General features: G+C 39.0%; 3 protein-coding genes across 3 annotated transcripts; 1 reads left to right on the top strand and 2 right to left on the bottom strand.

Annotated features, from left to right (window-relative positions):
* The first annotated feature begins 14,797 nt into the window (after window positions 1-14,797).
* Window positions 14,798-15,865, top strand: LOC134375898 (prostate and testis expressed protein 13-like). Its single transcript, XM_063094639.1, has 4 exons — window positions 14,798-14,849; window positions 14,976-14,999; window positions 15,270-15,410; window positions 15,708-15,865. The coding sequence occupies exons 1-4, from the start codon at window positions 14,798-14,800 to the stop codon at window positions 15,863-15,865; spliced, it is 375 nt and encodes a 124-aa protein (XP_062950709.1).
* Window positions 15,866-35,851: 19,986 nt separating this feature from the next.
* Window positions 35,852-37,928, bottom strand: PATE3 (prostate and testis expressed 3). The gene is made up of 3 exons (XM_063092790.1): window positions 37,880-37,928; window positions 36,483-36,605; window positions 35,852-35,976 (listed from the first exon to the last, which is right to left on the bottom strand). The coding sequence occupies exons 1-3, from the start codon at window positions 37,926-37,928 to the stop codon at window positions 35,852-35,854; spliced, it is 297 nt and encodes a 98-aa protein (XP_062948860.1).
* An 8,223-nt stretch (window positions 37,929-46,151) lies between these two features.
* LOC134376797 (Golgi apparatus membrane protein TVP23 homolog B-like) lies at window positions 46,152-46,720 on the bottom strand. The gene is given in 2 exon segments (XM_063095321.1): window positions 46,152-46,474; window positions 46,477-46,720. Coding segments are annotated over 2 exon segments (567 nt in total).
* Window positions 46,721-72,089: the final 25,369 nt, after the last annotated feature.

Genomic DNA, 72,089 nt, shown 5'->3' with positions numbered 1-72,089 from the left:
TGCGTATATTGCACATATTGATATTCAACTCTATACCCCACAAAAACTTATAATCAATTATGTTTCAATAAAAGTTCAAATAAATGATACTTATGCCTTTAATATAATAAATTAGTTTAAAATTAATAATAAAATATATTCAATGAAAAAAAGATTTTGAAATCGCATTTTTATCTAAAAATCGATCTGTCTGTCTATTAAGTTTCTGTTCACTCCTCCCCCAATCTATCAATTTTTTTATTCACCAAAATTTTTACAGTGGAAAATTCTGAGTTTTGAATGTTATTTTCTGGTTTTAATAATTGGGGCGATGCTCTTTTCTGATGTAAGTTTATTTTTTTCTCTATAGAAATAAAACTGTAAAGAAAGTCTCAGAGATTCAATATAAAAGACCTTGCAATGATCTAGATGTTGAAATCAGCATACAAGTGATTTGAAACAACTATTATAAATAGTTTTGGGGACTAAAACGAAGAGATAGATATGAGTGAAATGGTAAGGAATCTCAACAAACAAATGGAAAATATGAAAAAGAACCATTTGACCAAAGAGTTTCCTGCAACAGTAATATTATAAGTAATATTACTAATATTATATTAGTAACAGATTATAGATAATGTAGTAATATTATAGCAGTATTATAGAGTTTTGTTCTTTTTTATTTTTGATTTTCAATTTTTAAACATGAAGATGAAAGTATTTCCAAATAGCTTAGAAACAAATACTAAATAAAGGGCATAAATAAGTAGCATAACATTGTATTAATCTATAAATAAGATCTATCAAGGTGAATAGCTTTCTTTTTAGTTATAATATTGCTGGTAATTTTCTAGGTCAGGTGATAAACAAATCATCACTCATGTCTTATGCATAGCAAACATACTGATGGAAGAGCAGTCATTAATACAAACTCTTGAATTACCAAAAATCTCCTTTAATACCATTTATTATTCTGCATGTACACAGAAAGCCAACTCACAAAAACTTCAAGTGTATCAGTTTCATTGCTTTATGAGCCATTGAAATATTTTGTGCACTTTCTTTGTACCAAGCAATTTACGTGCATCTCATCTAACACTTCTAAATCGCTTAGATTGGTAATATTATTATCTGTTACCCAGGTGCAGAAATTGAGTCTTACAGAGACTGAAGTTTTCTAAGGTAAAAAAAGAATTTGCAGTGGCAGCACCAGGATTCATTCAATATTTGTCTGACACTAGAGATTCTACTGTTAACAATTACACTATATTATTGTCCACTACACAAGAAAATTAGACATTCCTTCTTAGACCAATCTTTTTGGAAGCATGAATATAGTTTTTATAATAGGAGACTATGTTGATTTTCCATAAAAATAATATGTGACATGTTCTTGACAAACAGTTGTGGTTAAAGTGACATTAGGTCCTGATCAAAAGGAATCACAATAAGGGAATCAAACTGGATTATGTACTTTCCTTTGACTCAACACAAATATTTTGTGAAGTGGGAATTTAATAGTGAGTTATAACTTATTGGAATGTATCATTGCACAAAGTACTATTCCACAGGAATAGTTGTGCATGAATTGTTTTCAAAACCTACAAGTTGACTTCCAGTCAAGATGGCAGAATAGACGGACCCCAGCATCACTCTCTCCCACAAATCAATCAATTTACAATTATAATAAAATGACAGCCAAGATGGGGCTGTTAGAGCTCAGGGGAAGAGAAGGAGAATCCTACAGAGTACATGTAGGTGAGAGAAGCCATGATGAGAGAGAGAAACAACCCCTCCGACCATTTCAAATCTCGGCCATTTCTAGGCTGGAGCTGCTGAGCACACGGAACAGGAGGTGGCAAAAAACTGCAGTTGTGCATTTTAGATGAAGTTGCTTGGGGGCTGCAGGGGAGAATAGGGCCTTGGTGGCCTGCAGGCCAGTGATGCCACTAATAAGGTTCCCATGGACCTACATAGGACCAAGGAGCCACAACAAATGAAAAAAGGAGCCACTCAGAGGCCAGTGAGTCATCTCAAGGAACTGGAGCACGGCCCGTCCCATGGGAAGTGTTTGGAATATGGGCAGTGGAGGAGACAGGCCCTCTGGGGGAACACTGGGGCACAGCAAAGACAGCTGATCTGTCCCCCAATCAACATAGGACCACTCAGAGGAGACTGGTCAGGAATATAGTATTGCACAGGGTTCAGTTTGATGAAAAGACTCAGGCCCAGACCAGAGTTTCTGCATAATCCAGGTGCACCAGATCTCACTAAACCCAGAAGTCCCTATAAAGTCAACCATTAAACCTGAACTGCACAAAAAGCCTTCACTAGGGAATCAGCAGCAAAGCAGCGATTTAGCTAAACCACCCAGCTCAAGTACTGCTCCTCACAGGAAGTTCCCCCATTTTAGAAGTAAGCAAAGGACAGAGTTTAAGTGGTGGGAACAGCAAATAATCAAACACAGAACTGAAAGAAAAAAACAAAGGACCCACAACCACAGACAAAGTTTCATATTAACTAGTAAAGGTCTCACTTCAGCAAAGAACATGCATAACACCTAGGAAGACTGGAAGTCCCCTGGGCTACCAAGCCAGTAAGTGGGGAGGGCCGGGGGCCTCAGCCATGCCCCCTGACACCTGCAACCAGTTCCGAGGGTGGGGGCCTCAGGCCTTGGCTACACCCCCTGACAAGCACAACCATCCCAGTAATGACCACTGAGCTACCACAGGAAGCACCCCTGGCTCTCCCAAGCAGGGGTGGTGGGGGGCCAAGGGCCTCGGCCATGTTCCATCTCACACCTCCAGCCAGCCCAGTGATGACCACCGAGCCACAGCAAGAAGGGCCCCGGTTCCCGAGCTGGGGAGGTGGGAGGTGAGGGCTTTTTCCACACCCCGCTGACATCTGCACCCAGCCTGGCAATGACAAAGCCACCACTGGAAGCCCCCTGGTCTCCCCTGTGGGAATGTGGGGGGTGCCACAGGCCTCAGTCCTTCCCGCCCCTCTTCCACCTTCCATCACATTTCCTTCCCATCTCCCCTTCCCTCACAACTGCTCTGCAACAACATCGTAGAATGTAAAAAAAAAAATTAATGAAATAGAAAAAAAAAGAGGCTGGCATTACTATAATACCCAAAAAAGATAAAGACATCAAAAAGTACAAATTATAGACCAATAGCTCTCATGAACCTAGGAGGGAAAAATCTGAAAAAACCTGGTAAATTAAATACAAAATTGTATAAAAATTACGCACATGGTCAAGTGGAATGAATTCTAGGTATGCAAGGCTGGATCAACATTTTAAAACTAATAAAGGTAACGCACCACAAAAACAGACTAAAGAATAAAAATCATATGATGATATCAATTGATGCAGAAAAAGCATTTAAAAAATTAAACACCAATTCATTTTTTTTTTTCTTACCTACCTGACATACTTTTATTTCTGTGAAGTGGAATATTGTTTTCACGGGAAAAAAAAAAAACTTTTCTTAAGCAGTAACCATCAGACTGTGTTCGATATACCTTAGAAAAAGGCTATGGATAGGATGAGAGAGCTTTATATCTTCATTTGATTGTCCACACTGACACTTAATTTACTTAATCATGGTTCACTGATCAGAAGAATCATTAAGTGACCACACTACGAGTTCTCATTAAGTTTTCTGTTAAATAATATAGACCACAATTGTTTCAAAATGTCTTCTGTTCATCTTTAACGTATGAACTGAAACACCAATTCATGATAAAAACTGAGAAAAGTAGGAATAGAGGGAAACTTTCTCAACATGGTAAAGAGTAACTACAAAAAAACCCCAATTAACAACTTAATCATGAGAAACTGGACACTTTCCTCCTAGTATCAGGAACAGGGCAAGGATGTCCTCTCTCACCATTTCTATTCAACATCATACTTAGCATTAGTCTCAGCTAGTGAAATATGACATTAGCATTAGCATTAGTTTTAGGTAGTGAAATAAGAACAGAAAAAGTGGCCCAAAGATCTGAAAAGATGCCTCATAAAGATATATTCAAAGATATATTCATACAGATAGCAAATAAGCATATAAAATATGCTTGATGTCCCATGTCATTAGGGAATTTCAAATTAAAACAACAATAATATACAACTGCAGATGATTTTAAAATGATCAAAATAAAAAAATGGCAATACCACTTGTTGGCAAGGATGCAGAGCAATGGGAAAATTCATTCATTGCTGGTGGGAATACAAAAAGGTAAAGTCAATTTGTAAGATAATTGGTGGTTTCTTAGAAAGATAAACATACTTTTGATACATCATCCAGTAATTGTGCTCCTCGATATTTACCCAACAGATTTGAAAAGTTGTGCCAACATCAACACCTAAACACAAATGTTTAAATCATACTTATTCACAATTGCCTGAAAGTAGAAGCAATCAAGATGCCCTTCAATATGTGAATATATATATTATCTACTGTATATCCACACAATGGAATACTATCAATTGATAAAAAGAAATGTGCTATTAAGCTGTGAAAAGACATGAATAAATTAAAAATGAATATTGTTAAGTTAATGAGGGTGGTCTGAAAACTACATATTGTGAATCCAATTTTACGACATTTGTAAAAAGGCAAAATTATAAATTTGGTAAAAATATTAATGACTGTCAGGGGGCTGAGGGGGAAGAAAGGGGTTAAATACGTAAAGGACAAGGATTTTTTTTAGGGTGGTGAACCGATTCTGTATGATACTGTAACAGTGAATACATGACAATATGCATTTGTTAAATCCCATAGGACTTTACAAAACAAAGAATAAAATTTAATGCATGAGAAATTAAAGAAAAAAAGATATCAGGAAATCTCAGGGAGGAATGAAAAATGTGACAAAACAATCTTAAATTACAAAATTACGAATGTGTGAAACAACCTTCCTGAAGTGAGTAGAGTTGGGGGAAAAGTTTCTAATCTAAGTAACTTTGAAAATGAGTGAAGTCTGTAAGTCTAAAGGCAAAAAAAATATACATAATCCCTATATTCTGCTTGATAAAGTTGTTTTCCATGGAGGTATATAGGTTAACAATTCTGATACTGCTATAGGTGTACCCTGGAAGTGACCAATTAAGCAAGTCAGGTTTCTCAGTGTCAGAGCTAAAAGTTACAAATAAGTGAGAAGATGCTAGAATAATCAATGAGGTAATAAATTATGGTTGGAGACATCAGAATGAACTTATGTTTAATTTAATATAGATACAGATGTATATATGTAGAAATATACATATGTATGCTTACATGCTTAAATAAGGGCCTAGATACAATGACACCAATAGTCATGAGCACCCCTAGCACCCAGACCTTGGTTTCTAATACTGTTCTCTATTAAAAAACAAACAAGCAAACAAAACAAAAAACCAAAAAAACAGGGGTCCTCGGAGAAATATTGATTCTAGAACAGGAGTAGGAAATGTAAAAGGTGAACCTGGAATCATGGTGGAGACATACCAAAGGGAATCAGTAGCAAACTGAGAGATCATCCAAGGGCCAAAACTGGAACAATTTGCACAACAAAATAAAAAGCAGAAGGATATAGTAAATACTCATGAGTTCACAATGATCTAAATAAATGACTGAAAAATAAACACATGGGGACCAATAGACTAATCTCTCCTGCAGAAGAATTCCAAATAATTTATGTAGATTCTCTGAGCCCAACTCCTTAAGTGTGGGCTGTGCATAGTGACTTTCTTCCCAAAAATACAGTATGGAAGGGGAAAGTAACTCTAAAGTAGGAAAACCTGACAAACTACCTCAGTCAGGTGATCAAAGCTGAGTGATAAGTTATATGATAAGCTATGCTGATAGTACATACTAAGATTTGAAGAAAATGATACTTTGCCTATTTGGTCTTACTCTCAAGGACACGTAATTCCAGTACAATTATGAGAAAAATATCAGAGACATGCAAAATGTATGATCAGTACTCCTCAAAACTGAGATCATGAAAAACAAGGAAAATCTGAGGAACCATCAAAGTCTAGAGGAGCATAGGAGACGTGACAATTAAATGTAACGTGGTATCCTTAAACAGAAAAAGGACAGGTGTAAACTAAAAGAATATGAATAAAATGTTGGCTTTAGTTAATAAAAACATATCATTATTGGTTTATAAATCATGACAGGTGTACCATAATAATGTAAGATGTTAACAGCTGTGAGGGGAAGGAGACTTGGTGTGGGTATATGAAAACGTCGCACTGTCTTCACAGTTTATGTGCGAATTTAATACTGTTCTAAAATTTAAAAGTTCATTAAAAATAAATGAGAAGATTAAAATCTTAAAAAATTTGTGAACCTTGGTTTCAATGATCCCAGAGCTCCAACTTTAAACAATACTTATTTGAGCAGAATCAATAGGTTTTGTTTTTTTTACTCTACCGCTGATTTTCCTTTTAGTACAACCTCTAATTTGTCAGTTTACTGTGCTCTTATATCTTCATGCTACTCCTGGCTTTGACTTGCTTTCTATCACCCTGATTACATGGCACATTTAGAGCTTTGGCTTTGCACGTAATTGATTTGTTTTCTGGGATGCCAGGTGAAATTCCTAGGAGACATGGTCTCCTTGGCTCAGCTCATCATTTCAGGTGTCATTCATATAGATCTGCTGCTAGTCTATACATCTGTTTACACCTGAGTCAGGTGTCTACTGTAGTGCAAACTCAGGGGCCATGAGTTCATGTGGTACGGGACGTGCTACACAGGGGCTGAGGGCAGCACTGATTCCCTTAGAAGGAGGTTTGCAGGACACAAGCAAGGAAGGTGGAGGCTAGTTGCCTGCTTTCCTTCCGCGTACCCATTCTCTGCCTTATTTGGCAACCACTGTTTTAACTTTAACACATTTGTGGATGTTGTTCTTATTTCTTACAAAGTTATCCAAAAATGTACTGTCTAAGTTCCACATTATTAAATTCCTACTGAAGGATGATTAAGCAGTCAGCTTCTGCTAGCACAGCTCTGGGGAAACTCTGTTACTCTCTTGCTAACAACTCATGGCTGCACTCTTCTCCTGAGAATTGCCCCTGGCCAAGAGCAGCTCCTCACCTGCAAGTGACTGGGAGATTTGCCCTGTCCCCAAGGGTGTCCCACAGCCAATGGTTGACCAGAATTCATATCTCAGGTTCTGCTTCTAAGGAACCAGACTGAAGACAGTTACACAGTGTTCAGTTATACAGTGTTCCCCACAGGTCAAATCTTCCTCTTCATGCATAGGTCCTGCAACCCCTGAAAACAGCTGATTCAGTACTTGTGGCATCCACCTTCGGCAGCACAGCCTGCTCTATCTCATCTGCCTCTTTCAAGGTGTTAGCCAAAGTCCCAAGAACGATGCTGGTACTGTTTGAGTAATAATAGGAAACAGCAACTCAGTAAGTATTTTGACAAGTTTTATTTACTCAGGTTTGTGGAGGAATAAGGAAACCACTGGAGAGTTCAGGAACCTGGAGCAAGAGGAGGCTCAATGGTTACCACCCCCAGACTGAAGGAATGAGGTGATGAGGATGTTTCTGGAACTGGGAAGAGGGTGTGTTGAGCAGGGACTTTGTGTTAGGGGCATAGCCAACCCGAGGTCATGTCCTATGCAGGGAACCAGGAAACAAAACACTGTGACCTCATGCTACTCTCCTCTACTGATCTGCAGAAGCTACACACGGGTCACTCACACAGAGCCCAGAGGCTCTGGGGGCCCAGTGACATAATGCCTATATCACATGGGACAGACAGCAGGATGGAGAAGCTAAGAGAATGGATCTGAAAGGGCCCAATGGGGGAAAACCGGCACACACCACCCTTCCTGTCTCTCACCATCTGTTCTTCTTCCTCTGGGTGAAAAGTTTACATTCCCAGTACAGAGAATGCACAGATTCCCATCACAGCCACACCCTTGGGAGGTGATAGCGATTCAGTCACGCTACCACCACAACCCACAAAGCAGCCACCATTCGGGGCTCTTTCTAGAAGGCTGTGGGGGACAAGGGAGATGAATGAAAAGATTAAGCAGTATAAAAGTATTTGCTACACCCCACATCTGTGTCTGGCTATGAGGCCTTAGACAGCAGTCCCAGCCGAGTCCCACACTTCTGAGTCCAGGCCGTCTCACTTTTTGTCCATGACTCTCTGGCCAGGGTTCTTGACCTTGGGAATACCCCAGCCCTCATTCCTGCAGGACCTGAATGCTTGGTGGGCTTATGTCTGTTGCACTGTTATAGTTTAATCTATTGAACAGGACTATTGGGCAAGGGAGTAATAAGAGATGTCCCAGGTAATCCTCTGATTTTCCAATATCATCTTTCTTGCCCCCATTGTATAGCAGAAGCTTAAATTCCTCTTGTAATCAAAGTAAAATTCAGTGTCAGTGCAGTGACCTTTTTCTCAATTTATTGGACACCAGCAACTGAGACGCTGATATTCTGCTGTCTCTTCTCTCTCACCTCACCTCTTCCCACACTCTCTGTCATAGAGGCACCAGCCTCACAGGGTATCCCCTCTACATCATGAGAGAATTTTCTGATATGCATCCCTGAGGTTTGGCTGTTGATATTATAATAAATGAAAGATAAAGAATGATGGAAAATTTCTTCACAAAATAATTCCCTGACTTATAAGACCACTGTCATGTTGCATAATCTGATTTCAAATGTCAACCCCACGTATAATACATTATTATAGTTTTCTTTTTTTCAGTACCAAATCTTGTTTCGCTGTTGAGCCATGAAGTACCCAGAGTGTACTAGAGTCAGGTTGGTTACTTCAAGAGGCAGAAGTGAAAAATCTTGTCAACAGTAAAATGAACCTTTCCTTGTTACAACTTCTCCCAGTCTCAGAAGAATCTGCACCTGTGTGCAGGAACTTGGTTGCACGTCCATGTCTACATCAGTGCCTCTACCAGGCTGAGCTTGGGTTCTGAATGTCCCCTTAAGAGCCTTCCTATTTTTCCTATGAACCAACACAGTGTTTCTTCTGTCTTCCTTCTCTTGAATTAACTATATTAACTGTAAGAATTTCCCAGGAGTGCCTCTTGCAGCTCATGAACTTTAAGCTTCTGCAATACCGTTCTACTGTTAAAAGCCTTGGAAGTCTTCTCCAATGAGTCCTGAATTCCCCAGCTGTGCTCCTATGATTCCTGTTTACACTGCTCTGCAATAATTTATCTAACCTGAGAATATAAGCAAATATATTGTAGTATTTCTTTCACTACGGTCAGAAATTATACGTGATTTCTCTGACACTATCTATGAAATCAAGTTTCTATTCTCCGGTTGTTGAAGACTGGCCATCTACCCTGAGGCATCAGCAGCTCTGAAACCACGGGCAGTGTCTGATGCCAGGCCCAGGGTCACTCTCTTGCTCTTGGCTGCCCCTGGACTTTAAGGGAGGATGAGCCTCTGCATTTTAGTGGGTCATCAAGCAGCAATTCAAAATTCTCCTCTCTAAGTTCTGTTTCTACACTTTCTGAAAATTCCCTTTTTGAAAGGGCTCCTTTTTCGAGTGCATTTGAGAGGAAGGAGATTAGTCTTATTTCACTCCTAATTTGGTTCTGTGCTATAACTGTGCAGTCTCATTTACAACATGGGCCTGAGGTCATTTCATACTGGTCACTCTATGGGACTCTTCCAGCTACTGCCCTTCCTCATATCATAACAGTTATTATGATTACAATTTTAACATTTGATTGGTAACGAGCACTTCCTTGTGCCAAGTGCTGATCTAAGCTGTTTGTTCCCATTAACCCACTCTATTCTTACTACAACCCTAGGATGCACAGAAAGGTCAAGTTGCTTTCTTAAGGTCACAAAAGTGATAGAACTGTCTGTCATTTGAAGCCAGAAGCTGTTACTGTAAACTGATATGATGTGGGTACCATGAAATGGGCCTCAGTAAGGAAATGAAGGTAGGAGGGCCCAGTTTCTCTGTTCCCAACAATATTATCATTCAAGGCTGTGTGAATTCATCTGACTTTACTGAATGACTTGCATAGGTTGAGCAAAAATGTAAACTACACACTGTATGTGACTAATTCCATAGTCCAGTGGAAAGAGAAAGAAAGTGAATTCTATCCCAGGTGGTCCTCTCATGGACATAACCCAGGTCCTCGCTTTATTCCTCTGGTCCCAGGTCTCCGAATCTTTCTTCAAAGCACCATTGTTTTCCCCGTCTCTTGTTCTACGTAGTGTCCCCTGCACTTCAAGCAGCCCCTCAGTACCTAGCAGATAGAGGCAACCAATGTATACTCACTGAAGGAATGAACTCAGAAAAAGTGTTAGGCCTGTCCCTGCCCCAGCAGTCTGACGGTGGTACTCAGTAACTCATAGACTTTGGTTTTTGAAGCAAAAAACTGACCAACATTGGTGTAGGCTTGGGGACTTATTTTTCAGGAGCACAGGCTGCAATGGGCTTTAGCTCTCCTGAGCCAGCGAAGAGCAAAGGATGGTTTCAGCTCTTGAAATCCTATTCCCCTTAATATCATCCAAGCAATACCAGGTGAAGCCACGTCTCTTCAATCAAGCCTTATCCCAAATGAAAACAATTAACAGAAATAAATGTTTTGTTATGTAAATTACAGCCTCTTGGAATTGTGTCGTGAGGATAAAATTTGCATGGACATGCTGAATGTTACTTGGCCCCCCTCATTCCTCCTCCTGCTTCCAACCTGGTCTAGAGGCTCAGGTGCCTCAGAATGAGGCTATGGATCCTATATTTTTAAGTAATAAATCCTGTGTAGTTCATAGTTAATGATTGGCTGCACAAAGTCTGAGCTGAAGTTTTGAATCTAGTATTTTGTTTTGGGAAGGCCACCATTCCAGGCAGGGGATTTCTACATTGTTCTCTATGTTTGAAGAAAAGTAGCCTGAAGATCAAATTTTGTTATATCCCCCCCCAAGTGAATCAGGAATCAGAGAGGCAGTTGTGTTGGTGTTGGTATATGTGCAGGGGGATGGGGTGGTAGGGTAGGTTGCTGTACCAGATGCACCAACTTTTGAGAAGTACAGTGCAATAATTTCTATGTCATTCCCATATCTGATGCACTGAAAACATCCCCCAAAGTATGTGGTTTAAATCCATGTAATGTATGGGGTCTAAATGATAAGGGCCTCTATGTAGAGGTAAAGGAACTAGTCTTAGCCTGTTCTCTGACTCTTCTGTCCCACAATCAAGACTGGGTGGGAAAGTGGTTTCATGGAATGAGAGAGCAAAGGCACAGCTGGTCAGGCAGGGCAAGAAAGGACAGGCAGAGAGATTGCCTGAGGCAGCGTGGCAGGTGCATGTGAGACCCTTGGAGGGAAGCAGTGGAAATCTTGATGTCAGTTTGTGGGCAACGTCAGAGAACTTCCTGATGTCAGTAATCAGTATGATAATCAGTAAGCAGGTAATCAATAGGCGGTATCGGGCACTACCTTCTCTTCCCTCCCCCCACTAACTCTTTGTGGCATGGGTGAAGGAGCTCTTGACCTTCTCACCTGCTAGAGGGTGAGCTGTGAGTTTATGCCATCTGGTGTCTCAGGACACAACTGAAGAATTGATAGGTGCCTTTCACAGTGTGTTAAAGCTTGGGAAACGTTGCCTGACCTGGGCTTGCATAGAGAATAGGTTGTCTCCCAAGAAGCCTGACACTTTCTCTCTAGACTCTCCCTTTTTTTTTCCTCCCAACCCTAACTCCAGCCACCTGCAGAAGACCACTTATTCCCAGAAGTTTGGAACATCTCTAAGCGCTCTTGTGGGCAATTGTCTAAGAATTGGGGACTCTAGAAATCGGGAGGAGACACAGAAGAGCCTGTCCAGACATTTCACTAGAGCTTCTCGGGATCTCTATGTGTTCTCTGTGTGTTTCTTCCATCTGTGACAACCCGGAACTGTAGGGCAGTGCCTAGTCTCTCCCAGTCTTAACAGAGCTCATTAACCTCCTAATACTCACCCACCAAGGAAAACCAGACAGTCTGCTCTGAACTTGAGCCCCTGTCATCAAAGGCGATTCTCAAGAAGCTGTTCTTGATCTCCTGTCCACTCCAACACACAGGCCAAATCTAAGCCGTGGTGGGAGCTGACCTTTATCGTGCCACTCCTGCAGCCACCCCACGTCCAGGTTCTTTTCTTCTCATGCCAGAACGTCACCTGTAGACCCTGGTCCACTGCCCTCCTGGACAGGTGACCTCTGAGAGTGGTTCCTGCTGCCTAAGGTTTTTGACATATAACCTGGCTAGGAAGTCAGGGCCACTGTGGAAAATCAAGGGAAAAAATACTGTGTGATTTTTCCTCAGCCGTATCACACAACTTTTTAATTTGGGTAGACCTGGTGAATACACTGATGGTCTGGGGAAATAGAGATAATAGATCTCACATGCTATGTTAGCTGTTTCCAGACCTCATTCTTCCCAAAGTCTTTACAAATCAAATTTGCATGAACCTAAGGTCAGTATTACCGCTCTCATGGGTTTTACACATAGATAGAAGGTACAGATAGGAGTGTGACATGCAGTCCCTCTTCTTCAGCCTGCAGTGGAAGGAATGTGAGGAGCATCTGCTATAGACGAAGCCGTGGAAAATAGCTCAAGAACTGCCGTTTTGGGGTGACTTGCAGGAACCTCCCTCACCTGTACTCGTCACTCCCAAATGTGGTGGTATTACTGACCCCCCAATTCATATTCCATGTTTCTCCCACCTGGCTGACATGGTCCCTGGCCCGATAACTAAGAGGACATGGGTCAGGATCTCCCTCTGTCTTTTAACTGTGTCGACTTTTTAGTTGAGTCCTCTTTCTTATGTGTAAAATAAGGACATGGTGCTCTGTTGCTTCTATGCCCAATCCTCTTTTACACACAGCAAAATGTTACTTTCCATGGTACCTTCAAGGCTGTCCAAGGCTAGAAAGTTTGGAGGGTCATTAAGAGGAAGGTAAGTGGGGCTCGGTCAGGAGGCTGATTTGGGTGGGCCATGCAGGAGGAGGTGGAGGGTCAAGGGTTTCTGAGGTGGGGTCCAGGCAGGCAGGACAGTGTCCTGGGGTTGCTCCAGGCTGCTAGAGGGAGCTGGGCTCTGAGGCAGGGCTGAGTGTCAGGAGACCTAGTTGTCCAGGCCTGATCTCCCCGGCAGGCCTGGGAGTGAGACAGGTTGGATGTCATGGAGAAGAAACGTGGCTGTTCCGTGGTCACATGCTTCCTTTCTCCAGCCTGTGTGGAGGCTCTACTTGTGCCCTGACGATTCCACTCTTCAGGACTCCCCCATGTTGTGTAGGACCCAGCATTGATCATTTGAGTTTGGTGGAAGGAGTTGAAGAGGATTGTGCTTAGCACATCAAACGTTAGTTTGGGAACTTTTCTTTTTCTTTTATTTTCTTTCACTTCCCTAGAGGGGCAAAGTGAACACAACTTTGTGCTGATTACAAAGGAGTCTACTTTGGCCTCAAATCCACCACCCGGCCCTCCCTCTGCAGGGACGGGGATGGGAGCAGGTTGTGCCTCTGGGCTGGGCAGGAGCAGGACATGGCAGGACACTATATTCTACACCCCTGGTCTAGTAAGGAGCAGTGAGGAACGGAAAGGCCTTGGACAAAAGCCAGGGCTGGAAGGGAGATGATACAGGCTCTGGGCCCCAGGAGAGGACTCAGGAGGGCCAGGGAGTTCTGGAGGATCAGATATGGGAAATGGGAAGGAAAGGGCAGGGGCAGAGAGTGGCCCATATTTCTTAGCTGGAGAGAGCCTTTTCTTCTCATTCTCTCTGTCTCCCCATTGTCAGGACGACTCTAGGGTGGAGCCCACCTGGAGCTCCAGTCCTGGGAGCCCCTCTCTAGACTATAAACCATGTGGTGTAGTGAAAAAAAACAATGTCCCACTGCACCAGACAGATGTTGCCTTGTTACCGTGGGAAAAATACCACAACTCGAAGATCGCCTGGTCTTCAGTTGTAAGATGATGTCAATTATTTCCAACCCACAAGGTTGCTTGGAGAACTCAGACACATCAAGTGTGTAATGTGCTCAGAAGCATGTCTCACACCAACCACAGCCTTAATAAATGTGTGTTTCCTCCAGTCAAACTCACTTAGAGCTGTCCCTAACTGCCCCTTCCCATGCCCTTTCCAGCGACCCATCCAAATAGTTCTTCTTTTCTCCCCATAGCACCACTGCATGTCTCTCCCACTCTCATCATTTGTGGTCTTTGTTTCTCTTGAAAAAGTGAATGGATAAAGCTTGGGGCAAGCTGAGATGGTCTTTACCTCCTCCTCCTTTCTCCTGGGCTGCCCTCTCCATCCCTTAAAGAGGGCGCTACACTGAACAGTCAGACCACATCTGGACTATTGGGCTGTGTTCCTGGTGCCCCCCCCCCCCCACGAGGGCTCTGTCCCACTGGAGGTGATGCTGAGGCCAGTGTCCAGGATGGCTGTGGTACCTGAAAGGGACTGAGTAACCCACTCACAGATACTTGGTGAGCCCAGCTTTTCAATATCTGAAAGGATGTCCTGTGGACGTGGAGCTAGACATGTTCCATGTAGACCAACAAGTAGAAACAGCAGCTAACTGAAGAGGGGACAGGTTCTGTCTGAATTAGTATCTGATGATACGTGTAAGAAAAAGAAATGCATGTCTGGGTGGGCTGGGTTCCAAGTAGCAGGAGGAATGCAAGCACAGACAGGATGTACCCTCTTCTGGGAACATTGCAGAGAGCGTTCAGGTGGTTTGACCTGAAATTTATGATTTTGTGATCTAGTGGGATGCCTGAGGGCAGATGATGGGAATAAATAAAGCTGGAACCTCCCCTGGGGACCTTCCCGGGAGTGGGCCCAGAATGTTTCGGTTGCTAATGCTGGGCATGTTCACAGTGCTCTTCATGGATGAGGGTAAGGCCTGGAGAGGCAGCCAGGATGGTCGGTGAGAGACGTGCGGGGAGGACAGAGGGGTTTCTGCACATGGATTTGGGGCTGCTGTAAAATGATTAAAGGAGAATTTTTTTCTTCTCTTCACAGGAGACAGAGTCCTGACATGGAAATGTACGGTTTAGTGGGTTTGTCATTTTTGGATTAATAATGCCACAATGAGAGAGGACATTCCTGAGCTCCTTACACATCGTCCCTCTACCTTCCCACGACACCTCCCTCTCCTTGCTCACGACTCTGGTGTCCTCTTTCTGCCCCCAACTTGGGAAAGGAGTGTTTGTATCCCCTGCCCCCCAGTATAAGTTTTTACAGGTGGGAGCAGGCTTCTGAAGCAGAGTTGCTTTCCCTAGAGACCTTCTTTAAAGCTTTCCTCTCTTTCTTCAGGGGTTCGATTTTGCAATGCATGTAACAATTATGATGGATTCACATGCCATGGGGGCATGAAAACTTGCTGGAAGTTCAATATGCTTTTGCAGAACAGGAGTTGTGCCACAGATCACTATTACTATAGTGATCGCCTTACACGTAAGTGGGGGTTACAGAGACACCAAATGTCAGTGGTGCCCACAATCCCTGGATTCAAGGTGTGAGGGAATCTGGGGTCATGGGAGATGGTGGAACAGTGGAATTCTGTATACACAGAGCAGGCTGTGGGGGCTGTGTGGGACACAGATGTCTTTTGCCTGGTCCTGGCTAGAGAGACATAGATCAGATACAGAGACAGCCATGGACCCTATTCCAGTCTAGAAACCTGATGAGGTTCACTGATATAAAGACAGCGAGATGAGGCAAGATGGTCACATTTGCTTTCCTTCTTTTTAGGGAGATACCTGTTTCGTTATACAACACTGTCTTGTAGGCCTTGTGAGGAGGGAATGTTCCAGGTATTTCATGACCTCCTGAGAGAAACATATTGCTGCACTAATGAGAACAGGTGTAATGACGGCAATAATAACTTGGAAATTACAAGGATACCATGAAGACCTGATGCTGAGGGATAAGTCTGAAGAAGTAGAAGGAACATAATTCTGATTTTTAAACCTTATTTCTTCATATGGTTCATCTTTTTCTATCCAGTGGCAGTATAATCTCACATTTTCTCAAAACCTACACTCTACTCTTTTCTCTGTTTCAGTAGATCTACCTATGGAAGCTGTCTTTGCAGGGTCCGTGCATTCATTAACAGGAAAGAATGAAGCCACAGGTCACAAAACCTTGACTGTGCCTCTTATTGGACTCCTTGGCCTGTGATAACTGATCCCTTCTGGCAGTCTGTACTTGCCCTTAAATTCCGATGCTAAACCTAGGCCAAATTCAGAATTCTAAATTCTTTTGTAAAGAGAGTAAAGTGTTTTTCTTCTGGGGAAAGATCAGGAGAAAGCAGACTGGATAGAAGTAGAGAGGATAAATTACAGATTTGAGGAAAAATATTTTGGAGGAGAATAGTAGAGGTACTTGTTGGGGGCTGTAGGGAGGGTTGTATTAGGCAGGGGTTTGGGAAAGTTAACGTGGAATTAGAGAGCACTAGATGTCAATGCACTAGAAGTAAGAGCAATAGTGCCTGCACCATCTTTGGGACACATGCTGACCATAGCTACTCCTGACCACACAGCCCTGGGCTGCCATGACTGCAGTCATCTCACCTGCTCTCGTGGTCTGAGCCCCAATGTATCAGGATGGGCACTTGCTCCGGGATGGCCAGTTATTCTGTCTCTTGGCATGTGCTATGATTTGTATATCCCATCCAAAAACCATGTTAATATTTAATTGTTAGTGTAACGGTATTGGGAGTTGGGACCTTTAAGAGGTGACTAGGTCATGAGAGCTCCATCCTCAAAAATAAAATAATGTGGTTATCTCGGGAATGGGTTAGTTATGGTGGAAGTGATTTTAAAAAATGAGTTTGGCCTTATTGTTCTCTCTCTGTGTCTCACGTGCTCCCTTGCGCTTCTGCTGTGTTATGATGCAGCAGAAAGGCCCTTGCCAGATGCTTGCACTGTGTTCTTGGACTTTCAAGCCTCCAGAACCATGAACTAAATAAATTTCTGTTCATTGTAAATTACCCAGTCTCAGGTATTCTGTCATAGCAACAGAAAATAAACTAAGACAGCTTGTGAGGGACACTCAGTCTTCAAAACTATTAAAATAACACCTTGCATTCAATGCATCCATTCATAAAATCTGAGTGATTTTCATCTATTGGCACAGCCTGACAGCAAAAAATGTCAAGGAGAGAAAAGTGTTTCAGATCATCACTGTAGGTTTAAAATTATTTTTAAACAGAAATACCAAGCAATAACATAAAAATGTAATTTCTCTTTATTACTCACTAACTTTAGATTTACATTTTTAACCTTGTCAGCCTTCCTGTGTAGTAGAGTCTACAGGCACTATTATATTTATTTTAGCTGTATAATTATACACGCGTATGATGTCATCCCATGTTTAGTGGTATACTTCTTGATATCCAGGATTATAATTGCTTATCAGTTTCTATCATATTGTATTTACAGAAGTAAAATAAAACTTTTAAACTTACAAATTAATTTAAAATATTTGAAATAAGTCTGTGATGAGATTTCCCTAAAGTTGTATAATGTTAGGATAAATATACTTCTGCATCTTGGGAAGTAGAAAATATAGTAGATTCTTCCACTCAGGACTGGATAGTCGCCTTTTATGGACACAACGGAGACACTGGCAGCAGGTTCTAAAAGTAAAGTGATTTATGGGGAAATTACTGTGATGTGTGGTTAGTGCCTAGGATGGTCCCAAGTAAGTCAAAATCATGTTGAAACAGACACTAAGAGGAAGGTTTGAATTAGAGAAGGTATGCGATGTAGGTGGTGGAGATGGGAACTGGTAGCAGGGAGAGTAACAGACACTGAATGATGCGACAGATGGAGACTGACTGACACACATTAACAGCTCAACTTGAAGGGAAGATTTATAAGCCACTGTAGCAAAGGCCTCAGAGTTGCATCAAAGCCAGAACGGCCCTGCAGGTCCAATCTTCCTGAACCTGGTCCCTTTGTGTTTCCTGTCATGGATTTCCAGGAGATTCTGCCTCCCCTATTGCCCCATGTTACAATTATGTCCTCCCTCACCTCCATTTTCTTGGTCCAATTGGTGTCAATCTTCGTTCTTTACATTTTACAAACAAACAAACAATTAAACAAACAAGTAGAGAGAACAGCGAAGGAGGCCAGCCTGGGCAGTACACTAATTCTAGATTCAGGTCCAGAACACTCTGCTAGCCAAAGATCCCTTGCTTGGTGCTGGACCTACAGTGGCAAAATCGACCAATGTCAAGGGAAGACAAACTTATTGCATGAAACTATAATCCTGGAGGGTTATTAACATGAGAAAGAACAGGGGTCCATTTGTGTATATATGTCTAAAATAATAGAAATTCAATAGAAATACCTTTATCTGTTGATTAATTATTTGAAACCATGACTCAAACTTTTGTTATGTTTCAAGTTTTGCACAAGCCATTGCTGGTTTGGAATGTCATGAGGCTGGCTCCACAGTATCCGTAGACTTCATCAGTGATGTTATATGATCTGGAGTTTACAATTACGTCTCCTGTTTTCTAGGCACAGCGCTCTAAAATAACTAATGAAATTTTGAAATGTGCCCTGTGAGTGTTTTTTTTAAAATTTAATTTAATTTATTTTATTTTTTTAAGTTTTATTTTATTTTGTCAATATACAACGTGGTTGATTATTGTGGCCAATTACCGAAACCTCCCTCCCCGCTCCTTCTCCCCCCTCTCTCCCAACAACCTCATATCTGTTTGCTTTTCATATCCACTTCAAGGAATTATAATTGTTGTATCTTCTTCCCCCCCCCAGTTTATTTGTATATTTATTTATTTATGAGTGGATAGGGAAACTGTGGTATATCTACACAATGGAATACTACTCAGCTATAAAAAAGAGTGAAATACTGCCATTTGCAACAACATGGATGGACCTAGAGAGAATTATATTAAGTGAAACGAGTCAGGCACAGAAAGAGAAATATCACATGTTCACACTTATGTGTGGGAGCTAAAAATAAATAAATAAACACCCTGTGAGTGTTAAACACATGTCTGTGGATTGCCTAATTTGAGCTGATAAGATGCTGCTGACAAAGAAAAACTGGAAAAACAAATATTATTTGTACTATTTTTAGCCATTTGGGGATATGCTTAGTTGTGGCATTAAAGCAATTTTGGGGGGCAGATAACCTTACTATGGCCTTCAGTGAGGGGAAAGAGCCCTCAAGAATGACATTGTGAGTGACAGCTGGGAACAGGGTGAGTCAGGAAGGCTGAAAGTGCCTATTTTCAAGTTCTTGGGCTGATTTTAAGACTTGACTTAGGACTATTAAGGTTGTACTTTGGACTTCCAGTTGATACACGTTGGAGGCAGCAGTGTAGTCTATGAAACGCCACAAATCCTTTCATAAAAGGAACAAGTAGGATAGCAAAAGGAAAGTGCCGTAGACAAAATCAGAGTCCACTAGAATGGCCTAAGCCCTCAAAGATCTCAGAAATATAGAAATATCGCACTGAAATTCCTTTCACAAAAATAGAGTTCAGTCCTGAGTAAGATAGTAACTGTTAGTAAAACTGAAATTGAGCAGAGTGTAAAGACTGAGGTTATCACAGAAAGTTCAGAAATTGGTGAGGGAGGGGACAAGAGGTGGTAAATCTTGGAAATCACTGTAGAGGCTGCTACTCAGAGATGATGTTTCCTCCTGCTACTTTCCTTTGGTATCCCAAAGATATAAAGCTAGAAAAGCTCTTCTGGTCCACCCCTACTCCCAACCCAGAAATATCTTGAAGTACTGGAAAAACACATTAATTTAAGCATATGTGAAATAAAAGGACTGCAAATAAACCCCATATTAAAATGTTGTAAGAAAAGTTAACTGAATGCTATACTTATAGAAAATGAAGGAATACCAGAAAAATATGGCTCCAAAAAAGAGGAAAACTCAATATGACATTTCAAAATTAGTTGAATGAAACTAAGGAAAAGATAGAAACTGTCTACCAGCCTATCCCCACCCTGCCTCCCTTTCCCTGAATCTGGTAACCAGGGTTCTACTCTCTATTTCTCTCTTTTATTCTTTCTTTTTAAATTTATTTTTCCTAATTGATACATGATAATTGTACGTGTTTGTGGAGTACACACAATTATTACAATGAATATGATATTTGGGTATATTCATACTGTGTGTGATGATCGTGGCAGGGTCATTTGTTGCTTCTTTATGTTAGGAACATTCAACATCATTTTGACTAGCTATCAGAAGATACTCCGTACTTTGTTCTTAACTGTACTCTCCATATATTACTGTAGAACCCTAGATCCCATTCTTCCCATCTCTCTAACATTTTGTATCCACTCACAACATTTTCCCTATCCCTTTTACCCCTTCCCCCCACCAGTCTCTAGTAACCTATATTCTACTAGTACAAAGTCACAAAGTTACAGTTAGGCAGGAAGAATAAGGTCTGGTGTCCTAGAGACAATAGCTAATAACATTTTACTGTGTATTTCAGGATAGCCAGAAAAGAGGATCTTGAATGTTCTAACCACAAAGAAATGATAATTGTTTAGGTGACAGATATGCTAACCATTCTGATTAGATGATTATACAACGTATGCATCTATTGAAACAACAAACCATGACCCATAAACAGGTATAGAAAAAAATTAAAATTTTAAAAAATCAGCATAAATTAAAATTTTATTTATTTTGTTTTATTAGAACATAATGGATTATACATATTTTGGGGGTATAGTGTTGACTATCATTATTTGTGTACAATATGCAATGATCAAATCATAATTATTAGCCTATTCATTAATGCAATTTGCAATTACTCTTTGGGCCCCTTATCCAATTTCTCCCTAACCCCGTTCTCCATCCCCCTTTTCCACCTCTAGTAACCATAGATTTGTCCTCCCCTCTGTAGTATTGTGGTATTTCTTCCTTTCTTTCCTTTCTTCTTTCTTAGCACCCACTTATAACTGAGGACATGTGGTATTTCTCTTTCTGTGTCTGGCTTATTTCACTTAACATAATTTTCTCCAAGCTCATCCATGTTGCTGTGAATGGCAGAATTTCATTCATTTTTTGTTGTTGAGTAGTATTCCATTGTGTATATATACATACCACATTTTCCTTATCCAGCCATCTGTCAATGGGCATTTAGGTTGGTTTCATATCTTGGCCATTGTAAGTAGAGCTGCAATGAACATGGGAGTGTAGGTATCCCTTTGACATGATAATTTCCATTCCTTTGGGTATATACCCAGTAGTGGGATTGCTGGATTGTATGGTATCTGTAGTTGTTTGAGGAACATCCATACTGTTTTCCATAATAGCTATATTAATTTACAGTACCACCAAAAGTGTAGAAGAGTTCCTTTTTCTCCACATCCTTGCCAGCATTTGTTATTCTCAGTCTTTTTGATAATAGCCGGTCTAACTGTGGAGAGATAATATCTCAATGTGGTTTTGATTTGCATTTCCCTGATGCTTAGTGGTATTGAGTGTTTTTTCATGTGTCTGCTTTCCATTTGTATATCTTTCTTTGAGAAATTGCTGTTTAGCTCCTATGCCCATTTTTTAATCACGCTATTTGTTTTTTTACTGTTAAGATGTTTGAGTTTCCTGTATATTCTGGATATTAATTCCTTGCCAGATGTGTAGTTTGCAAATATTTCCTCCCATTCTATAGGTTGTCTTTCCACTCTGTTGATTGTTTCCTTTGCTGTGCAGAAGCTTTTTAGATTGACATAATCCCATTTGTTTATTTTTTCTTTTTTGCTTGTGCTTTTGGGGACATATGCATACAGTCCTTAAAAAGCTCAGTGTTTTTTTTTCTTACCTCCCTAAGAATCCTCTCTAAAAGGCATTTGGACTGAGAAAGGTATGTCTTCATGAAGGAGGTTACTGGGAAGAGGCACAGCATAGGGTAATAGAAGACCCAGTAGATGAGGACAGTATCTGCACACTTTGGTTCAGATTGTCAGAGCCTGACCATACTAAGGAGGGTGTCTGTGCAGTGTGAGGTAGTGGTGGAAGGGGATCAGCATGGGTTGTGGGTGTCTGAGTGGATTGACAAGGGTGTCACATAGACTAGTGTTGATTTCTAGAATCCAAGCAATGTGAGGAGTGCAGCTCGTGGAGGACAGCAGCAGCAGCCTGGTGAGGGATATTAGAACTCTAGTGGCTGAGTGGTGACCAGGACTAAAGAAATGAAGTTCTATGTGCTGTGTGACAAAAGAATTTAAAATAATTGTCTCATATAAGCTCACTGAGCTACAAGTGAACACATAACTAAATAAAATCAAGGAAGCAATACATGAATAAAATGAGAAGTTCAATAAAGAGATAGAAACTATAAAAAAGAACCAAACAGAAATTCTGGAGCTGAAGTGCACAATGACTGAACTAAAAAATTACATAAACAGCTCAATAGCAGACTTGAACAAGCCAAAGAAATTATTCATTTAAAATTAAAATTAATAGTCATTTAAAATTATCCAGTAGAAGAATAGAAAGAAAGAAAGGTCGTTTAAAATTATCCAATCAGGGGAATAGAAAAAAAGAAGAATGAAAAAGAGTGAAGAAAGCCTACAGGACATATGAGACTCTAGCAAGTGAGCTAATTATGCATTATGGGGGTCCTAGGAGAAGCAGAGAAAGAGAAAAGGTAATAAAGCTTGTTAAAAGAAATAAGACTGTCCAGTTAGCTCAGTTGGTTAGAATGTAGTGTTATAACACCAAGGTCAAGGGTTCAGAACTCCATACCAGCCAGCCACCAAAAATTAATAAAGGAAGGAAGGAAGGAAAAGAACTTCTCAAATCTTCAAGGAAAAATAAAAATAAACATCCAGATCATTGAAGAACGAAGAGCCCTAATTACTGAAGTATAAAGACACCTTGACTGATCATATTATGATCACATTTTCAGAAGTCAAAGATAAAAGGATGATTTGATAGCAGCCAGAGAAAAGCACTTCATCATATATAAGGGATAACTCAGCAGAAATCTTTCAGGCCAGGGGAGAGTGGGATGATATATTCAAAAGGCCAAAATAAAAAAACTGCCAACCAAGAATACTAAACCCAGCAAAGCTGTCCTTTAGTAATGAAGGAGAGATAAATACTTGCCCAGAGAAACAAAAGTGGAGGGCGTTCACCACCACTAGATATGCCTTACGAGAAATGCTAAAGGGAGTTCTTCAATTCAAAACAGGAGGATGCTAACAATATGAGAATATAAAAGTATAAAAGTCACTGTAAAGGTAAGAATATAGTCAAGTTCAGAATAATCTAGTACTGTAATGGTGGTAAATAAATCAGTTTTAACTTTTGTATAAAAGTTAAAAGACAAAAATATTAAAAATAACTATGATTATAATAATTTTTAATGAATAAGCAGTATATGTATAAAAGACGTAAATTGTGACATCCATAAAATAAAATGTGGGGACAGGAGAAGTTAAAGTGTAGAATTTTTATATGTGGTTGAAGTTAACTTGTTATCTACTTAAAATAGACTGTTAAAGCTATAAGATATTTTATGTAAGTTTAATTGTAGCCACAAATAGAAAACCTGTAATTGATAAACAAGACATTAAAAAGGCATCAAAGTGGATCCCTACCAAAAAATCATCACATAACAAACAAAGACAGCAAGAAAAGAAGAAAAAAACAAAATTTCTGAAAAAACCATCAGAAAACAGTAAACAGAATGACTGTGATAAGTCCTTATCCATGGATAATTATATGAAAACAAATTAAGTTCTTCAATCAAAAGACAGAGTGGCTAAAGGTATATAAAACAAGATATGAGTAAAAGGAACTCACTTTATCTTTTAAGGACACACATAGCCTAAAAGAGAAGGGTTGTGTATTAGTCCTTTTTTGTTGCTTATAACAAAATACATGGAACTCTGTAATTTATAAGAAAATGAAAATTATTGCTTATGGTTTCTGAGGCTGGGAAGTCCAAAGTCCACCTGGTGGTGGTGACAGTGACCCAGGGGTCTCACATTGCAAGATGGTGGAAGCAGAGAGAGCAGAGAGAGGGAGAGACAGACTCTCCTCTTCCTTTAAAGCCCTCAGGACCACACCCCTGGCCACCATTTTTAATCCATTCACTACTGCGTGGTCCTACAATCCAATCATCTTTTCGAGGCTCCACCTTTCACTTACCATAATAGGATTTCCCACCCTCTTAACGGTCACAGTGGAGGCTAATTTTCTAATTCATAAAACTTGGGGGACAAAATTCAAGCTTCAGGGAGTTTTTGAGGTACATAATTCAGTCCACTACAGGATGGAAAAAGATATGCCATGCAAATGGAAACCAAAAAAGAGCAGAGGTACTTAGACAAAGGAGATATAAATCAAACACTGTCACAAGAAATAAAGAAGGCCATTATATAATGATAAAGGAGTCAATTCCTAAGGAGGATATAACAATTTTAAACATAACAACTGTAAATATATATGCACTCTACAACTGAGAACCTAAATATATAAAGCAAATATTAATAGAATTGAAGGGAGGAACACAGTAATATAATAATAGTAAGGGATTTCATTACCATACTTTCAACAATAAACAGATCATTAAGGCAGAAAATCAATAAACAGTGGATCTAAACTACACTTTAAACTAGAAGAACCTACCGGACATACATAGAACATTCCACTCAAAACAATATGACAGCACTGAGTCTAAATATATCATCCATATTAATAAATGTAACAAGGCTTAACAATCCAATTTTTAAAAGAATTTAGGTTAGTTAACAATGCACAAATTCTATGGTGATTCAAAAGACATGCCCAAATGAAAAATATTGAAAAACATAAAAAGAATGGGAAAATGCACAAGAGAACATCAAAAATTGGGTGGAAAAATAGAATTAAAATGTAATGTGAATCTTTCTATGAACTTTTTGCAGTACCCTCATACATTAAAAGTCAGCAGGGATCATGATTTGGCAATAGAAAAAGTATATTTCAGGATAAAAAGTATCAAAAGAGACAAAGACATTGCTTCACATTACTAAAGCCTCTAGTCTACAATGAAGATGTGAATTATTCAAATTTCGGCACCCACTACCACAACAACAGATTTCAAAAAACAGAACTTATAGGAGGTATTTAAAAAATGCATTCTGATCAACAAATCATATGAAAAAATGATTAGCAAGGATGTTGATGATGTATACAACATGATTATTAAGGTAGATCTTCTATAACTTTATCGAACTTTGATCCAGGTTCATAGAGAACACACCTTTTCAAGTGCACACGGAACATTAATAAAGCTTGGTTGTATATATTAGACCTATGGAATATAGAGTTGATTCACAGCTGCAGTGTAAAAGCTCCATATTCTCTTCAGAGGATGCTTCAGTGTCTGGTTTTTGACCCTTGGCCATGATAAAAACACATTAATAATTGACTCTTTCAGTCTGAAACTTGGACTTGTGGTCAAGATGGCAAAATAGACAGTCCCCAGTGTCACTCTCTCCCACAAACCAACCAATTTACAACTATTAAAAAGCAATGACAGCCATGCTGGTGCTACTAGAGCTCAGGAGAAGAGGAGGAGAGACCTACAGAGTGCATGAAGGCAGAAGCTGTCATGAGAGAAAGAAAGGATCGCTCTCACCATTTCAAGCCCTGGCCACTTCAAGGCTTGAGCTGGTGAGTGCACAGAGAAAGAGCTGGAAAAAGCCACAACTGTGCCCTTCCAATGAAGTTGCTTGGAGGCTGCAGGGAAGAAGAGGGCCTTGGTGGCCCCCAAGCCAGCAAGACCACTAACAGTGTTCCCGTGGACCCACATAGGAGTGAGGGGCCACAGACAACTGAAAAAAGGAGCCACTCAGAGGTCAGTGAGTCATCACAAGGGACTGGTCCATGGTCCATCTCATGGGAAATGTTTGGAGTGCGGGCAGTGGGGAAGACGGGCCACCAGGGGAACATTGGGGCACAGCAAGCACAGCTGATCTGCTCTCCAATCAGTGCAGGACCATTCGGTGGAGACTGGTCAGGAATATAGAACTGCAGGGGTTCAGTTTGCTGAAAAGAGTCAGGCCCAGACTAGAGTTTCCACACAATCCAGATGTACCAGACCTCACAAGACCCAGAAGTACATACAAGGTCAACCACTAAAATCTGAGCTGCACAAAAAGCCTTCCCCTGGGAAATCAGCAACAAAGCAGCAATTTAGCTCAACTGCGGGGCTCAAGTGCTGGTCCCCACAGCAAGTTCCTCCATGTTAGATGTAAGCAAAGGACAATGAATTAGTTCCAGTGCAGAGTTGAAGTGGTGGGAACAGTGAATAATCCAACACACAACTGAAAGAGAAAACAAAATGCCCACAGATCAGAGACAAAGTCTGATATCAACTAGTAAAGGTCTAACACCACCAAAGGACACCTGTAACACTTAGAATAGTGGGGAGTCCCCTGGGTTCCCAAGCCAGGGGTGGGGGAGGGGCAAGTGCCTCAGCCTCATCCCCTGACATCCACAACTAGCTCAGTGATGACCACCAAGCTGCTACAAGAAGCACCCTGGGCTCCCAAGCTGGGGAGGTGGGAGGCTGAGGGCCTCACTCATGTACCCCCCAACATCTACAGCCTGCCCAGCTATGATCACTGAGCCACCACAGGAAATACCCTGGGCTCCTGAGCTGCGGGGGTTGGGGGCTGAGGGCTTGAGCCACACCCCCCGACATCTGCATCCAGTCCAGCAATGAACAAGCCACTGCTAGATGCTTCCTGGTCTCCCCTGAGGAAATTAGGGGGGTGCCACAGGTCTCAATCATGCCCTCTTCCTTCCTCCTCTTCCCATCCTGTTTCCCTTCCCCTTTCCATTTCCCTCTCTGCCCCAACTGCTCCACAACAACATCTTAGAATGAGGTTTGGGGCTGGAGGAACCCAAACCCAGCCAGAACTAGGCAAGCTTCTGCCATTGCCCCATACCCCAGTCATGGTCCTGAGGCATTGAGCTGGGGCAAACCAAACCCAGCTACAATTAAGCAAGCTGCCACCACCACCCCAGGGCCCCACTGGTGTTTGAGGCATGAAACTGGGGGAAGCTGAACACAGTCCCACCCAGATAAATAGCACACCAGAAACACCATTTTCACACAGGTAGTCCACCACGGCCACTGCAATTACCATGGCAGCTGCAAATGTTGCTAGTCTCTACAGCAGCAGTCACAGCCACCATGTAGATGGTACACCAGATCCTCAAATGCATTGACACAAAGAGAGGTGTTAGTGGAGACCAAAAAACCAAAAAAAAGAAACCAACAAAAAAAGAAGAGGTCCTCTCTCTCTACAAAGCACACTCCAGAATAATAGAAGAAACATCTGATTTATAATAGGGGAGCTCTTGATCACACCTGTCTCAGTTCCAGAAAACCAACAGAGGAACAGTTAATCTATCAGATGGAAAGAATAAATCTATGGTTAGTAGAAGGAGGAGGGGGAAGTGTAGGGAGAGGGGAAATGGGGGAGATTGGATATAAGTATGATTTGTAACAATGAATACGCTAATAAAAAATAAATTAAAAAGAATAAAGTCTGAGCTCCCCTGAAGACTTCCAGGGCCATTTTATTTACTGATGATTTTAAACTGGTTTTCTCGCTTGACTTGACCACAAGGTCAGAGAAGTACTATTACCCACTTCCCCCTCTTCCCCCCTATCTCCCCACCACATACAGTCTCCCTAAGAACTCCTTTAAATTTTTTTTAAGGCCCCAGGCCTGACTTAGACACAGGCCTGACCCATACACAGGCCCATACACACCCAAGCACAAGAGGGACCTGCCTGCCCACTGAATGAGTGGGCACCCAGGGGAGTGCATGCCTGACCCACTCTGCTGCACCTCAGGCTGAACCCCGATGCTGGCCCACCCTCCCCTGAGCACCAGAGGAACCCATCCACCCACCGAACAAGTGGGCACCCAGGTGAACTTGCAGGATATGTGCCATGCCCTGGCCCAACCCAGACACTGGTCCACCCACACCCAAGCCCCAGAAGGACCTGCCAACTGATGGAACGGGAACCAAGGCAGCCCACTGCACACTCAACAGCATTAATATGAGAAGAGTCACTGGCAGAATCTACAAATAGAGGAGGAGTTCTTTCTCTTCATAGCCCACTCCAGAGTAATAGAAGAAACAAGTGTTCTACCAGATTATGAAACATCAGTGCAGAAATACTAGAACTATAAACAAACCAGAAGATATGGCAGCACCAAAGGAATGTGGTAACTCTCAAGTATAAAACCCCATAGAGCAAGAAATCCTTGAGATGTCTGAAAAGGAATTCCAAGCACTGATCTTATGAAAATTCCAAGAAATAAGAGAAGAATCAACTAGAACAAATGAAACAAGAAAAAATGTTCAGGATCTGAAGGAGATTAATAACTTTTAAAAAAATGTAACAGAACTCCTAGAAATGAAGTATTCTCTCAATGAAATAAAAAACAGAACAGAAAGCTTGAGCAGCAGGCTAGAGCAAGCAGAAGAAAGAATTTCAGAACTTGAAGTAGCCTTTTTGAAATAAGCCAGGCAGACACACACACACACACACACACACACAGAAAGAAAAGGAAAAGGAAAAAAGAATTTTAAAAAAGGACAAAAACTTAAGAGAGTTAGCAGACAACCACAAGCACACAAACATTAGAATCATGGGTATTCCAGAAGGGGAGGAAAAAGGAAAAGGCATTGAAAACTTATTCAAGGAATTAATAACAGAAAACTTTGCAGTATGTGGAGGGATGCAGACCTTCAGATCCAGGAAGCCCAAAGATCCCCAAACAGATCCAATCCCAAAACATCCTCTCTAAGACACGTGATAGTCAAGCTGGCAAAACTCAAAGACAAAGAAAGAATTCCAAAAGCTGCAAGAGAAAAACATCAAGTCACCTATAAGGAAGCCCCCATCAGACTAACAGCAGACTTCTCAACTGAAATCTTACATGCCAGAAGAAAATGGGATGATAATTCAAGGGAGTAAAAGAAAAAAAATTTTCAGCCAAGAATTCTCTACACAGCATGGTTACCCCCAGGAATTAGGAAGAAATAGTGTATTTCCCAGACAAACAAAAATTATGGCAGTTTACTACCTCGCAACCAGACCTGCAAGAAATACTCAAAGGAGTCCTTTGTCTGGAATGCGAAAAATGATGATCACTATCATGGGTTTACAAGAAAGAGCAAAACCTGCTATTTAAACCAAAATGCAAATGAGGAAGAGAAGTAAGCTAAATCATGTCACCTGAAAAATCCACCTAACTTTGAAGATCAAAAATAGAAGGGGAAGAAAAGAACAAAAGACATTTGAAACAACTAAGCAAAAAGCAATATTATGACAGGAGTAAAGCAATACTTATCAATAACAGCCCTAAATGTGAACAGATTAAATTCCCCAGTCAAAAGATACTGACTAACTGATGGGATTAAAAACCTAACACAACTATAGGCTGTCTTCAAGAGACCCACCTCACCTATAAAGACAAACACAGACTAAAGGTGAAAGGATGGCAAAAGATATACCGTGCAAATGGCAAACAAAAATGAGCAGGAGTAGCTATTCTTATACTGGACAAAGAAGACCTCAAACCAAAAACCATAAAAAGAGATAAAGAAGGCCATTATGTAATAATAAAGGGATCTATCCAGTTAGAAGACATAACAATCATAAATACATATGCGCCCAACACTGGAGCACCCAGACCTAAGAAAAGTGATAGACCTAAAAACAATGGTAGTGGGTGACCTGAACACCCCTCTCTCAGCTTTAGACAGATATTTCAGGCAACATATCAACAAAGAAACACAGGATTTAAACTACACCTTAGACCAACTGGACCTGGCAGACATCTACAGAACTTTTCATCCAGCAAGTACAGAATACACATTCTTCTCATCAGCACATGGAACATTCTCCAGGACAGACCACATACTATGTCACAAATCAAGTCTTAGAAAATTTTTAAAAATTGAAATCATTCCAGGTATCTTTTCAGACCACAGTGGATTAAAACTAAAAATCAATAACAAGCAAAATTTTGGAAACTACTCAAGTGCATGGAAACTGAACAACAGACTCCTGAACAGCCTGTGGGTCCAAAAAGAATTTAAACAGGAAATCAAAAAATCTCTTGAAACTAACTAAAATAAAGGTACATCATACTAAAACCTGTGGGCTACTGTGAATGCAGTACGAAGAGGGAAGTTCATTGCAATAAATGCTTATATCAAAAGAATGGAAAGACTTCAAATAAATGACCTAACACTATGCCTAAAAGAACTAGAAAAACAACAACAATCCTAAAGGTAGTAGATGGAAAGAAATAATAAAGCTCCAGGAAGAACTAATGAAATAGAGACCCACCACAAAGTGATACAAAAGACCAATGAAATGAAAAGTTGGTTTTTTGAGAAGATAAATAAAATAGACAAACCATTAGTGAGGTTAACAAAAAAAAAAAAAAAAAGAAGAAGAGAGAAGACCCAAATAACAAAAATCAGAAATGAAAAGGGAGACATTAAAATCAAACCACATAAATGGGAAGAATCATTAGACATTATTATAAACACTGTAGACCAACAAATATGAAAACCAGGGGGAAATGGATAAATTTCTGGATGCATACAAACTACCAAGACTGAACCAAGAAGAAACAGAGAACCTGAACAGACCAATAACAAGCAATGAGATTTAAGCAGTAATCAGCAATCTGCCAACAAAGAAATGCCCATGACTGAAAGGTTTTACAGCTGAATTCTGTCAAACCTTTAAAGAAGAATTCTATAAGGCCAGCAGCCCCCTGATACCAAAACCAGATAAAGATACTACAAAAAAGAAAACTGTAGGCCAATATCCTTGATGAACATAGTTGAGGATGCAAAAATCCTCAACAAAATATTAGCAAACGGAATACAAAAAATTAAACAAAATCAAAAAAAAATTATATAGCATGATAATTTAGATTCATCCCAGGAATGCAAGTGGGATTCATCCAACCTAAGTGTTCATAAACAGATGACTGGATAAGGAAAAAGTGATATATATACATAATGGAATACTACTCTGCCATAAAAAAGGATGGAATTCTGCTATTTGCAGCAACATGGATGAGTCTGGAAAAAATTATGTTAAGTAAATAAGCCAGATAAAAAAAAGAGAAATACCTCATGTTCTCACTCATAACTGGCTGATAGGAAGGGAGGGAGGGAGGAAGGAAGGAAGAAAGAAAGGAAGGAAAGAAAGAAAGAATCACAATAATACTTTGAACTTTCAAAAAAAAAAAGATAACAGAACAATGGTTATTAAAGATGGGAAAGTGGCAGAGAGAAGGGGGTTAGGGAGAAATTAGCAGTCACAAAGTTTAATGACATTTTGTAAACATGAGTATACTAATTATCCTGATTTGACCACCACTTACTGTACAGATGTATTGGTATTTGATTCTGTACCCCACAAAAATATGTAATCAATTATGTTTCAATAAAAATATGTGGAAAAAAATAAACAATTACTTCCCTGTGTCTGAGGAATTCAAGTGATCCAGATGTTCTCAACTGGGTAGCTCTGCTAATCTCAGCCAGACCAGGCTCACTCATGTCTTGGTTGATTTCAGCTGGCTGGCCTGGGCTAAGGTGAGTCAGCCCTGCTGTGCGTGCTTATTTCCTCCTGGGACCGATGGATTAGCCTGGACGACTTCCTTATGGCAATGGAAGAAGCACAAGATAGCAAACCCAAGTCCAGTTTAAACCCCTGCTTACACTAAGTTGGCTAACACACTGGTTGCCAAAGCAGGTTACACAGCTAAGCCTAAAGTCAAGAGACAGGATACATCATCACACCTGCAGTGGGAGGACATTTCAAAATTGTAGGGAAAAGGATGTGGATACAAGGAAGTGTGAATTGGGGCCAAGTGATGCAATATTGATCCATCACGTCGAAGCAAGCTTTACTCCAGTGATGCCATAGTCGTTCAGCGTTAAAAACAACAACTAAATAATATATTGTAATAACTGAGAAAATCAGATGATTACCCAAGTAGACGACAAGATGTCATTTGACAAAATTCAACACCCGCTAAAAAGAAGAAGAATTAATATATCTTAAATGCAATAAAATGATGTGTACCTCAGTCCAGGAAGCCAGTATTTTACTTAATAGGGAAACATTAGATAGTTTCATACTAAAATTAAGAATAAGATAAAGATACTACATCCAAAGCTAATTAATATAATACTAAAAAATTATCTAAGTAAGTTAGACAAGAGAAAGCAATTAGAGGACTCAGAATTTGAAGGGAAGAAACGATAGTATTTTATTTTGCAAACAAGAGTTTATATCTGATGAAACCAAAAGAATCAATGGAAAAACTACATGAATAATAAGACAATTTATTGAAGTACCAGGACATGAAATTAACATTCAGATATCAGTAGACTTTATGTAGACAATAAGTTCTTAGACCACAAAAGTGGAAGAGAATAGCTCATTTACAGAAGAAAAAAAAAATCCACACGAAAATTATAAAAGACTCCTAAAACATACAGTAATTTTCTCAAACAGATATCAATGAAAGCAAAGCATCACCTTTTTCCCCTGGAGTTAGACAGCTTGAATGTAAACATCAGTTGAAAAACAAGCCCAAAATGCCAGAAAAATGCTGAGGAAGAACAGTAACTAAGAAGCTAGCCTTTGAAATACTGCAATAAACTAAAAAGCCTCTGTACTTAAAACAATGTGATATTATCATCTGAATAGTTGGGGAGGGCAACTTTTGAAAAGATTTACTAGATCTCAGTGGCAGTTTAAAAAGTTTTTGAGGAAGAGCTCCATCTGCTTCTTCCCACATCATGGTCCTCAAATATAACTACATTTCTGAATTCCATCACCATACTCTCATTTGTTCTTGAACTTCAACAAACGGAGTTGTGCCCGGCTTCTGTGCTCATCATGCCCTTGAGAGTCCTCCGTGCTGTTGCATAGATCAGTAGTGCATTCTTTATATTGCAGTGCAGAGTTTATTGTACAAACATACCACACTTTCTTCCACTACTGATAAACTATTGCGTTGTTTCTAGTTTTGGGCTATTATGACGAAAGCCACTGTGAACATTTCTTTTCTTTTCTTTATTAGAAAATATTCATTGACTAAAAAATTGACTCTCTAGTGGTAGTTGTTTCTCCAAAGGAAGGGAAATAGCTCTATCAGAGGACCTCAGGGTATGAGAACCAACCACTAGAGCAATTTCCTGATCTGATTCAGGACTGGCGTGGGTGGAAACAGTTAAGGCTTCTCAAGGAGAAGGGAGGATTTTAGCTAAGTGCTTTCTGGAAAAGTAGCAGACTATGACACTATTAAATAACTCATCACAACTGAGCCTGTCATCGGGAGATTCAAGTGGGAATGTGTCCCCAAGAAATACAAATTGTTCCCCAGTGAGCTAATTTCTGTTAAAGAAAGAAACACTTTCTATCAGACAAGGAAGAGAAATTTGGGAGCCCAGACAGCCTATCCAATTGCCCAGAGTGACATGCAGGGGAGAGGCAAATGTTTGCAGTCAGAGGGACTAGAGCTGAAATCATGATTTAGGATTGTGGGATGTAAGCAATTTTTGTCATTGCTCTTGGCCCTGTTTCTTACACTGAACATTTTTATGAACTTCTGTTGGTGGATCTAATCACTCATTTCACTTGGGTCTATTCCTAGTCTCCCTGCTAAGTCAAACCGTGCCCCTGTGATGAGACTGAGAAGAAGCTCACAAACCACTTGTTAAAAAGATTGAACCAACTCAGCAGCAACATTTTTCAGACACTTACCGAGCATTTGGGTATCCTCTTTTGTGAATAACCTGTTCAAGTCTTCTGCCCATTTTTTATCAGGCAGTGTGTGGTGATGGAATTGATCTGTGAGAATTCTTTTTATGGTCTGGACACAAGATCTATGTAGGATGTAAGTATTGCAAATATCTTCTCCCAGTCTTCAGCTTGCTGTTTCACTCTCTTACGGATGCATTTTGGTGGACAGACATTGTTAATTTTAAAAAAGCCCAAGTTATCAATTTTTAAAATGGTCGGTGCTTTGGGGGCCATGTTTAAGTAATCTTGGCCTATCCTAAAGTCGCTAAGTCATGCTATGCTTTCTCCTGAAAGTTTCATTCTTTGACTCTTCAAATTAAGTCTACAATTCACTTTGAATTTGTTTTCTGTTCTAGGTTTTGGGTACGTTATGAAGGAGTAATAGAAAGAAAAACTTAACAGAGTTTCAGAATTAGAGTTAAATATTAATGGAAATTTAGAGTATTATAAAAGAGGCATCTCAGAAGGGTGCACAAACATGTAAACTTTTAAAGAAGTGTTGTTGAGCTAACTGGGGAGCCCTATGGCAAAAGACTGAACCAGATCAATTTCTTACAAGGATTAATTCCAAACGGAGAATCTAAGTTTTAATTTAAATCAATAAATATTAGAAGGAAGCATGACTGAATTTTCCTGTAACTAAGGGCAGGAGTAGTTGCTCAACATCGTTAATTATCAGAGAAGTGAAACATATCACTTCACACGTACTAGAATAGCTGAAATTAAAATGACTGACAATAATTGGTGATGGGGCGTGTGAGGAGTAACTGACACTCTGGTACTGTGCTACTAAGACTGTATGTGGGTACCACCACTTTGGCAAACTATGTGGCAGTTTCTCTTAAAGTTGTGCATATTCTACCCTCTGGCTCATAAATTTCACTCTTTATTACCCACACAAGATAAACGAAAGTGTATGTCCACCAAAGACTTCCACCAGGATGTTCACAGTAGCTTTGTTCACAACAGCCCAAACCTGGAAACAATTCAACGTCCATCATGCAAGATGTATGAGAAATTACATTACAACGTATGAGAAATGGATGTATTACTTCCAGATAGCCAGCAAGGAACAGAAGTTTGGATCTACCGTGAACTTGTCTGCCAAACTCAGGAAAACTGCCCAGGACAAAAGGGTCTTGAGTGTGCATGCCCCATTTTGTACCACAGCTGAGGGACCCCAAAAAGCAGCCTGTCCTTGGTTCTATCCCTCAGAGGCCATGTGGTACACTGGGCAAAGCTGTGAAGGGCATCCTGCTTCTACACGGAGAGTTTGTGTAGCAATTTGGAGGCGATGAGGAAAGTGGGGAGGTGACGGTGGAGGTGGATGGCAAAGCAGGAAAGACATAGAGATTAGGAAGAAAGAGGAAAACAAGAAAGTTGTGAGGTACCTTGATTGTACAAGTTGACAGGAATCATAACATCTCCTTGTGAGCTGTGAATGCCATAGAGGCTGGGAAGTCCCTTGTTTGCTGTCTCCTACTAATGTGTTTAAGAATGCAGTTTGCAAATGCCAGAATATCACAGTGACCAAGTCTGAAGTGGGCACAGTCTGCTGGTGTAAATGACTTTGGATCAATAAAGGAAAATCTTCAGTGTCTGCCACCCACTTTGTAGCTATTTCTGCTTAATCATTGTAGAGATACATGGGAATCTTAGATAAAAATATTTGCAAATTTTTAGCTGATGGTTTCTAGGCTATGTCAACTATCAAAGCTAATCAAAAGGTTGTAGAATGGTCTTGCTTAGATTTTACTCTACAGGGCCTCTTAGGGCAGACTTCTTGGAGTATGGAAATGCCAGTCCCCATAGCAGGAGAAATCCATTGTTCAGAACCATTAATTATCCCCTGACCAAGGAAGGAGCCAAGCTGAAGGCACCACAAAGGGTGACACTGAGTGTAAGAGAGAGCAGGCGTACTGTCAGGACACACAGGGCAGGAAAGGAAGGATAGGCAGAGAGTGAAGAGCGAGAAACTCCAGTGACATTCTAGAGTGAGACCTCAGGAGGGCAGACGAGTCATGTATTACATTTTGTAGTTACAGTAATTGTAGTTGCAGCATTTATGAACATAGGTCCGATTGTTGAAATCGAATGTCATGTCTTTGCAGAACTGCTGACACACCATATATGATAACTGAAGAGCTTCATCTGTAATAGGAAAGAAGAATAGAAAATAAGCCCGGGATCTAAGTTCTCCAAGGCGAGTCAACCCAGCACTAGTGTCATCAGTGAAAATTTAATCAGGCAACTGCGTAGGTGCAAGGATGGCTTCCACACTTATACTCTCCAAAGGCACCCAGGCAGGGAGATGTAGAAATCTCTGGCCAGCTGCAGGGGTTGTTTGCCTGAGGTCTCTGACAGCCATCAATGCTTTGCGGAGCTGCTTCATTCCTTCCCTGTTAGAAGATCTAATGCTTTAGAGTCTACAGACTCAAAATCTTTTTGCTCAGTTTTACCGGAAATACAGAATCCCCCCCACCCCCCGCTTCCTGTCTCATTTTCCTAATCCCCTTCTGTCTGCATGCAGAGGGACCTGTGCCACCGTGCTCAGGGGTGAACTGCACATTGCTTTTTCTCTTGGGATGTAAAATTGCTGAAGCACTCTCCTAAGAATTCTAAGAATCGCACAGCACCTCCGCAATCCTCTAACTTACCCTGGAAGATCTGTAAGATCATGCATGCCTCGTGCTTCTGAGCAATACAGACACCAAAGCCTCTTCTACAGCGATCTGCCTGGGTGCGGAGGTGGCATGTGACGCACTTCAGTGATTTCGCTGCTGGAGAGAGCACAGAGCTGATGTGAGGCCAGGCAGAGGCAAGGACCTGCAGAAGGCAGGTGCGTGGACAAAGAGCTGGTGGTCATGTATTCAGGAGAGAAATGGTTGAAACTCCCACCAACTCCTCATCCCAGAGTAATGACAAGAAAATGCCGTTGTGTTAGTAAGAATATTCTGGTCCCAACTTTAGCCCATTTAACCTGGATATATTTGAGTAAAAATCTAGCCTCCATGTCATCAATTTCTCTTGCTTAAAAATGGTGCTATGCATCCTGGCCTGGGCTACTTGGCAGGGCTGTAAGATATGTCAGTGTGATAGTGAGGGTGAGTGTTTTAAAATAATTTACCCAAACTAGTGTTAGTATTATGGGGTTTCTCACATTGGCATTGTTTTGTGTTGTATATTGCCACTTCAATGTTATTATGTGACATTTTCCATTATTTTGAGCTTCAGACTGAATGTATGTAAAGGCCCCATGGACTCCTGGATTGTAGCTCAGTCAGAGAGAATCCTTTATGAGGTTCTGTGGGGTGACCTATTCAAAATACGGGTTTAAGGGGTTTGTTTGTTTGTTTGTTTGTTTGTTTGTTTTAATTAAATCTCCACCTGGGGCACTTAAGTGAGAAAGGAAGGTAGCATTTATTGGGAATCTCATTTGGACCCAATTCTTTCAAACTATCTGATTTAATCCTCACAAAAGCTTTGCAGGCAAGTATTATTGTCCACATTTCTCAAATGAGCAGCTAGAGGTATAGAAAATTTAAGACTGTGACTGAGCCATTTTTTCTTTTTTTTCAAATCTGTCTGATTCCAGGCCATCCAATCTGTCCTCTCCTACAGTTACTGTGGTAATACAAAGTCCCTGAAAAGGGTATCAAAAGCCATTGTCTGGCACTAAAACAAACCACAAAATTATTTGTTATAGACACACCGGCTCTCCCAGCAAAGGGAACATAGAGTTATAAATAGAAAGGATGTCCTAAGGAGAATCTTACTAGGGTTTTGGATTATGTGGAGTGATAGGGACAGAGGGGGAAGCAGGAGGAAAGGACAGCCATAGAGGCTTGTGCACCTGGAGAGAATGGCAGAATTTTGAAAAGGACAGAAAAGTTGGCAGAGAAGGCAGAGGGGGAGTGCTCCGAAGGCCAGCCTCCTCTTCCCCATAAACGTGGCCAAAGTACAGCCCTGCACAGACACATGCTACACCCTTGAAGGTTTCCTGGGGCTCCCCAGATCCTGTCCATGGAGCCCAGTTCTCAGGCCTGGGACTCACCCACACTGAGGCAGAAGAGGAGGAAGAGCCACGAGAAGTGTTTGTTCATCCTGATGCAGAAGTCTCTAGTGCAGAAGAGAAGCAGCCACTGGCTGCAAGCGCAGGTCTTTGGGCTCTGGGGAAGAAACTTTCTCCTTTTTCTGAGGCTGGTGATTATTCATGCCTAAGGGGAGTCGGTCACACAAGATGTTCTCCTGGAGCTCAAGTTCATTGGCGGTCCTCCCCACTGCAGAGAATGATAATTAGTAAATGTTGGGATTTGCACTGAGCTAACTTTTTTTTAAACATGAAATCTTTATCCTAGTAAATATTATGAACATAGTGGTGTATTATTATTCCTGTCCCAATTTCACAGAGGAGAAAATTAGGTTTGGTGAGTCCGGAATCTTATCCATGGTCACATAGCTATTGACTGATTGTGCCAGTACTCAAAGTCAGGCTTTCTAATTCTTTCTCATTCTACAGTTTTTGCGACCATGATTCAGTGCCTCTTTGAGATTTATTTGTACATTCAGCATATATTTATTGAGAGCTTTTATATGCCAGACACGGTCTCACGGGTGAGAGCAAAGCTGTGAGTGAGGCAGACAGGCTCTCCCAGCCCCTCACACTATGAGTGAGAATAGGAGAGTGAAAAACATGAAAAGACAGATGGTCTCTGCTCAAGCTGTGCCTCCAACTTGGAACTTCTGATTCTCAGCCCAGAACTCTTTCACCTTATCAGAAATATGTCCTCCGAGGCCAGCCACCGCTTACTTTGTGGGGCTGTGAAATCTCCCCGAGAATTATCCCACAGCTTGATCTTTAGCAAATTTCTATTTTGAGTCTGGCTAGTTTTGTCCATGATTTAGGTGTCTGTCTCTACGAAAGCTGCCTCAGTTAAGGTTCCCATGACTACGACAGATCCTGGCATTGCAAGTCTCCTAAACTTGCCAGTCAGCTGATGGTACTTTGGCCAGAGACACTAGAAATATTCTATACCAAACTGTTTTAATGTCATCAATGTGAGCAATATGTTCATCATAAACATTTGGCCTCACAGTCAGCTTAACCTAAGAAAATCTGCTACTCCCTCACCCTATCCCTCTACCCCCTCCCTTTTCCTCAAGGCTGGTATGTTCCTATACGAACGTCTGGTGTGGGCCAACCCCGTGGCTCACTTGGGCAAGTGCGGCGCTGGGAGCGCAGCGGCGCTCCCACCACGGGTTCGGATCCTTTATAGGGACGGCCAGTGCGCTCACTGGCTGAGTGCGGTGTGGATGACACCAAGCCAAGGGTTACAATCCCCTTACCAGTCACACACACACACAAAAAGAATGTCTGGTGCAACTCACCTTGTTCCCCTATCTCTTACCTTTCTTTCATGCTGGTGAATTCCAATAAAAACATCCTGTACAAAGCAAAAACAAAAGAAAAGAAAAGAAAAACAAACAAACAAAAAAGAAACACTAAGCCATTGTGGAATGCTGAGTGCTCAGAATAACTGCCCAACCCCATCCCAGACAAACCATAGAAAGCCTCTGCTAGTCTGTACAAGGGCAGAACACTGATCTTTCAGTTTCCCCTCCAGGTTTGCTGGAGTAAACGTTCTTGCTAGATAAAGTTTGGCTCGGAGTCCTTTATGCTGTTTTTCTTGCTGACCTCAGAAAAACATATTGTCTGACATTTCTAGACATCAAATGAAGATCGAGTGAAATAAGGTCTTCAGTCAAATGCCATAAAATGTACAATGTTTCTCTTCTGAGATGAGCCAGAATGTGGAGTCCATCTTTGCCTAAGAACTGAGCCAGAAGACTCAGGGACTTAGACATAAGGCAATTGGTTGTCTGGAAAGAAGTGATTTGAGAATGGAGAGTTAAGGTTGTGATGTCTTTGATTCTAGTTTTCTATTCTACCATATTTCAGGAAAGGATGTTTGGAAGTGGATGGCATTTTTCAGAAAATTCCCAGGCTTATTTATACAAAGGGCAAACCCCTGAGCCTTTGGGGCTCAGGTTTACCAGACTCTCATGGCATTTCATTCCTCACTTGTTTTCTGTGCTTTATCCTCTGTTTAAAGATAGAGAGTGACACAAGAATCAGAGCACAGGAAGCAGACAGTCCAGGTTAAAGTGCAGATGATTTGCACAGTTTTTATTCTTCACCTTTCAAGGTTTTCTTTGGCAGATGCTTTCTGAAAGGCCCATGGAGTTTAGAATGTCCAGTCTACTGAATTATTCCTAGTTAGAATTCAGGAATTTTGCATCCAAATATTGGCATCCTCTGGCCTAATCCTCATCTTTCCACAGTACCTAATCCATCAAATTTTGTCTTGTAAACAATTGCTTTCTTTCTTTATCATAAGGTAGGAGAGGACGGGCATTAGAAACCTATTAACAGAAGTAGCAAAGTCAAGATGGCAGAATAGACAGTCCCCAGTATCACTCTCTCCCACAAATAAACCAATTTACAACTGTAAAATTCAACAACAGCCAAGCTGATTGCCACTAGAGCTCAGGGGAAGAGGAGGAGAGACCTATGGAGTGCATGAAGGTGGGAGAAGCCACAACGAGAGAGTGAAAAAAAACCACTCCAACCATTCCATGCTGTGGCTGCTTTAAAGCTGGAGCTGCTGAGCACATGGAATAGGAGCCAGCAAAAGCTGCAGCTGTGCCTCCAGATGAAATTGCTTGCAGGCAGCAGGGGAGAAGAGGGCCTTGGCAGCCCCCAAGCCAGTAGGACCACTAATAGGGCTCCTGGACTCACATAGGAGTGAGGAACCTTAACAATTGAAAAAAAGGAGCCACTCAGAGGCCAGTGAGTCATCACAAGGGACCAGTGCATGGCTCATCCCATGGTAAGTGTTTGCAGCATGGGTGGTGGGGGAGATGGGCCCACCAGGGGAACACTGGGGCACAGCAAGGATGGCTGACTGGCACTCCAATCAGAGAAGGACCACTCAGAGCAGACTGGTCAGGAATATAGAATTGCATGGGGTGCAGTTTGATGAAAAGACTCAGACCCAGATCAGAGATTCTGCACAACCCAGGTGCACTGGGTCTCTGGAGAGCCATAAGTACCTACAAAGTCAACCATTAAAACCTGAGCTTCACAAACAGCCTTTCCTAGGGAACCAGCAGTAAAGCAGCAATTTAGCTCAACCACACAGCTCAAGTACTGGTCCCCACAGGAAGTACCCTCATTTTAGAAGTAAGCAAAGGACAAAAAATTACTTCTGGCCCAGGTACACTACCAGCACCTCAGGGCCACCAGGGGACCTGAGGTATGGAGCCGGGGACTGGACTGCCCCACACAACCAGGCACACTGCCAGCACCAAGGAGCATGCCAAAGACATCACCTCCGTGTGGGTGTCCCACCACAGCCACCACGATAAGCAAGGCTGCCATGAAAGAAGATGCCACAACCACCACGCAGATGGTCCACCAGCCACTGGAGTGCATTGACACAAGGAGAGTCATCAGCAGAGACCAAAGAAAAGAAGGGGATGTCTCTCTCTACAAAGCCCATTCCAGAGTGACAGAAGAAACATCTGCTCTATGATAATATTGGGGGATCTGAACACACCGCTCAGCATTGGACAGATCATCTAGGCAACAAATCAACAGAGTAACCATTACTCTTTCGGATGGAGAGAAGAAATCTAGGGTTATCAGAGGTGGGAGGGGGGAGGGAGAGGGAGACAGGGAGAGATTGGACAAGGGGCATAAAGAATAAGTATGATTTGTAACAATATATATGCTAGTATTATTGATTTGATCAACATATGTCAACGTTGAGCCCCCAAAATAAATATGTGTACTCAATTATGATTCAATAAAAATTTTTTTGAAAAAGTTGTAGTGTGGTATGTGGAAAACAGAAAGAGCATTTCCCTGGGAGTCTGAGACCTGTGGTTGATCACTATGTCAGTCATTGCATCTCTAGTTAGTCACTTATCTGCAATATTACGTTTCAATTACTTTTAGGGCCCTTTACAACTTTAACATTTTATGGTTCCATGACACAAATCGTGAGGATGGGTACCAAGTTCTGTTCTTCTGAAGTGCCTGGCACTCTTCTTGGCACCACTATCCACAATGCCACTGGGTCATTGGGCACAGCACACAAATAATGTGCCCCATCCCTAGAAGGCCCTCTCCTTAGCATGGGTGCCATTTGCCCTGCTCTGTGGAGGAGAAAGCAGAACATTGTGTGCTCTTGTTCATGGTCTGTCTTGGCTCTGGGGTGGGTGACTGAGATCTTGGTGATATCACAGATGAGAAGTACTCTTAACTTGTGCTTCTGAATGCTGCCCTTTGTTTTGGGGGAATGGACGTTAGCATAGAGTCAGGGATCTGGCTGCTTTGTTCTTTGGTTCCCTGGGGCAGCACTCGTTTTCCAGAGTGTATATGGAGACTGGGGTGAGAGATAATGACACTTTAAAATAATCTGGTGAAGGGTGCCTGCTTGCATGGCTCAGAGAAAACACTTAGAACACACATCCTGCCCATCCCACTCTAGTTGCCGGTGGGGAAAGAGGGGAAGGAAAAAGAGAACATAACCAAGATTTATCGAGTGCTTACCACGTGCCACACACGAGGCTAGCTGCTCCCACAGATCATCTCGTGGGGCCTGCACAGCAACCTTGTGGCAAAGTGTCTGGATAAAAGCAAAGCTGCAGCTCAAGCCTAGATTGCTACCACTTAAATTCAGTCTTTATTTACCCTATTGCTGTTAACATGATGCTTCAGATGAAAAGTCGCAATGGATAATAAAAAGTCGCGAAAAGCCCTTTCAGGACCATTTATGGACTGATTGATGCATTTGAGTATCAGAGTTTTCTGAGTACCTTATCTCCATTCCTGAGTTATGTTTTATTGATACTAGGTCCTGGATCCTCTTAGTTTACCAGGTCCATGAATATGATAGAAAAATTTATATTTTTAGTTTTCATTAACTTCCAGCTGATATGAATCATTTCCTTTTCTGTTGAACTTTGTCAACAAACTGCAAGAGTATTAGCAGTGTCTGAGACATTATTACCAAAAGACATAAGCAAAAGATCAGGAATTAAATGGTCTCAGTTGCATCTTTAGACTTGCTAGGACACCAAGGTCACCATGGTTTTATCTGAGTGGAAACATCATTGGGAATGGACGTGCAAAGCCAGACAGAATAGAAGAGCATCTTACTTCTGTCTGTCCTGAAACTTCAACTCAGGATGTGGGTTTTTCCAGATAAGAAAGCTCAATTTGACAAAGTTGGCACAATTCTTCTTCATCCTTCAAATCACAAGATTTGCCATTTTACAAAACCCCTTTCTTGGGACTTCTCATACATTTTATCAGCTTGCTAAATGATAGAAGCTCTACCTTACGGGCCAAACTTCAGTAAACTTGGTTAGAACTGGTTTGTGGATGGCAACAGAGGAACCATTTTCCGAGGCAAATGGAATCATTGACATTTTCTTCAAAATCGGAAGCAGTCCTCAAGGAACCGGCACTTTTGCCACTGTCCTTCATTTTACAGTTGGATGAAACTAAAGGCATCTTTCAAAATCACCAGTTCCTCTTTTTCCTTTGGGTTTTGTTTGCTCTCTGTATGTTCAAGACATCTAAGAATTCTGATGTCAGGAATCTCTTGGAATTTGCAAAAGTCAGAAACTTTTTGGCAGTGGTAGAAAGGGGATTTTATCATACACAACTGACCGGAAGCAAAAATTTCTTTTCTCTTTTTGCCGATGGAGCAGGATCCTGCAGTGTTTGATAACCACATAGTTCTGCTTCTTTAGTGAAAAAGGAATCTCATTTTACGACAGACATGCACTGACAACAAGCACTGTTCAAACAACTTTAAAAGACAGTTCTGTCATCATACAAAACTGCTCTCAGCTTTATCAAAAGCAGGTTTCTAAATCACCACATTGTAAAGGTATTGCTTGTGGAGAATAAGAAGACTTCTCTATCACCTAGAAGTTCCCTGGCTTTCAAGAGGACAAGTCTTAAAGTAGCCGTTCCAATAAGAGAAGTTTACTTTTTTTTTTTTCCCTGAAAGAAAAAGAAAATCTACTCTTGAAATATTTTGAAAATGAACACTTGAACCTTAATCATGGCCTGGCTTACCTGAAAGATACTTTTAACCACCTGAAGGAGATCGATGTTTCAATTCAAGGTCCTGAGCTTATCGTTAAGGTGTTACTGAAAAAATCAAAGCTTTCTTGGCTAAACTACTGATATGCAAGAAGAAGGCAGAGGACAACCTTCTTGCAAACTTTTAAGTGCTGTGGAATATTCTTTACCAGGATAGAACTGAGATTAAAAAGTACTTTTTCAATTAATTTGAAAGGAGACATCTGTGATTATCTGGAAATAATCCAGAAATCTTTTGAAAGTCAGTTCAATTTTGATGGCTTTAAAGTTGAATCAAGGAATTACAGTGTTTTATTTTCTTTCTTTTTTAAAAAATAAAAACATGTTTTTAATGCAGCATCAACTTTTCTCATGAGATGAAATAGTTGAATATAAAACGGCAAACAAGTATTTAATAAATTAATGATCCTAAGAAAGGAAAAGACATTTATAGACAAATAATTCCTCTAACAATTGTAATACAGTCTTCCTTCATTATCTGTGGGGAATTGGTTCCAGGTCCTTCTGTGGATACCAAAATCCATGTTCAAGCCCCTGATATAAAATGGCATAGTATTTGCATGTAACCTACACACATCTTCCTGTATCCTTTAAATCATGTTTAGATTATTTATAATACCTAATACAATGTACGTGCTATGTAAATAGTTGTTCTACTGTGTTGTTTTACTTAATTTTTTTTTATTGTTGCATTTTGCTTTTGTTTTTTTCAGATAGTTTCAGACCATGGTTGGTTGAATCCACTGATGCAGAACCCACAGAGGAGAAGGGCTGATGTTGTAGATATCCTGTTTTATATCCTACACATATTGCTGTAATCTGTGCTTCCTTGGGCAAGTCACTCAATAACCTGAAGTTCAGTTTCATCATCTAAGGTATCACATATTTGTCATGAGGGTTAAATGACATTACACATGTCAAATGTTTTTTAAGCAGTAGAGTTTCATACAAATATAAAGTTATGCACCTTCACAGCTATCAGTCAAGTAAAGATACTTATTCAATGAAACAAAACACATATAAAAAATTTTAACAATGTATAAATATATTCACAAGATAATTTGCTGATTAAAAGACTCCAACAAAGTTTACAGTAACTACAACAGAATTTACAGATGCCTTCAATTGTTTACAGACTGGTTTGGTTTACAGTCACAAATATTGCTTTGTTTGAAGAATGATCATTAATACAAATTCATGATTTGCAATACTGCCCTTATAGCAAAAAAAAGAAAAAAATAGATTCATCAAATAAAATGTCTTTCATGCATTTATTATGCCAACTATTTAAATGATTATTCTTATTATGACATAAGAATAATACTCTTTTAGTGGTAAAAGATAGATTTTATTAGCTTAAGGACCACTGAGGAGCTTCCAGATAGTTCCAAAGCAAAACCTGGCTATCCTTTCTGTGAATAGAACCACAGCAATCTCTGGGTAGCCCTTAAACATAAACTATGATGACTCCATTTATATTAATTGGGACTTAAGTAAATGACTTGTTACAAATAAAAATAAACAAAATTTTAGAAACTATTTAACACCACTGGCCCAAATTTGGCTTTTACTTGCTTGTCTATGTCTAAGAAAAAAAAGTTCACTGTTTATTAAAATTAACAATTATTTCTAACTTATACATAAGCCAAAGTACTCACTCTTACCATGGATGCAAAACTTACTTCTGAAAATAATCTACAGAAATAATATGTAAACACATAGAGTTTTGAAACAGACTAAGAACATCCTCCTATGTTCTATGGATCAAAATGCAAAGGTCTCTATTACATATGTAAATGAACACAAAATTTCATTAATTTGGGATATACTGATATTACATGACTATGTGCATATATATGTACACCATAAAATAAATTTTGACAGTGTTTCTAGTGACACCATACTTTCTAGCCCCAACTGCCAGAAAGAAAATAAAAACTTAATATGAAAACTACTTTTTTTTTTTTTTAAATAAAGTTTTTCAGTGGAAAAACAAACCCAAGACTCCCCTTTGCAACATGGACTGAGCTCTAAAATGTTCAGGGCCAAGAATCTCTTCAGTTGTTCCCCAGTGTAACAGAACTCATAAGCTCCCTCTCTCTACTCAAGAACTCTGATCCTCTCCAGTGTTTTGTCTTAAAAACTACTTTCCAAGATACGAAGTAGCCATGCTGGTTAAATTCTTTCTGCTACCCACTTTGCATCTGATGTAACCATATAGGTTGGCACCTTGGAGCACCACACCCATGATAACTACTGCCAACCACTTCACTCTGAAGGAGAGGAGAGCACTGAAGGCAAATACCACCCACAGCACTACACAGGCAATAAGCCCTGGCCAAAAGATTCTACACTCAGCCTCTGAAACACTTTTATTCTCTTGAGTAGATGCCTTCCTGGACACAAACACCCAATGGCTCTTTCCACCCTCATCAATATGATTCCACCAGTGTAGGCCAACCATTGTCTACCTGTGACATTCTTTACTGACTAAAAGTCACATGACAACAACAAGATAATTGTCACAATGCAGGCAATAAAGCTGCTGCTGAGCAATTCACAGAGAAGATAGACTATAATTGCACTGACTTGAAAGAATAAATGGAAAAATGGATGTCTGATTTGGGATTTTTTTGGCCTATTATTTGTCTCCTCTTCCACATCAAACAGTGAAATATCTTCAGTGTCATCATTACTGTCCTGCTGCAACATGGTGGCCCTGCACCCAGTGTTTTATTTTCTGGTGTAAATTGTGTCTGACATGTAGTACATAGTCAAAGGTGAATGCTTTATCTTAAGACAAAGCAGCTGCTATTTTTGGAATTAAAATTTTTTTTTTACCTTTTATTAGGAAATTATTTTAAACCTATGGAACAGGTTGCAAAAATAAAAATAATACAAAGGATATCATTTATCCTTTACCCAGATTCACCTGCTGTCCACACTGAACCCCATTTGCTTTACCATTGCTTGCCTTCTCCCTCTCCCTGCAACCTCTCTCCCCACTTTCTCAACCAGTGAGGGTAAGTCACATACACCATGGCTCTAGATCTCTTAAAAATACTTGAATATTTATAGTATTTATTTTCTAAGAATAGAGATACTCTCACACAACCACAGTGTGGTTATAAACTTCAGTACATTTAACATTGATACAATACTTTTATCTAGTCTTATCACTCATATTCTAATTTGTCATTTGACCCAATAATATCCTATATAATATTTTTTCCCCTTGAGAATAAACACCAGCCTAGGATCGGGCATTGCATTTAGTTGTCATGTCTTTTTAGCTTCCTTTAATCTAGAAAATTTCTACAATCTTTTTTGTCTTCCAAGACAAAAACATACACTTTGCTTTTTCTCTTGAGGAGTTATCTAGGATTGAAATAGCTGGATCAAATGATGAATGTAATTTTAACTTATACCAAACTGTTGTCCAGAGTGGTGGTAGAGGTAGCATTTTATATTCCCACCAGTAGTATATGAGAGTTCTACTTGCTCCGCATTCTCACCAATCCTTGGTGTGGTCAGTTTTTTTAATTTTACCTTTCCTAACGGGTGTGAAGTGGTTTTAATTAGTATTCCCCTAATGATTAATGATGTTGAGTATCCTTTTATGTGCTTATTTGCCTTCTGTATGACTTCTGTCATGAGATGTTTGTTCAAATCTTTTGCCCTTTTTAAGCCGACTTTTTTATTTTTTCATTATTGAGGATTTTTCTGAATCTATTGAGATGGTCATGTGTTTTTTCCTTTTCAGTTTGCTAATATGGTAAATTGCATTGATTGATTTTTGAATATAAAACAAATATTGCATTTCTGGGATAAAACTGACCTGAATATGTTGTGTTTTCTCTTTTATATTATTGGACTTAAATTGCTAAAATTTTACTTAGGACATTTGCAACTACATTTCACATTGATCTGTAGTTTTCATTTCTTGTAATGTCTTTTTCTGGTTTTGGAATAATGTTGGTTTCTCAAAATCAAATGGAAATTATCCTTTTCTCTTGAATATTATGAAAAATTTTTGCATGGAGTGGCTATTATTTCTTCCTTGAATTTTTGGTACAATTCTCCAGTGAAACCACCTGGGCCTGGAACTTTCTTTGTAGGAAGTTTTAAAATCTACAAATACAATTTTCTAGATAGATATAGGACTGTTCAGATTATCTATTTGTTGTTTATTGAGCTTTGGTAGTTTGTGACTTTCAAGAAATTTGTCCATTTTACCTAAATTGTTAAATTTCATGATGGTAAGTTGTTGATGGAGTTTGGATGTGTTGTCCCCACCAAAACTCATGTGGAAATCTGATTCCCAATGTGGCAGTGCTGGAAGCTGTTTGAGCCATGGGGGTGGATCCCTCATGAATGGATTAATGCTTTCCCTAGTTGGGGGGATTAATGAGTGAATTCTCACTCTATTAGTTGCCATGAGGGCTGTTTGTATAAAAGACCCTGGCACCTCCCCTCCCTCTCTCTCTCTTGCTTCCTCTCGCCATGTGATCTGCTTGTACCCACAAGCTGCCTGCCACTTTCTGCCACGAGTAGAAGCAGCCTGAGGCCTGTGCCAGATGCAGCTGTCCCAGAATCATAAGCCAAATAAACCTCTGTTCTGTATAAATTATCTGGTTTTAGATATTCTGTTACAGCAACACAAAATGGACTAAAACAGAAAATTGGTACTGAGGAGTAGGGTGTTGCTATACAGATACCTGAAAATGTGGATGCAGCTTTGGAACTAGACAGTAGGCAATGGTTGGAGGAGTTTGGAGGACTTAGGATACAAAAAGATGAGAGACTGTTTGAACATTTTAGAGACTGGCTAAATGGTTGTGACCAGAATGCTGATAGAAATGTGGACAGTAAAGACCATGCAGATGATGAGGTCTCAGATAGAAATGAGGAGCGTATTGGGAATCAGACAAAAGATAACCCTTGCTACACTACAGCAAGAAACTTGGCTGCATTGTGTCCATGCCCTTGGACTTTGTGGAAGTTGGAGCTTAGGAGTTTTGAACAAGAGCATTTGGCAGAAGAAATTTCTAAGCAGCAAAGCATTAAGGAAGCTGCATGGTTACTTTTAACAGCCTACTCTGAGTTATTGTGGCAAAGGCATGATGTAAAGCCAGAATTTAAAGGGAAGCAGAGCATAAATATTTGGAAAATTTGCAGCCTGGCCATGTGGTAGAGAAGTGGAGAGCTGGAGGAAAATGCAAAGGTGAACCATATAAACTGGTTACTAAAGACATTAGCTTGGTGGTGAGGCAGCCAGATGCTAATACCCAGGACAATGGGGAAAATGCCCTAAAGGCATTTGAGAAGTCTGGAAGGGTGCCCCACCCATCACAGACCCTGAGGCCTAGAAGGACTGAGTTGTCCCAGAGGACATACCTAGGGCACAGCTGCCCTTGGGAACCTGCTCCCTGCATCCCAGCAGCACAGCCCTCCTTCAGACAGCCCCATGTGTAGTTTGTGCAACAGCTCTGGAGAGTAGAAACCTGAAACCTTGGTGGCATCCACGTTGTGTTAAATCTGCAGACCAGCAGGACATGAGAGCAGTGGAGGCTTGGGAGCCTCCACCCATATTTAGGAGGGTGTATGGAAAAGCCTGGGGGCCCAGGCAAAGACCTGCCTCAGGGGCAGAGCCACTGCAGAGGCCATCTACTAGAGCAATGCCAAGCAGGAAAGTGGGGTCACAGCCCCCACAGAGAGCCCCCACCAGGAAAGTGTCTAGTAGAGCCAAGGCAGCGGGGCTGCTGCCAGGACCCCAGATCTGTAAGGCCACTGGCAATAGGCAACACTGTCCTGAAAAAGCCACAGGCACCACTGCAGCCCAATGGGCTGTTCCTGGCAGAGCTGTGGGAGTGAGGCTGCCTGAGGCTTTGGGGGCCCAGATGCCCCATTGTGTCCAGAATGCAGAACTTAGAGTCAAAGAAAATTATTTTGGAGCTTTAAGATTTAATGTCTGCCCTGCTGGGTTTCAGACTTGTTTAGGACCTGTTTCTCCTTTCTTCTGGCCTATTCCTCCCTTTTGGAATGGTAACATGTACCCAATGTCTGTTCTACCATTGTATCTTGGCAGTAGATAAATTTGATTTTGATTTTTACAGGTTCACAGCTGGAAGGAGTTTTGCCTTTGGTCTCAGATGAGACTTTGGACTTTGGAATTTTAAGTTGGTGCTGGGGAAAGCTAAGACTTTCAGGACTGTTGGGATGGAATGATTGTATTTTGCATGTGAGAGTGACATGAGTTTTGGGAAGCCAGGGGCAGAATGATGGAGTTTGGATGTTATCACCACAAAACTCATGTGGAAATCTTATTCCCAATGTGGCAGTGCTGGAAGCTGTTTGAGCCATGGGGGCGGATCCCTCACGAATGGATTAATGTTCTTGCTAGGTGGAGGGATTAGTGAGTGAGTTCTCGCTCTGTTAGTTCCAATGAGAGCTGTTTGTATAAAAGACCCTGGCACCTCCCCTCCCCCCCTCTCTCTTGCTTCCTCTCGCCATGTGATCTGCTTGTACCCACCAGCTGCCTGCCACTTTCTGCCATGAGTAGAAGCAGCCTGAGGCCCATGCCAGATGTAGCTGTCTCAGAATCATAAGCCAAATAAGCCTCTGTTCTTTATAAATTACCTGGTTTTAGTATTCTGTTATAGCAGCACAAAACAGACTAATACAGTTGTCTATACCATTCTCTTATTTTTTAAAATATCTGTAGAATCTGTAGTGCTGCCACCTCTCCCAGAACTGATATTGGCAATTTGTGGCTTCTCTGTCTTTTTTCCAATCAGTAGATGAATTTTATTGATATTCTCAAAGAAGTAGCTTCTGATTTCATTAATAGTCTATTTTTTTCTAATTCCTTGATTTCTGCCTTGCATTTTGTTACCTCTAGAAATTTCAGATTTCATTTTTAATTTCTTCCTTGACCTGATAGTTGTTCGGGAGTATGTTGTTCAATTTTCATGTATTCCTATAGGGTTCTAATTTTGTTGTGGTCGTTGTTGATCTCTAGTGTTATCACATCATGGTCAGAAAAGATACTTTTTAAAACTCTGATGAGGCTTTTTTGTGGCCTTTCATATAATCTATCCTGGAGAATGTTTCATGTGCTGTTAAGATAAATGTGTATTCTGCTGCTGTTGGGTGGAATGTTCTGGAGATGTCTATTAGGTGCAAATGGTCTAAAAAGCTATTTAACTCTGCTGTTTCTTTGTTGATTTTTTATCCAGAGGATCTGTCCATTGCTGACAGGGGAGTGCTAAAGTCCCCTTCAATTATTGTAGTAGAGTCTAACTCTCCCTTTAGGTCTATTAATATCTGTTTTATATATTTAGGTGTGCATATGATGGGTGCATGTAAATTTACAATTGTTAGATCCTTGTGGTGGATTGACCACTTTGTCATTATATAATGTTCTTCCTTGTCTCTTTTTACGGCTTTTGATTTACAGTCTAATTTATCTGATATAAGTATAGCTACTTCTGCTTTCTTTTTGTTTCCATTTGCATGGAATATCTTTCTCCATCTGTTCACTTTTAATCTATGCATGTCCTTAATCATGAAGTGAGTTTCTTGTAAGCAGCATATAGTTGGGTCATGTTTTTTTTTAATCCATTCACCCAGTCTTTCCATCACACAGTCTTTTAATTGGAGAATTTAGTCCATTTACATTTAAGGTAATTATCGGTAAATAAGGTCTAACCACTACCATTTCATTATTAGTTTTCTAATTTTTTGGAGGTTTTTTCTTCTTCTCTCTCTATTTTGCTGTTTTCCTTTGTGATTTGGAAATTTTCTCTAGAAGTATGTTTTGATTTCTTGCTTTTTATTTTTGGTGGATCACTCAAAGGTTTTGACTTTGTGGTTATCATAATGCTTAGAAAAAAACATTTTCTGGTTATAACAACTTAGTTTAGGCTAACTTTGATTGTGAAGATAGAAAAAAACAGAAAGCAAATAAACATAGAAATGAATAATAAAAATACCAAAAAATAAATTCTACACTTGATCTCTGTTCCCCTTTGCCCCCTGCCATTTCAATTTTTGGTTTTCTGGTTTACCTCTTTTTATGTGACCTAACTCTTGACAAATTAATGTAGTTATTATTTTTTACTAATTCTCTGTTAGCCTTCCTGCTAGAGATATTAGTGGTTTATGCTTCACATTTGCAGTATTTGAATATACTACTGAGTTGTCAAGTACTTTACCAGTGAGTTTCATACCTTCAGATGTTCTCCTGTTGCACCTTAGTGCCTCTTTGCTTCCATTTGAAAAACTTCCTTTAGCATTTCCTATAGGACAGATCTGGTGGTAATAAATTCTTCGAGCTTTTGCTTCTCTGGGAAAGTCATTATCTCCTTCATTTCTAAAGGAAAGAGTTGCTGGGTACAATATTTTTGGTAGGCAATATTTTTCCTTCAGCACATTGAATATATTGTGTCATTCTCTCCTGACCTTTACGGTTTCTGCTGAGAAGTCCACCGCCAGATGAACTGGCACTCCTTATGTGTTATTTCCCTTTTTTTCTGTTGCTGCTTTCAGGATCTTCTCTTTGTCTATAACCTTTGTGAGCTTAATTACAATATGCTTTGGGGTAGATGTTTTTGGGTTTTATCTGATCTTTGACCTTCCTGTATCTGGATATTTGTATCTTCCTCTAGGTTTGGAAAGTTTTCTGTTGTCTCTTTGAATAAGCTTTCTACCTCTTTTGAATTTTCCAGACCTTCTTTGACTCCAGTGTCTCAAATACATACTCTTTTGATGCTGTCCAATAATTACTGAAGACTCTGTTTGAGCCTGATATCACTGTCTCTGTTTCTGGAATAGATGACCAGTTTTGATAGAATTCCAGTTCTGACTCAGTTCTGCAGTGGTGTGTTTCTGCCTTTTCAACACCAGAAAGTGCCCTATGATAGGTAGGTTTTTAAGGTAGAGAAAGACCATTGATTTGAGACCTTTCTTCTTTTCAAATATAGGCCTATTATCCTGTCAATTTTTCTTTTAAGTACTGCTTTATGAGTATTCCACACATTTTGACATGTTGTACTTTCATTTTTATTTATGTCAAAATTATTTCTTATATTTTTTATTACTTTTTAACCATGGTTAACAACAATATGTCATATTGGGTTTAAAATTATATAGAATTCTTATACACTGCTAAATAAAGTATAAGACAGGTGAGTGGTGAATTGAGTTCAAATTGTTTTAAGGCACTTGCATTTTCCAGGAAGGCATAAAAGTAATAACTTATTGTGGAGTGGGTAAGTCCAGTATACATATTATAATGTATATGATAAACAGTACAAGAATGGTAAAAGAATGTACAACTACCAAGTTAATAAAGGTGAAACATGAAAGAAAAAGTGCTCAATCAAAAAGAAGGTAATAGAGTGAAGAAATCCTAAAATAGGCTGAAAAAGGTAGAATGATAAGTTTAAACTTAATTATATTAATGATTAAATTAAATGTATGTGACTCAATACTATAAAGAAAAAGATTTTCAGACTAGATTCAAAAACGTAAGTACTGCTTTTAGGAGACTCTAAATATAAAGATTTATAAAGGTTAAATATAAAATAATGGTAAAAGGTAAACCATGTAAGTGCCAACAAAAGAAAGTAGGCATGGCTGTCATAATATCTGAGAGAATAGAATTAAAGGAGAAAAGCATCAGATAAACCAAAAAGGGGAAAGGTCATCACAATCAAAGGTTTTAATCCACCAGAAAGAGATTAGAATACTAAGTTTATATGCATGTAATAACATAGACACAACATATATGACAAATTTGAGAGAACTAAAAGGAGAAATAGACCAATATACAATCATAATGCTAGATTTTAAATAATTACTCTTTTCGTCTTGAGATAATTACAGGTTCACACACAGTTGTAAAAAATAATACAGTGAGATCTTACGTGATCTTTTAAATTTTTTTTCTTTTTTTGAAAGATAATTGATTATACATATCTGTGGGGAACCATGTTGCATATCAATACCTATGTGCAACATGTGATGCTCAAATCAGGATAATTAGTACTTTCAACATCACACAATGTAATCATTTTGTGTGGCCTTTTACCAATTTTTTGCTAAACCACTCTCCCTTTCCCATTCTTAGCCTCAGTTCTCTTCTCTCCTTTTGAAAGTTTAAAGTATTTTGTTATTGTTGTATCTTTCTTCCTTTTTAAAAATTTGTATTTGTTATTATTATTATTATTTTAGCTCCCACTTATAAGAGAGGACATGTGATATTTCTTTTTCTGTGCCTGTCTTATTTCACTTAACATAATTTTCTCTAAGTCCATCCATGTTGTTGTGAATGGCAGAATATCATTTTTTTTAATGTTTAAGTAATATTCCATTGAGTATACATACCACATTTTCCTTATCCAGTCATCTGTCAATGGACATTTAGGTTGGCTATTGTAAATAGAGCTGAGATAAACATGGGAGTGCAGGTATCCCTTCAATATGATGATTTCCATTCCTTCGGGTATATACCCACCAGAGGAATTGCTGTATCCTATGGCAGTTCTACCTGTAGTTGTTTGAGGAAACTCCAGCTGTTTCCCATAATGGCTGCACTAATTTACAGTCCCATGGAAAGTATAGGAGTTATCCCCTTTCCACCAGCATGTGTTATTCTCTGTCTTTTTGATAATAGCCAGTCTAACTGGGGTGAGATGATGTATTAGTCCATTTATGTTGCTTATAACAAAATACACAGAACTGTGTAATTTATAAAGAGAAATAACATTTATTGCTTATCGTTCTGAGGCTGGTAAGTCCAAAGTCCATCTGGTGGTGGTGACAGTGGTCCCACACTGCAAGATGGTGGAATCAGAGAGAGCAGAGAGAGACAGCAAGAGAAGCCCTCAGAACCATACACTGACCACAATTTTTAATAAATTATCTACTGCACTCTCCTACAATCCAATCACCTCTTTAAGGCCCCACCTTACAATTACCAAAATAGAATTTCCCACCCTCTTAACAGTCACAGTAGGGACTAAGTTTGTAATATATAAACTTGAGGGACACAATTCAAGCTTCAGTGAGCTTGGTGGAGGACATAATTCAATCCACTATAGATGTTATTTCAATATGGTTTTGATTTGCATTTCCCTGATACTTAGTGATATTGTGCACTTTTTCATGTCTGTCAGCCATTTGTATATCATTCTTTGAGAAATGCCTATTCAGCTCCTTTGCCCATTTTAAAATCAGGTTACTTGATTTTCACTGAGAAGTTGTTTGCATTACTTATGTATTCTAGATATTAATCCCTCATTGAATGCATGAATTGCATATATTTTCTCTCATTTTGTAGGGTGTCTTTTCGATTTGTGAATTATTTCTTTTTCTGTTAAGAAGCTTTATAGTTTCAAATCATCCCAATTGTTTATTCTTTTTTTTTTTTTTTGATGTCTGTGCTTTTGGGGTCTTATTCATAGTCTTTTCCCAGTCCTACTTCCTGAAATGTTTCCCCAATGTGTTCTTTTATGAGTTTTATTGTTTCAGGTTTTATATTTAAGTCTTTAAACCATTTTGAGTTGATTTTGTCACATGATGATAGGTACAGGTCTAGTTTCATTCTTGAACTTTTGGATGTCCAGTTTTTCCCACACCGTTTATTGAAGAGATAGTCTTTTTCCCGTTGTATGTCCATGGTGCCTTTGTTGAAGATTAGTTTACTATAAGTATATGGGTTGATTTCTGGGTACTCTATTCTGTTTCATTGGTCTTAGTGTCTGTTTTTATGCCAGTCCCATGATGTTTTCATTACTGTATCTTGCAGTATAATTTGAAGTCACATAGTGTAATGCCTCCAGTTTGGCGTTTTTGGTTTTTTTTCTTCTCAGTATTGCTTTGGCTGTTTGTGGTCTTTGTTGTTGCACATGAATGTTAGGATTGTTTTTCCTGTCTCTGTGAAGAATGTCATTTGTATTTTGATGGTGATTCATTCTATCTGTAGATCACTTTGGATAGTATGGACATTTCCACAATGTTGATTCTTCCAATCCAAGACCAGGGAATGTCTTTCCATTTTTTCTTTTTGTTTTTTGTCCTCTTTAATTTCTTTCAGCAGTGATTTGTAGTTCTCATTGTAGAGACCTCCTTGGTTAGATTTATTCCTAGGTATTTTATTTCTTTTTGGCAGCTATTGTAAATGGGCATGCTTTCATGATTTCTTTTTCTGCCAGTTCATTGTTGGAATATAAAAACTGTACTGATATTTTTCATGTCATCTACAATGAGGGACGGTTTGACTTCATATTTTCCTATCTGGATGCCTTTTATTTCTTTCTCTTGCCTGACTGCTCTGGCTAGTACCTCCAGTACTATGTTAAATAGTATCCTTGTCTTGTACCTGTTCTTAAGGTAAAAGTTTTCAGTTTTTCCCCATTCAGGATGATATTAGTGGTGTGTTTGTCATATATTGCTTTTATTGTGTTGAGTTTTTCCTTCTATACCTAATTTGCTGAAAGTCTTTATGACGAAGGGATGTTGAATTTTGTCAAATGATTTTTTCTGCATCTATGGAGATAATCATATGATTTTTGTCCTTGAATTTGTTGATGTGGTGTATTACATTTATTTATTTATTTAATTTATTTATTTAGTGAACACTTGGCCTATGAAGAGGTGATAAAGGAAATGAGTAATGGGTAAGTCTGTGGAGTTCTAGAAAAATCACTGCTTTTGCTGCCTGTTCTGTCCCTACAATTTCCTTTTATTTTCTCTTTTTTTAATTTAATTTTTAATTTTTTTCTTTTTCTTTTTTTTTATTGGTTATATATATATTCATGGGGCATAGTGCTGACCATCATCACCTGTGCCGACCACATTATGATCAAGTCAATATCATCAGCATGTGCACTATCACAAATCACCCAAACACATACCAGGATGGACCATATCAAAGGCCATAAAACAATCCCCAACAAATTTAAAGGAACTGAAATCATACAGAGTGTATTTTCTGACCACAATAGATTCAATCTAGAAATCAATAACAGAAAGACAAAGGAGATATCTACCTACACTTAGAAATGTAACAACACACTTCTAAGTATTCCATGAAACAAATAAGAATTGAAACATTAAAAAATACATTGAATCAAAAGGAAAATACAACATATTAAGATTTGGGGGAGAGTTATGTCACTAAGATGGCTGACTAGAAGGAATCTGATGTTGTTCTCCCCTCCAAAAAATCAACTAGTAACAATTCAAACACAAAACTTCCATACTGAGCCCACTAGAATTTGGGGAAGTTGAAGGAGATACCCATTGAGTCTATGAAGGAGTGGATAGCCACGGGGGGAGGAAGAATTACCTCAAACAATCCCCAGCTTCCCACCAGCCTAGCATGGTGCAGCTCATGGAGCAGCCATCTGTAGTACAAAACTACCACAGTGCTTTTGCCTGGGGCTACTTGAAGCCTACAGGGGAGAACAGTGCTTTGATCATTGGGAGAAAAGATCACCTCAGAGCATCTCATTTCATTTCCCAAGCCAGCGTAGCTGCTCATGAAGTCCCCTGCATCTGTGGAGGAGCCACAACCAGTGGGAGAAAAGAATCACTCAAGAGTACTCTACTGCCCACCTCCAAGGCCAGCTGAACTCCATACAGACAGGGAGGGCCACTTTACCTCTGTCTCAGAGATGAGAAGAGAAAGTAAGAAGTAGGTGTCTGATTTGCCCGGTGGTCTATGAGTCTTTGTGGGGGACTCATCCAGTGCCTGTCCCATGGGAAGCATTTGGAGATGGGGGATGCTAATCTACAAGGGTCACATCAAGGCACAATACTGGAGACCAATCTGCATCTCGATCATCATGGGTGCCACACAGTAGAGACTGGCCAGTGTGATAGTATCCTACTAGGCATAACTTTAGGGAAAGACTCAGTTCTGCTCCAGATTTTCCACACAACTAGTTGCTCCTGTGGAGTCTTCCTGTGTCCCAGAAGTGACTAAAAGGCCAACAAATAAAATTCAGTATGCACAAAGAGTCTTTCCAAAACTGAGAAACAATGAAAAAGCAGAAATTTAGCTTGGGCACAGCTCTCAAGTTTTGGTCCCTGCAGTAGGTAATCCTCAACCTGGAAATTAATGGCAGCATAGCAAGTTAGTTCTGGTGCAGTGTTTGAGTGGTGGTGGTTCCTATAAATCCACCACAAAATGAAGAAAACCTCAGGGCAGAGATAAAGATCTGATATTGAGCAGTAAATGTCTAACATGACCAAAGAACACCTACACTATCTGGAAGAGGTAGTCATTTGCTCAAATGCACAGGCATCAATGTAAAGCCACAAAGATTGAGAAAGAACAGAGAAATATGACACCACACCCACACTCACCTCCCCCCCCAAGCAAAGCTATAGCAATGGACCCAGAAGAACATTGGATTTATTAAAGGTGTGTTAGGGAATTTAGATTAAAGATAACTTTTAAAGATATTAAGGAAGTCATAAGAAAATACAGATAGAAAATTAAATGATATTTGGAAAACAATACAGGAGCAGAATGAGAAATTTGAATAAAAGGACAGAATGAATTTTATATCCAAATAGAAAATCTTGAAATAAAGAATACATTATATGAACTGAAAAATTCAATAGGACACTCCAGCAGTTGACTTGATCAAATAGAGGAAATAATCAGTGAGCTCAAAGGCAGAATATATGAAATTAACCAATCTTACTGGCCACCTGCCAAAAAAACAGAAACAAAAAATGTAAAGCAGAAAAATATACTTTGAGTCAAGGTGAGTAAAAAAAGTTAAGTAGGGACATTATATAATGATGGGAGCAATTCAACAAGAGGATATAACAAATCTAAATATACATGCACCCAATACTGTAGCACCCAGATATATAAGCAAATATTATTAGACCTAATGAAAGAGATAACTACAGTATGATAAGATTTGGGGATTTTAACACCCCATTTTCAGCAAAATGACAGGTAATCCAGACAGAAGGTTAACGAAGAAATATCAGAGTTCATCTCCACTGTAGACAAATTAGACCTAACAAATATTTATAGAACATTTCATCCAACAGCTGCAGAATACACATTCTTCTTAACAGCACATGAAACATTTCCTAGAATAGTCCATATGCTAGGCCACAAAACAAGTTTCAACAGGTTACAACAAAATTGAAACTATATTGCAGAGCTAGGGCTAGGTCTGGAGCTCACAGACCCCTCAAACCCATTGTTCAGACTGGGTCACAAACCCTTCACACACAGGTCTATGAGCTAGTTAACAGGAAAAGATCCTTGGAGCTCTGGATGAAGAAATAATAGGCTTTATTTCTAGACATGAGCTCTGCTGCCCAGCAGTTCAGAACCGCTGCCTCACACACTGAAGAACACACAAAAATAGCAACAAGCTAAAAGGGTACATGGGCTCACATGTGCACTAACTCTACTCTGACACAACTTGTTTACAAAGGATCTGGTGCACCACACCCAACCAGACCTGAGGCAAGGGGGCCTGACCAAACTACTCTATTTTCCTCACATGTATCAACTATCTTTTTGTATCACAACAAAATAAAACTAGAAAGCAATAAAGAAACATGCTCCTAAACAACAAATGGATCAAAGAAGAAATTTAAATATTCCTCAGAACAAATGAAAATGAAAACACAACATACCAGAGCATATGGGATACAACAAAAGCAGTTCTAAGAGGGAAGTTTATAGATATAAATGCCTGCATCAAAAAAGTAGAAAGACCCCAAATAAAAAACCTAATGTTAAACCTCATAAAACTAGAAAAAAAACAAAACAAAACAAAACCAAATCCAAAATCAGCAGAAGGAAAGATGTAACAAAGATCAGAGCAGAAATAAATGAATTAGATATTAAAAGACAACACAAAAGATCAATAAAATGAAGAGTTGGTTTCTCACAAAGATAAACCAAATTGATGAATTTTAGCAAGACTAAAGCAGAAAAAAAAAGAGAGAAGACTTAAATAAAATCAGAAATGAAAACAGGGACATTATTACATTCTCATAACACAGAAACACAAAAGATCGTAAGAGACTATTATGAATAACTATATGCTAAAAGACAAAGGAAAACCTAGAAAAAAAAGGATAAATTCCTAAACACATACAGCTTACAAAGGTGAATCATGAATAATTAGAAAACATAAACAGACCAATAACTAGTAATGATATAAAAGCAGTAACAAAATGCCTCTCAAGAAAGAAAAGACAAAGACCAGACAGGTTTACTGCCAATTTCTACCAAATGTTTAAAGAAAAACTAATACCAATTCTTCTCAAAATCTTCCCAAAACTTGAAGAGGAGAAAATACTTCCAAACTCATTCTATGAGGCCAGCATTACCCTCATACCAAAACCAGAGAAGAACAAAACAAAAAACAATAAAAAGCTAGAGATCAGTGTTTCTAGTGAACATAGATGTGAAAATCCTTAACAAAACACTAGTAAATCAAACCCAATAGCCCATCAAAAAGATCATTCACTATGAAGGGATTCATCCCAGGGATATAAATATGGTTTAACATACATAATTCAATAAACATGATACATATCACCAAAAGAATGAAGGTCAAAAACTATTGATTATTTCAATAGATGCAGAAAAAGCATTTGATAAAATCCAACACTGCTTCGTGACAAAAACACTCAACAAATTAGGAATAGATGGAATGCACTTCAATGTAATAAAGGCCTTATATGATAAACCCACAGCTAATATCATACTGAATGAAAAAATGTTAAAAGCTTTTCCTCTAAGATCTGGAATAAAATAAGGATGCCCACTTTCTACAATATTATTCAACATAGTACTGGAAGTTCTAGCCAGAGCAATAAGGCAAGCAAAAACAATAAAAGACATCAAAATTGGAAAAGAAGAAGTCAAACTATTCCTATCTGCAGATGACATAATCTGTCAGGGAAAACTCTGAAAACTCCACCCAAAAATTACTAGAACTAATGAATAAATTCAGGATATTTTCAGGATACAAAATCAATTTTAAAAAATCAATAGTGTTTCCTACATCAATAAGAAAACAGCTGGAAAAGAAATCAAGAATGCAATCCCATTTACAATAGCCAACAACAACAACAAAAAAGAAAGAATGAACTAAGTAAATTTAACCAAGAAGAATCTGTTTCTGTGTTGCGATGATAGCATACCTGAGACTGGGTAATTTAGGAAGAAGAGAGGTTTATTTGGCTTACAGTTCTGGGACAGCTGCATCTGGCATGGGCCTCATGCTACTTCTACTCATGGCAGAAAGTGGCAGGCAGCTGGTGGGTACAAGCAGATCACATGGCAACAGGAAGTGGGGGGGGAGGTGCCAGGGTCCTATAAGCAACCAGCTCTCATGGGAACTAACAAAGTGAGAACTCACTACCCTCACCACCCAGGGAGACCATTAATCCTTTCACGAGGGGCCTGCCCCCGTGACTCAAACAGCTCACAACACTGCCACATTGGGGATCAGACTTCCAGGAGTTTTGGGGGGACAACACTTCCAAACTCCATCATTCCACCCCTGCTTCCCTTTTAAATTCTGGCTTTACATCATGCCTTTTCTGGCATATGCTGTTACAAGTAGCCATGCAGCTCCCTTAAAGCTTTGCTGCTTGGAAATTTCTTCTGCCAAACACTCTAGTTCACAACTCTTAAGTCTCATCTTCCACAAAGTCCTAGACCATGGACACAGTGCAGCCAAGTTCCTTGCTATGGTGTAGCAGTGGTGGTCTTTTGTCCAATGCCCAATAAGCTCCTCATTGTTATCTGAGATGTCATCATCATCATGGCCTTCACTGTCTGCATTTCTATCAACATTCTGGTCACAACCATTTGACCGATTTCTAAAATGTTCCAAACTTTCCCTCATCTTGTTTTCTTCTTCTGAGTGCTCCAGATTCCTCCAACCATTGTCCATTACACAGTTCCAAAGCTGCTTCTACATTTTCAGGTATCTGTGCAGCAACACCCTACTCCTGGTACCAATTTCAATATTAGTTCATTTTTGTGTTGCTATAACAGAATACCTGAGACTGGGTAATTTATAAAGAACAGGGGTTTATTTGGCTTATGATTCAGGGACAGCTGCATCTGGCATAGTCCTCAGGCTACTTCTACTCATGGCAGAAAGTGGCAGGCAGCTGGTGAGTACAAGCAGATCACATGGCAAAAGGAAGCAAGAGGAGGGGGGTGCTAGGATCCTATAAACAACTGGCTTTCATGGAAACTAACAAAGTGAGAACTCACTACCCCCATCACCCAGGAAAAGCATTAATCCATTCATGAGGGGTCCACCTCCATGTCAGACAGCTCCCAGCACTGCCACATTGGGGATCAGATTTCCAGGAGTTTTGGGGGGACAACACATCCAAACTCTATAAAAGGTAAAAGATATGTACAATAAAAACTATAAAACATTAGCAAAAGAAATTGAGGAAGACACAAATAAATGAAAAAATATTCCATGTTTATGAGTTGAAACAATTAATATTGTCAAAATATTCATTCTACCCAAACCAATCTACTGACTTAACACAATCTCTATCAAAATTTTAATGATGTTCTTCAGAGATATAGAAAAAACAATCTTAAAATTTGTATTGAACCACAAAAGACCCCATATCGCCAAAGCAATCTGAAACAAAAAGAACAAAGCCAGAGGCATCACACTACCTGACTTCAAAATACATTTAAAGCTATAGTAACCCAAACAGCAAGGTACTGACATAAAACCAGACACAGAGGTCAATGGATCAGAATAGAGACCCACAAATAAATCCATGCATTTACAGCCAGCTTGTTTTCAACAAAGGTGCCAAGAATACTCATTGGAGAAAGGACAGCTTTTCCTATTAATGGTGCTGGGAAAACTAAATATCCACATAAAGAAGATTGAAACTACACTCCTATTTCTCACCATACACAAAAATCAACCAAAAATGCATTAAAGATCTAAATTTAAGACATGAAACAATGAAACTACTAGAAGAAAACATAGGGGAAACACTACATGAAATTGAACTGGGCAATGCTTTTTTTGAACAAGACTACAAGGGCACATGCAATGGGAGCAAAAATAGACAAACAGGACTACATCAAACTAAAAAGCTGCTGCACAGGGAAGGACACAATCAACAAAGTGAAGAGACAATGGGAGAAAGTATTTGCAAATGATGCATCTGAAAAATGGCTCACATCCAGAATATATATAAGGAACTCAAACAATTCAATAGGAAAAAAAGATATCCCACAAATAACCCAATTAAAAAATAATCAAAAGACCTGGGCAGGCATTTCTTAAAAGAAGATGTACAAATGGCAAACAGACATATGAAAAACTGTGCAACATCACTAATTATCAGGGAAATGTAGTTAGAATGGCTATTATCAAAAAGACAGAAAATAAATGCTGGTAAAGATGTGGAGAAAAGGGAACTCTCATACATTGTTGCTAGGAATGTAAATTAATATAGCCATTATAGAAAACAGTATGGAGGTTCCTCAAATAATTAAAAATAGATCTACCTTATGAGCCAGAAATCTCACTACTGGTTATATAACTAAGGGAAATTAAATTAATATATCAAAGAGAAATCTGCACCCCATGTTCATTGCACAACTATTCACAATAGCCGGAGGTGAAATCAACCTAAATGCCCATCAACAGATGAATGGATGAAAAAGACTGTGGCATATATACATAATAGAATACTATTCTGCCATAAAAATAATTAAATCCTGTCATTTGCAACAACATGAACAGAGCTGGAGACCATTGTGCTAAGTGAAGTAGGCAATGCACAGAAAGACAAATATCACATGATCTCACTCATATGTGGAATAAAAAAAAGAGGTTCTCATAGATGTAGAGAGTATAAAGCAGTTTAAAAAAGTGGTTAACAGAGTCCAGGAAGAGAAGAGGGATAGGGAAGAGGTGAAGAGGTGGTATGATATCTTTTATTTTATAGTTTATGTGAATTTTTTTTATTAATTATATATATTCATGGGGTACAAAGCTGACCATCACCACTTGTGCCCAAGCTGTGATGATTAGATCAATACTATTAGCATGTCCATTACCATGAATTTCAATTATTCCCTGTGTCCCACAACCAATTAATCCCCAACTTCCCTCCCAACCCCCACTGGCAGCCCTAGGTAAGCTTTCTCCCTCTGCAAGTCCAACACACCACTGTGGTCTTTCTTCCCTTCCTTTTTCTCTCTTAGCTCCCACTAATGAGTGAGGACATGTGGTATTTTTCCCTCTGTGCCGGACATTTCACTTAACATAATTTTCTCCAAGCTCAACCATGTTGCTTGCAAATTGCAGAAATGCATACATTTTTATGGCAGAATATTCCATGGTGCATATATATCACATACACCACATGTTCCTTATCCAGTCATCCATAGATGGATCTTTAGGCTGGTTTTATATCTTGGCTATTGTAAATAGAGCTGCAATGAACGTGGGAGTGCAGGTATCCCTTTGACATGATGATTTCCATTCCTTTGGGTCTGTACCTAGAAGTAAGATGGCTGGATCATATTGTAGATCTATCTGTAGGTGTTTGAGAAACCTCCACACTGTTTTCCGTAGTGCTTGTACTAATTTACAGTTCCAAGAACAGTGTAGGAATGTTCCCCTCTCTCCAGCATTTGTTATTCTTGATTATAGCCAGTCTAACTAGGGTGAGATGATATATGTGTGGTTTTAATTTGCATTTCCCTGATGATTAGTGATGTTGGCATTTTTTAAATTGTGTGTTAACCACTTGTATGTCTTTCCTCAAAAAATGTCTATTCAGCTCCTTTGCCCATTTTTAAATTGAGTTATTTGGGGTTTCTTATACTACATAGTTGAGTTACTTGTATAATCTGGATATTAATCTTTTGTCAGATATAGAGTTTGCAGATTTTTTTTCCCATTCCACAGGTGGTTGTTTCACTCTATTGATTGTTACCTTTGCTGTGCAGACTGTTTTTGGTTTGATATAATTTCATTTATTTTTTTTTTATTTTCTTGCTTGTGCTTTGGGGCTCTTATTCATAAAAAACTTTGCTCAGTCCTACATATTTTCCCTTAGTAGTTTTACAGTTTAAGATATTATACTTAAGATATTATACTTTAATAAAATTTGGGTTGACTTTGGTATATAGTGAGAGATTCAGGTCTTGTTTTTCTCTTCTACATATGGACGTCCAGTTTTCCCAACACGATTTATTGAAGAAGCAATCTTATCCCAAACATATATTTTTGTTGCCTTTATAAAAGACCAACTGGCTGTAAGTTTGTGGGTTGAGTTCTGGGTTTTCTATAATGATCCACTTGTCCAAGTGTCTATTATTATGTCAGTACCATGCTGTTTTAGTTACTAAAGCTTTGTAGAATGGTTTGAAGCTAGGTAGCATTATGCCTCTGACTTTATTTATATATATATTTATTTATTGCTCAGTATTTCTTTGTCTATTTGAGGACTTTTATTGTTCCATATGAATGTTAGGATTGTTTTTTCTATTTCTGTGAAGAATGTCATTGGTATGTTGATGGGGATTGCATTGAATCAGTAGATCACTTTGGATAGTATAGTCATTTTCACAATGTTGATTCTTCCAATCCAAGAGCATGGTATGCCTTCCACCTTTTTGTTTCCTCTTTAATTTCTTTCACTAGTGATCTGTATTTTCTCACTGTAGAGCTCTTTCACCTTCTTGGTTAAATTGATCCATAGGTTTTTATTTTTTGTTTATTTATTTATTTTTTTGGTGATCGTAAATGGGCATGTTTTCTTGATTTCTCTTCTATTTGTTCATTACAGGAGAATATAAACACACCTGATTTTGGAGCATTGATTTTTTTATCCTGAAACATTACTGAAATAATTAACTAGCTCTAAGAGGTTTTTGTAGAGTCTTTAGGCTTTTCTATACATAATATCATGTCATCTGCAAATAGGGACACTTTGACTTCATCTTTTCCAATCTGGATGTCCTTTATTTCTTTCTCTTGCCTGACTGCTCTGGCTAGTACATCCAGTACTATGTTAAATAGGAGTGGTGAGAATGGGCATACTTATCTTGTTCCTGTTCTTAAGGTAAAGGGTTTCAGCTTTTCCCCATTCAAGACAATGTTGGCAGTGGACTTGTTACAGATGTCTTTTGTTGTGCTGAGTTACTTTCCTTCTATATCTATTTGTTGACAGTCTTTATCATGAAGTGATGTTGAATTTTGTTGAATGCTCTATTGAGATAATCGCATGGTTTTTATCCTTCATTTTGTTGATATGGTGTGTCACATTTAGCAACTTGCATATGTTGAACCATACTTGCATTTCTGGGATGAGTCCCACTTAATCATGGTGTACAATTTTTTTGATGTGTTGCTATATTCTGATTTCTAGTATTTTATTGAGGATTTTTGTATCTATGTTCATCAGAGATATTGGGCTGTAGTTTTGTTTGTTTGTTTTTTCATCGTATCTTTGTCTGGTTTTGTTATCATAGAATAAGTTTCAGAGAATGGCCTCTGTTTCAATTTTTTGGAATAGTTTTAAGATTGTTCGTAGTCATTCCTCTTTAAAGGTTTGGTAGAATTTGATGGTAGAGCCATCTGGTCCTGGGCTTTTCTTTGTATGAAGACTGCTGATTACTGCTTCAATTTCATTGCTAGCCACTGGATTGTTTAGGATTTTTTTCTCTTTTTGTTTCAGTCTTGGTAATTTGAATGTGCCCAGAAATTTATCCATTTTCTCCAGGTTTTCAAATTTGTTGGCATATAGTTGTTTTTAATAGTCTCCATTGATATTTGGTATTTCCATGGAATTAGTTGTAATGTTTTCTTTTTCATTTCTGACTTCTGTTTTTAGGGTCTTCTCTCTTCTTTCTTTCTTTCCTATTTGTTAACTTAGCTAATAATTTATTTTGTTTGTCTTCTCAAAAAATTAACTTTTTGCTTCATTGTTTTTTTTTGAATTATGTAAGTATCTATATTATTTAGTTCTGCTCTAATATTAATTATTTCTGTTCATCTACTAATTTTGGTATTGGATTTTTCTTGTTTTTCTAGTTCTTTTAGGTGTAGAGTTAGGTTGTTTGCTTAAAATATATTTTTTATGTAGGCATTTATTGCTATAAACTGCCCTCTTAGTACTGCTTTTGCAGTTTCCCACAGGTTTTGACTTGATGACTTTATTTTCATTGTTTTCTATAATTTTTTTTATATCCTGTTTAATTTCTTCATGAGGCCAGAAGAGAAGGGGATGATATATTCAAAATACTAAAAAACAAATTGCCAGCCAAGAATAGTTTACTCAGCAAGGCTATCCTTCTGAAATGAAGGACAAATAGTATATTTCCAAGACAAGCAAAAACTGTTGGAGTTAACTGTCACACGACCAGCCTTACAAGAAATTCTCAAGGGAGTACTGGGTCTCATACCTGAAACACAACCATCACTACCATGAATATTCAAGAAAAAACAAAATCCACCAATACTATAAAATGCTAACAATAAAGAGAAAAACAGTTTATCTATCATCCCAAGAAACCAACAAACACAGAGACAAACAGTAAATCGGAAAGAAAGGAATGAAAGATATTTAAAACATCCAAATAAAACTCAATAAAATGCCAGGAGTAAATCAACACCTTTAAATAATAACTCACTGTAAAAGTATTAAATTCCCCACTGAAAAAACAGACTGACTGTTTGGATTAAAAAGATAATTGCAACAATATGCTGCCTTCAGGAGACTCACCTCATCTGTAAAGGCACGCATAGAATAAGAGTGAGAGGATGGAAAAAGATATACCATGCAAATAGAAAAAAAGAATGGTGGGAGTAGCTATGCTCACATCAGAGAAAATAGACTTTAAACCAAAAACCATGAAAAGAGATAAAGAAGGCCACTAGATAATGATAAAAGGATCTATCCAACAAAAAGACCTAACAGTCATAAATATATATGCATACATTGGAACAGCCAGATGTACGAAGCAAACACTATTAAACCTAAAGAAAGAGATAGACACTAATACCATAATAGCAGGGGACCTGAGCACCCCACTTTCGACATTGGACAGATCATCTAGGCAACAAATCAACAGAGAAACACAAGATCTAAACAACACTTTAGACCTATTGGATTTGGCTGATATCTACAGAACATTTCATCAAACAACCTCAGAATATTCATTCTTTTCATCAGCACATGGAAATTTCTCTAGGATAGAATACATGTTAGGTCACAAATCAAGTCTCAGCAAATTCCAAAAAAATTGGAATTATTCCATATATTTTTTCAGACCACAATAGATTAAAACTGGAAATCAATAACAAATGAAACTGAAAACTATACAAATACATGTAAATTAAACAACATTCTACTCGATGACAGATGGGTCAAAGAAATTAAACAGGAAATCAAAAAATTTATAGAAACTAATGAAAATAATGGCCCATCATACCAAAACCTGTGAGATACTGCAAAAGCAGTTCTAAAGGGGGAAATTTATCACATTACATACTTACTTCAGAACAATGGAAAGATAGCAAGAAAACAATCTAACACTTCATCTTAAAAAACTAGAAGAACAAGAAAAATCCAACTCTAAACTTAGTAGACAGAAAGAAATAATTAAGATCAGAACAGAACTAAATGAAATAGAAACCCAAAAAAATGATACAAAGATTAATGAAACAAAAAGTTGGTTTTTTGAAAAGATAAATAAAATAGACAAACCATTAGCATGGCTATCAAAAAAAAGAAGAGAGAAGACTCAAATAACAAAAATTAGAAATGAGAAAGGCGATATTACAACTGATTCATCTGAAATACAAGGAATCATTCGAGACTACTGTAAACAACTATACGCCAACAAATTTGAAAATCTGGAGGAAATGGATAAATTTCTGGACACACACAAGCTCCCAAAACTGAACCGTGAAGACGTAGAAAATTTGAACAGACCAATAACAATAAAGGAGATTGAAGCTGTTATCAGAAGGCTCCCAACAAAGAAAAGCCCAGGACCAGATGGATTCACAGCAGAATTTTACCAAACATTCAAAGAGGAATTGACACCGATTCTTTACAAACTATTCCAAAAGATTGAAATGGACGCAAATCTCCCAAACTCATTCTATGAAGCAAACATCATCCTGATACCAAAACCAAGTAAAGATATAACCAAAAAAGAAAACTACAGGCCAATATCCTTGATGAATATAGATGCAAAAATCCTCACTAAAATACTAGCAAACAGAATACAGCAACACATACGAAAAATTATTCATCACGATCAAGTGGGATTCATCCCAGGGATGCAAGGTTGGTTCAACATACGCAAATCAATAAATGTGATACACCATATTAATAAAGTCAAACACAAGGACCATATGATCATCTCTATAGATGCTGAAAAAGCATTTGATAAAGTTCAGCACTCATTCATGACAAAGACCCTCTATAAGTTAGGTATAGAGGGAAAGTATCTCAACATAATTAAAGCCATATATGCCAAACCCACTGCCAATATCATCCTGAATGGGGAAAAGCTGAAAGCTTTTCCTTTAAGAACAGGAACTAGACAAGGATGCCCACTCTCACCACTCCTATTCAACATAGTGTTGGAAGTACTAGCCAGAGCAATCAGAGAAGAGAAGGAAATAAAGGGCGTCCAGATTGGAAAAGATGAAGTCAAACTGTCCCTGTTTGCAGATGACATGATCCTATATATCGAACAGCCTAAAACCTCTACAAAAAAACTGTTGGAATTGATAAATGATTTCAGCACAGTAGCAGGATACAAAATCAACACACAAAAATCAGTAGCATTTCTTTTCTCCAATAGTGAACATGCAGAAGGAGAAATCAAGAAAGCCTGCCCATTTACAATAGCCACCAAAAAAATAAAATACTTAGGAATTGAGTTAACCAAGGATGTGAAAAATCTCTATAATGAGAACTACAAACCAATGCTGAGAGAAATTAGAGAGGATACAAGAAGATGGAAAGATATTCCATGCTCTTGGATTGGAAGAATCAACATAGTGAAAATGTCCATACTACCCAAAGTGATATACAAATTCAACGCAATCCCCATCAAAATTCCAAAGACATTTTTCTCAGAAATGGAAAAAACTATTCAGACATTTATATGGAACAATAAAAGACCATGAATAGCCAAAGCAATGCTCAGCAAAAAAAATAAAGCTGGAAAAAGCAATCCTAACATTCATATGGAATAACAAAAGATCATGATTAGCCAAAGCAATCCTGAGCAAAAAAAGGAAAGCTGGAAGCATAGCACTACCTGACTTTATACTACGAAGGTATATTAACCAAAACAGCATGGTACTGGCATAAAAACAGATACATGGCCAATGGAACAGAATAGAAAATCCAGAAATCAACCCATTCACCTACAGCCATCTAATCTTTGACAAGGCACTGAGTCTACACACTGAGGAAGAGACTGCCTTTTCAGTAAATGGTACAGGAAAATTGGACATTCATGTGTAGGAGAATGAAACTAGACCTGTACCTGTCCTCATATAGGAAAATCAACTCAAAATGGATTAAAGAATTAAATATACATCTTGAAACAATAAAACTTCTTAAAGAAAACATAGGGGAAACACTCCAAGAAGATAGGGTACAGACTTTATGAATACAACCCCAAAAGCACAGGCAGCCAAAGGAAAAATTAACAAATGGGTTTATATCAAACTAAAAAGCTTCTGCACAGCAGAAGAAACAATTAACAGAGTGAAAAGGCAACCAACAGAGTGGGAGAAAATATTTGCAAAATATACATCTGACAAAAGATTAATATACAGAATATACAAGGAACTCAAACAACTTAATGGCAAAAAAACCACAAGTAACCCAATTCAAAAATGGGCAAAGGAGCTGAATGGGCATTTCTCAAACAAAGATATATGAATGGCCAACATACACATAAAAACATGCTCAACATCACTCAGCATTCGGGAAATGCAAATCAAAATCACTCTGAGATATCATCTCACTCCAGTTAGGATGGCTAATAGCTAAAAGACTGATAATGATAAATGCTGAAGAAGATGCAGAGAAAAAGGAACCCTACTACACTGTTGGTGGGAATGTAAAATGGTGCAGCCTTTATGGAAAATGGTATGGAGATTCCTCAAACAATTACAGATAGATCTACCATATAACCGAGCTATTGCACTGCTGGGTATATACCCAGAGGAATGGAAATCATCCTGTCATAGGGATATCTATATTCCCATGTTTATTACAGTGCTATTTACAATAGCCAAGAGTTGGAACCAGCCTAAATGCCCATCATCGGATGAGTGAATAAGGAAAATGTGGTACATCTACACAATAGAATACTACTCTGCTCCAAAAAAAAAAAAAAAAAAGAAGTACTACCATTTGCAGCAACACGGATGGACTTAGATAAAATTACATTAAGTGAAATAAGCCAGGCACAGAAAGAGAAATACTGCATGTTCTCACTTATTTGCAGGAGCTAATAAAAATAAATAAATAAATATACAAAAAAATAACTGGTGGGGGGAGGAGGGAAGAAGACACAGCGATCAGAGCAATTCCTTGAACTTTTTAAGAAAGTGAACAGATATGATGGTGATAGCGGGGAGAGAAGGGGGGAAAAGTAGAAATTGGCAAAGGGAAATGAAAATCAACTACATTGTATATTTATAAAATAAAATAAAAAACAGAAAAGGAAATGATTCATATCAGGGGAAGTTAATGAAAACTAAAAATATAAATTTTTCTACCATATTCATGGACCTGGTAAACGAAGAGGATCCAGGACCCCATATCAATAAAACCTAACTCAGGAATGGAGATAAGGTACTCAGAAAACTCTGATACTCAAATACATCAAATCAGTCCATAAATGGTCCTGAAAGGGCTTTTCACGACTTTTTATTATCCATTGCGACTTTTCATCTGAAGCATCATGTTAACAGCAATATGGTAAATAAAGACTGAATTTAAGTGGCAGCAATCTAGGCTCGAGCTG

Source organism: Cynocephalus volans, chromosome 4, assembly GCF_027409185.1.
Source record: "Cynocephalus volans isolate mCynVol1 chromosome 4, mCynVol1.pri, whole genome shotgun sequence".
NCBI lineage: Eukaryota > Metazoa > Chordata > Mammalia > Dermoptera > Cynocephalidae > Cynocephalus > Cynocephalus volans.
This window is presented reverse-complemented; position numbering and strand designations above follow the sequence as displayed.

Excerpts from the sequence above, each read along its gene's own strand:
- LOC134375898 (XM_063094639.1), top strand. The coding sequence starts at position 14,798 with ATGTTTCGGTTGCTAATGCTGGGCATGTTCACAGTGCTCTTCATGGAT. Across the intron at positions 15,000-15,269 it reads CAGAGTCCTGACATGGAAAT|GGGTTCGATTTTGCAATGCA; the intron begins GTACGGTTTAGT and ends CTCTTTCTTCAG. Across the intron at positions 15,411-15,707 it reads CTATAGTGATCGCCTTACAC|GGAGATACCTGTTTCGTTAT; the intron begins GTAAGTGGGGGT and ends CCTTCTTTTTAG.
- PATE3 (XM_063092790.1), bottom strand. The coding sequence starts at position 37,928 with ATGAACAAACACTTCTCGTGGCTCTTCCTCCTCTTCTGCCTCAGTGTG. Across the intron at positions 36,606-37,879 it reads CCTCTTCTGCCTCAGTGTGG|CAGCGAAATCACTGAAGTGC; the intron begins GTGAGTCCCAGG and ends TGCTCTCTCCAG. Across the intron at positions 35,977-36,482 it reads GATCTTACAGATCTTCCAGG|ATGAAGCTCTTCAGTTATCA; the intron begins GTAAGTTAGAGG and ends TTCCTATTACAG.